The sequence below is a fragment of the Coregonus lavaretus genome, assembly GCF_964263955.1.
Source record: "Coregonus lavaretus genome assembly, contig: HAP1_SCAFFOLD_1753, whole genome shotgun sequence".
Lineage (NCBI taxonomy): Eukaryota > Metazoa > Chordata > Actinopteri > Salmoniformes > Salmonidae > Coregonus > Coregonus lavaretus.
This window is the reverse complement of record NW_028160929.1, coordinates 1-71877: the sequence shown is the minus strand read 5'-3', so window position 1 is coordinate 71877 and position 71877 is coordinate 1. Positions and strand designations below refer to the sequence as shown.

Genomic DNA, 71877 nt, shown 5'->3' with positions numbered 1-71877 from the left:
GTCATGTTGCACAGTATTAATGTAAAGGCTAAAAGCTCAGAGTTTTTGGCAGAGATAACATGCAATATGACACATACATAAAATATACACCAGATGTGATGTTTATTTTCCAATTATGTTGTATTTTATTCCTTGTATTTTTGAATGTGATTATACTGAGTCTGCATTGTACTCGGCTGGGAGAGGCGGATTCTGGTCGAGGGTAGAGTTTTGAACATTTTCTCTCTTTGATGTTGAACAAATTGAGAGAGTTGTACACAATAAAGTGCCTTCAAGTACGCCAGTGTCTTGTCTTCAGTGCACCGGAACACAACGCAGTAGTCGGCGACGAGCAGACCGCGCCGGCTACATATACAGCACCTTCTAATCAGCAGGTTTGCATGGGCGGGAGTTTCGGCTTTCCATGGTGACATCACCATGTGTAAATTGGTTTATAGACCAATGACAAAGAGAGTTCCAAGCCTCTCTGCCAATAACAGCTAGTTTTCAGTTTTCCCCTCCACACTGACCACTCCCAGACAGTCATAGCAAAATTATTGGTTGAGAAAAAATGTATATTACAGTAAGGTACTTAATTGTTACCCAGAAATGATTCGATATTGATTTTTAAAAAACGTCTGCTTTGGGCCTTCAACAGATATCTGCACTACATACTCAGAAATAACAGATTTTTACATTTTAGAATGTATTTTATCAAGAAAGTAAGTTATACATGTATTTTTTTTATCTTACTCTTAATTACAACTCATTTATTTGGCTGTGGTTCATTTGATTTTCAGCACAATCCTGTTTGATAAGTTATAGTATTATAGTGACCTCTTGTGGTCAAATTTCAAACTCACAGCTTAACTAATTAAAATTGAGGTTTTCCATACCCTGTCTTATCAAACAGTGCAACATTTGACTGATGAAATGGCATTCTCCTAAAATTCTTACACTTCTAGATGAGAAATACAAGTCACTATTCCAATACTGTTTGATTCTGCCGTTTTTTGAAATAATATGAACAAATATGAGCGCAAATGTCTGAGATTGAGACACCAACTATTAACATTTCAGTTAAAAACCCTTGGATAATTTCAACATTAATTACTTAACATCTATACACATACACACCATGTAAATATCAATAAAAAGAGGCACACATGCTACAAATAGTTAGTGACTACCTACCAGTTAATCAGATTAGATTATTATGAAAAATAATATTGTTATGAGAGACAAATTGCCTTTAGACAACATAAATGACTGCGTCTGGACACAGGTCAAAACTACTCTGCCGAGCTCAAGTACTCTGTCAAGCTCAAGTTACCAGCTATGTATGGTTTCAACAATTACAAGGAGTTATTGAAAAGTATCTTACAAACATTGTTTGAATGTGAAAACTTGTCAGGTTTTCTGAAACAGGTGTATTTGTATTGAAGAACCCTGAGATTGTGGACAGTAGGCCTTGTGTGAACAGGTGGGAACAGACTGAAGATAATGACTGTAAACTGAATGTATACAATTTTACAGAAAAACGTTTTCCTTTCTCTGTCTTTCGAAACTCAGGAACAGTTTGAATATTCTTTATGTAATTTAAACTATGGTATGGATGATAAAGTTGAATCTTTCTCTCTGAATCAGGAGTAAACTTTCATTCTCCCAATTTTTCCCAATGCCCAATCTGAGCAACCTACGCTATAAACCCTGTCTTTCCCATTATTATTTCAAAAGTGGAAAATGCTACAATCGATAATCACACATAATGGGCATTTCACAGCCAAGATTTCTTGATCCGTCCCATCTTGGCCAGTATAACCTTCACCCGGTCCCTCTCTTCCGGAGTCCTCTTGGAGGTGCACTCCACAGTAGAGTCGGTCTCAAAGGAGATGGCTGGGACGTGAGTGAGCAAGTGGCCCCCAGCCTTCTCCTGGGCCATGGGCGTGGGAGTCTGCAGGACCAGCCTTCTCCTGGGCCATGGGCGTGGGAGTCTGCAGGACCAGCCTTCTCCTGGGCCATGGGCGTGGGAGTCTGCAGGACCAGCCTTCTCCTGGGCCATGGGCGTGGGAGTCTGCAGGACCAGCCTGCCCCTCAGAGAGTGTTTGAGCTGCAGCAGCAGAGGGTTGTGGTGGTTGTACAGCCCCACAGGGTCGCTCTCGGGCCGGAAGCAGGTGGAGCAAGCGGAGCACAGTACGCAGAAGATGTAGACCCAGCCCAGGTAGTGCAGCACAGGGAAGATGTAGACCCAGCCCAGGTAGTGCAGCACAGGGAAGATGTAGACCCAGCCCAGGTAGTGCAGCACAGGGAAGATGTAGACCCAGCCCAGGTAGTGCAGCACAGGGAAGATGTAGACCCAGCACAGGTAGTGCAGCACAGGGAAGATGTAGACCCAGCACAGGTAGTGCAGCACAGGGAAGATGTAGACCCAGCACAGGTAGTGCAGCACAGGGAAGATGTAGTCACCAGCAGGATGCGGAAGATCAGCAGCATGGTCAGCCAGATCTTGCCGATCACTGGGGAGTGGTTCTGCACCTCGGATAGGAAGCGTCCGAGAATGGACCAGTCTCCCATGGTTTAACCAGTCTCCCATGGTTTAACCAGTCTCCCATGGTTTAACCTGGGGGGGCTTGAGAAGGGACAAGGGTGTGAATCACAACCTCCCAGTCCACTACTACCTAAAACAGTACAATAGGAATGATTTAGACACCAATGTTAATTCTATGTAAAGGAACATTTTCTAGTGTTTTGCAAATGGCTTCTTATCTGATCTACGATGGTTGTATTGAAACTCACAATACAGAAAACCTTTTAATTATGTTGAATAAATACATTTCCCAGAAATGTCACTCATTATCTCATAACTTCTCATACAGCTGTTGATACACGAGAATGATAGAGTATGCCCATATCAATGAGGGGAATACAGTGCAAATTGTAACAGCAGAAAATACTGTTTCCCCTTTCCGTTTATCATAACAATTGAAAATGCAAACAGAGAAGAACAATCCTAACAAAATAGTTAAAAATCCACTCAACCCTGGATAGTTTGTCTCTTTCCAATGCAAATCTGTAAAAAATGCTTTGCCATGTAGTCCGCATTGGCTATAATTAATATAAGTGCTGTTTAATGGACGATTTGAACGGTGTTGAGCCTGGTATGGGAGAATGAGCATATTCAGACATATTCAGCCACTCTATCTGAAACTCTCATTGTGCTGTGGGGATACAAAGGCAGCCAATGTACAGTTTAACAAAGATTTAAAAAATACAATGGGAGGCACCTTTTCTGAAGAGCCGGGAATAGTCAAACAATAACTGCAGGGAACTAACTGGAAAAGGAAAACAATACCAATTTATGCAAAGCTTCTGCTCTTCGCCCGTTTCAAAAAATACAATTTTGATAAATATTTCGCACTTTTCCAGACTATGCTCAATCAATCTTTGAATTAAATGTGATGACAAAGTAGAGGAATCATCCAGCAGTTTTAGGCTTATAGTCACCAGTTATGACTACAGCATTTGTCTTTCTCTAGGCCACTAGCCTTAGTGCTTTGCCCCATCCACTTATAGGCCTGATCTAACACAGAGATACAAATCTCACAATACATACAGTTCACTAAAATGGTCTTCCAGGAACTGTCTGGACTAAACAGGACTGTGGTATCCCTTCAAATGGTATTCTGAAGACCCTATAAGCAGCTTGCATCAATGATGTATGGATCCAATCCAAGTCCACAGATTAAACACACAGAACAGGTTATATCTCCATTAAAATAAGTATGTTTAGAGTCTATCCATCCACTTGAATGTCCATCATGGGATCCAATGTAAAGACCAAGCCTCAGTATCCTCCGCAGCATCCATGTCTCTGCTTCATCATGGTGTGGTCCATACACTGTGGCTTTGGAACAGAGGACATCAGGACCATTCCCCTGCAGTTTGTGAGGGCACGAATTCAATTGTTACTTTGTGTGGTTGGGCTGAAAGGCTGGATTAGGTCTGGTCCGTGTGTGTGTCATATGTAAACTACAGGGCAGCCAGTGCCAGTGGGCCAAATATGATAAATAACTGAATGATTGATCGAGTTCATCTAAATTAGAATATTGAGGAAGCATCTGGCTTTCTGAAAACACCAACCTGTTAAAGACAAAGACATTGCTAACTAAGCACTAAGGATTGTCATGCCTAGAACTGTAGACCCATTGATAATAAATAAACCCTTTATAGGACCTATAAACTGTAGATGCTTCAGAAATTATTTATACGCAAATCTCATGCAATATAAAGTGTTGCACTATTGAGTAGACAGCTGATGTACCTACTGTAATGTCATGATGAAAATAATAATAATGTATGCACTCACTAATTGTAAGTCGCTCTGGATAAGAGCGTCTGCTAAATGACTAAAATGTAAAGATCATGTACCACTTAGCAGATCAGTTTATGTATGTACATTTTTTTTTACATTTTAGTCATTTAGCAGACGATCTTTTCCAGAGCGACTTACAGTTAGCGAGTGCATACATTTTTATTTTTTTTTCATACTGGCCCCCTGTGGGAATCGAACCCACAACCCTGGCATTGCAAGCGCCATGCTCTACCAACTGAGCTACACGGGGCCCAGTATAGGTAATGGCTTTATTTAAAGGGCCAATGCAGTCGTTTTTATCTCAATATCAAATCCTTTCTGGGTAACAAAGTACCTTACTGTGATTGTTTTCAATTAAAATTGTCAAAAATAAACTAAAATAGCTTCTTAGCAAAGACCAATTTCTCAAGCAGGAATTTTACTAGTACTGTGTGGTCTGAGTGGGGAGGGGAAAATGTAAAATGAGCTGTTATTGGCAGAGAGGTTTGGAACTCTCTTTCTTTATGGTCTATTAACTAATTAAGTGTTGACACCAGGCAGGCCAAAACTTCATCCCACCAAAACAGGCTCAGATTTCAGGCGGTCTTTTCGAACAGCTCTTACACTAAAAGGGCATTATCATCATTTTCACAGTATTATTCCAACCACATAGTGTGCCTTCGGAAAGTATTCAGACCCCTTGACTTTTTCCACATTTTGTTACGTTACAGCCTTATTCTAAAATTGATTAAATAAAACAATTTCCTCAGTAATCTACACACAATACCCTATAATGACAAAGTGAAAACAGGTTAAAAAAAGAATAATATATATATTTAAAAAACAAAACAGAAATACCTTATTTACATAAGTATTCAGACCCTTTGCTATGAGACTCGAAATGTAGCTCAGGTGCATCCTGTTTCCGTTGATCATCCTTGAGATGTTTCTACAACTTGATTGGAGTCCACCTGTGGTAAATTCAATTGATTGGACATGATTTGGAAAGGCACACACCTGTCTATATAAGGTCCCACAGTTGGCAGTGCATGTCAGAGCAAAAACCAAGCCATGAGGTCGAAGGAATTGTCCCTAGAGCTCCGAGACAGAATTGTGTCGAGGCACAGATCTGGGGAAGGGTACCAAAACATTTCTGCAGCATTGAAGGACCCCAAGAACACAGTGGCCTCCATCATTCTTAAATGGAAGAAGTTTAGAACCACCAAGACTCTTCCTAGAGCTGGCCGCCCGGCCAAACTGAGAAATCGGGGGAGAAGGGCCTTGGTCAGGGAGGTGACCAAGAACCCGATGGTCACCCTGACAGAGCTCTAGAGTTCCTCTGTGGAGATGGGAGAACCTTCCAGAAGGACAACCATCTCTGCAGCACTCCACCAATTAGGCCTTTATGGGAGAGTGGCCAGAGGGAAGCCACTCCTTGGTAAAAGGCACATGACAGCCCTCTTGGAGTTTGTCAAAAGGCACGTAAAGACTCTCAGACCATGAGAAACAAGATTCTCTGGTCTGATGAAACCAAGATTGAACTCTTTGGTCTGAATGCCAAGCATCACGTCTGGAGGAAACCTGGCACCATCCCTACGGTGAAGCATGGTGGTGGCAGCATCATGCTGTGGGGATATTTTTCAGTGGCAGGGACTGGGAGACTAGTCTGGATTTAGGCAAAGATGAACGGAGCAAAGTACAGAGAGATCCTTGTTGAAAACCTGCTCCAGAGCACTCAGGACCTCAGACTGGGGCGAAGGTTCACCTTCCAACAGGACAATGACCCTAAGCACACAGCCAAGACAACGCAGAAGTGGCTTTGGGACAAGTCTCTGAATGTCCTTGAGTGGCCCAGCCAGAGCCCGGACTGGAACCCAATCTAACATAATAATAATAATAATAATAATAATAATAATAATATGCCATTTAGCAGACGCTTTTATCCAAAACGACTTACAGTCATGCGTGCATACATTTTTTTTGTGTATGGGTGGTCCCGGGGAACGAACCCACTACCTTGGCGTTACTAGCGCCGTGCTCTACCAGCTGAGCTACAGAGGACTACATCTCTGGAGAGACCTGAAAATAGCTGTGCACCAACACTCCCCATCCAACCTGACAGAGCTTGAGAGGATCTGCAGAGAAGAATGGGAGAAACTCCCCAAATACAGGTGTGCCAAGCTTGTAGCGTAAAAAAACAACAAAAAAAATACCCAAGAAGACTCGAGGCTATAATCGCTGCCAAATGTGCTTCAACAAAGTATTGAGTAAATGGTCTGAATAATTATGTAAATTTGATATTTCCGGCTTTTATTTATTCTAAAATACACAGTTTTTGCTTTGTCATTATGGGGTATTGTGTGTAGATTGATGAGGGTGAAAAAAACATTTAATTAATTTTAGAATAAGGTTGTAACCTAACAAAATCTGGAAAAAGTCAAGAGGTCTGAATACTTTCCGAAAACACAGGTAAATCACGTTTTTGACTGCACTGGGCATTTCATAATTTCAAGGTCTTAATTGTATGTCCACAAATTTGATTGTGTCTGACTTGCAATATTTGAGTTGGATGCCCAATCCCTGGGCTGCGTGACCAAATCATTGATTTGAATGGGTGTTATTAATCACTGTGTGTGGAAAGTTGTCTGGGTTTTCTGTGAACTATTGAGTGTGTGCATTGATTTCTAATCTTATATACAGTGGGAAGTGATCAATTTACTTATTGATGATGGATGACGCAAAGGGATTCCCAATTCCTTTTTTTCCTGAGAGCAACATAACAACATGATATGACCGTAACCAAATGCAATCTGGAAAAAAAATCAGTTTTATTGTTTCACTGATTTAATTAGACGTGACTGCTGTGGTAAGTGATTATTATATACATCTATGTAAGTGACTCATCATAACAGTATTACAGTTCATAGAGCAAGGCCGTAGTGGTTATCAGATAATGGACAAATGGTAGGTGCTGATCACATTTTTGGAAATATCTGTTCAATCATATAAATTCATGTTATGCATATGTTGTATCCTAATTGTGTTATGCATTTGTGTGTGGATGACAATATTTTGATATCCCAGCAAATCTTGAAAGGATTTCTTAAAATTAGATTTGAAGGGGTTGACTAATAGTAGCTAAACTGTATAGAAACAACATGTTGCTTTTTCCCTAGTGTTTGTGTTGTAGCATAATGTAATGATATATAGAGGCACAATCGGTAACCACTTTGACGATGGCATATTGAAAATGATTTACTTTTATGCCATCTCTCGAAGGCGCTCTAATGGACTAGTTAAACTTGTCAAATGGGGGGGCACATTCCATGTAGTACATATTTTACTGTTTGACGTGCCACATCATATGCCATTCAGTAATTTTCCAATACATAGATATTAGAAACATGTTTTTATAGCAATAATATTTTAATACAAGCCAATTTACAATATCTTGATTTCTGAAAAATCTCTAACGTCCCATAAAAGTCAACTGGAAATGGTTCAGGCCGGAGCGTTACAGGAAGTTGTAGCAGCTGCCATGTTTAGCTGCTTTGTTGTAGATTCCTTCTAGGTTTCCTGCAGATTTTAAGTGTTGCAATGGAACCGAGCTGGAGTACATTTTTATTCCAGGTAAGTGTAACATCTGAGTGATAAATTTGGTTAACTACATCTATATGTTACTACATGTGTAATGCGTCGTTGCCTCTGGTGATTTTAAACGTAGATTTCTAGTAGACCTATTCAAGCAAAACAATGGTAGCGTTAGCTAGCTAGCTAATATTGGCTAGCCTATGAGCAATCCGCTAACCAAGCTAACGCTAGCTAGCTAGCTAGCTCGCTACATCAAGCCCAGACTTCCAGCTGTGAGGTATGGATGACGCTCGAGAGGGGGGGGGGGAAATCTGGTCGGTCTCCCCCCAGTTTTTGTAGAATATTTGTGTTTCGACAGATTTTAGTACAAGTCCGCCAGTGTATGTTTATAAATTGGATTGGCCACCACTTAGCTAAATATAAAAAGCAAGCAAGTTGGCAAAGTGATCATGCCCGCGCGTTGGATAGTTAGAAAGCTAGCTAGCTGTAGCTAGCCTCTTAAAGAACGAGAACAAACCCCACCTCCACTCCAGCGGCGAGCCATGCCAACCAGCGAATATATTTGGCTTCAAAAGTGCTTTCATTTTCGCAATCAGTGATTTTGTTTACTTGTTTTGATGCGATTTGAATACTTTTCTACTTTTAGCAAATCGCACTCGTTTACATTCTGGGCACGAGGATGGAGAGGAGGGACCCCACACTTCTGATTCTTAACTTTACCCCCTTTTCCTCGTCCCAAAATATTTAACCGCGGGTTGGAGAAAGAATTCAGACTATGCAGTAAGCTGCTAGCTAATTCTTGCACTACTGATCATTTTGTAACCCCTCTGCCCTATGTCTGAGATTTGTATTTGGCAGCTTGCAGAGGATATTCACGTCCTTAGTTATCTGCCTTTGGTGCGATGTGAGCTGCAAATCAAGGAATAGGGATAGTCATCAATGGCCATTCAATTTGGTTAATTGAAATCCAAACAAACTTTTTTTTATTTTTTTTAAACAATTTTAATAAGTAAGTACCTGATTAGGGTTGTTCAGGATATATCCAATCTATACATATTCGGAAATCCTAGACAGGGTTACAGCATTCTGAGCAATACACAACTTGCACCTTAAAATGTGTTGCAAAAATGAATTTTCTACCCTTTCTGTCTGTAGAAGGTGAACATTTGTCTGTGTAAAAACCTAGCCTCTTGTTGCACTATGTCCATTCAGTGGAGTTTTAGTATTTACTGATGTATGCTTGTAACAAGACGTAAAAAGTCCAATAAACCTTTATTGGTCGCATACACATATTTAGCAGATGTAATTGCAGGTTCAGTGAAATGCTTGTTTCTATCTCCAACAGTGAAGTAATACCTAACCATACACAAAAATAAAGGAATTAAGAAATATCAGGGAGAGTAATGTCGGAGTCTGGAATATAATATATGGTGGTGTGTATAGACAGTATATGAATCGAAAAGGTGTACAGCAGTAGCTGTATAGGATGAACCATGACTAGAATACAGTATATACATATGAAGTGGGTAAAACACTATGTAAACATTTATTAAGGTGACCAGTGTTCAATGACTGTCAGCGTTTCCCAAACTCAGTCCTCAGGACCCCAAGGGCTGTACGTTTTGGTTTTTGCCCTAACTCTACACACTGATTCAAATTATCAAAGCTTGATTTGAATCCGCTGTGTAGTGTTAGGGCAAAAACTGAAACGTGCACCCCTTGGGGTCCTGAGGACTGAGTTTGGGAAACCCTGGACTATGTACATAGGGCAGCATTTAAAATAAAGAGAACTTTAAAAAAAACAAGACTGATGAAGGTAGAAAACACGAAAGCAGTCAACTTGCCAAGTACACTACATTCATAGATTGTTGACATTATGTAACCACTGGGAATTCATCCACCAGCAGTCACATGTCGGCTAGATCTTAAAAATAGATCTCTTTCCATCACACCTGAGGGGAATTGCATTTGAGAATCCAGACTATGTAAGCCTAGTGTAGACATTTGAAACATCCTCTGTCTGGGTATGGGAAAGCGCATCAGTCATAATTTAAGACCCTTTTCCGTTTATTTTCCTGGAATGTGGAACAGGCTATTTCTCCTAGTGGACATGTATTACATTTTACTGTCCTATCTATCTGGCAACCCAAGATGCATAACAAAATGCAGTGTCAGTTAAATTATTAGATGAATTGGACCCTTGACCCTTATGCTTCACAACATCATCTCAAATGGCATACAATGTAGTGTTCCAATCCCAGGTCAAATGTGAACACTAGTGTTGAAAATGTATGTCCTCAAACCAAGTTGCCACTTGTTTTCTTATTTTTTTCTTCCCTACTCCGCATAATCATATTGCAGCCATAGTGGTAGGCCTATATAGTTCCATTCCCTCAGCACTTGAGAGGTGCAGCTGTTGCCAGTTAATTGCCGCGAGCCAGGGACCCATGATAATGGTTTTATTTTGTGGCTAACAAGGCACAAATACCTGAAGCTGGTGTGATGGAGCAGTGGAGGAAAATGGAAACTAAGTAGTTGTTATTTGGAGGCTCCGTTTGATTCGCTGGTCTTGATGTAGCGTCTAATGAGGCTGTGCGTCACTTGTTATTGTTCTGTAAGGTCGGAGGTTATGCTTGGGGGGGTTGTCAAGGTATGCAGCTCTCAATAGTAGTATTCTCGTAATCCTGAATCAGATGAAAATGACTCATTTCTTTTCTCCCGATTTAGGACAATACGTAATGGGTTTTGTTTTACTGTTAATGTTAACATATTATTAACAAGCCCAGTATTTTCCTTTTCTTTTGTATTAGTCTTCTGTAGGTCCCATGGTTCCAGGGAATCCACGTAGGGACTACTACACAGGGATCAGAGTAAGTTAATGTCCTCCACAAAATGTCCCTGTAAAATCAAATACCCCAACTTCCTTTTTCACAGGTTTCTGCACATGAAATGAGCCCCACCCAGCCCTTGAAACATAGATGGAACATAGTGTGTAGTCAAGGTCTTAGTCCTGGTTTCAGGGTTAACACTCAGATCTTGTTGCTTCCCTCATGCAGGTTTGTGCCAGACATTGAGTGTGTTTATCAAGTTTTGTGAGAACACAAGCAATACCAATATAGTGAGTGAGTGAGTAGCTACCTTGGAGCATTCTTTTAAGTTTGGAGCAGTCCACATTGATGTACTGCATGAGCTCTATATCATGGACATCCACAGTGTCTTCTGAGCAGACTGTCAGCTCCTGCAACCTGGGGGAGAACACAATGGATAAGGACTCTCTTAGACACTGCCAGGGAACAAGTTCATCCAGTCAAACACATGATATCCAGAGATTTTATTCTCCCACAGTTTCTCAGTAGAAAGGAGGGAAAGAAGAGGGGGTGGAAGAGAGGGAAAAAAGGTAGCCTTTTTGACATCATCCCGTCGTCCTTCAAGACAGGAAACTGACATGACTGTATCAATGATGTGAAACTTTCAGAATGTTGCAGATAGAAACAAGGCTACAGTAAACATGTTGTCCACAAATGATGTATCGCTCCTTGTGTCAATTAGTGACAATTATTCCAACGTATGTTGTGTTGAAAGACATTTCATTTGTAAGTACCAAAGTTATATAGGTTGTTACGGGAAACTTGTTGCTCATGAGGGGCTGCATATATTAACAAAATGTCATGACAATAGCGCAAACAGGACAGGAGATATGTTTGTTCAAAGTTTGGAATTTCAGTTGATTCCTATAGCAACCCACTTGGGCCAATCAGAATAATGTTGTAAATTGTCACGATCGTAGATGAACGGGACGGACCAAAACACAGCGTGAAATGCATCCATGTTTATTGAACTTAATAAACATACAAAAACAACGAAACGTGACGTCGGAAGGCTAACACTAACAAGCCACACTAACCGAACACAAACAAAAACCCACAACACAGGCAGGAAAACTGGCTGCCTAAGTATGATCCCCAATCAGAGACAACGAGCGACAGCTGCCTCTGATTGGGAACCACACCCGGCCAAACATAGAAATACAAACATAGATTATTCACACCCTGACCAAACTAGCTAGAGTTCTATAGGCCAGGGCGTGACATAAATGCCGGATCTCCATGGGAAGAAGTATCATTCACCCAAGTTCCTTCAAAATCGGGCCAGTGCTGTCTAAGATATCGCGTACGAATGTACTAACGGACGGAGACAGAGCCACAGTCCCATCTCCGATTTACAATAGCACGATGTGCGGCATATCGATGCAGCCAGCGCCAATTCAAAAGATGTTGAAAGACATTTCATTTGCATGTACCGAAATTATATCGGTCATTAGGGGAAACTTGTTTCTTATGAGGAAATGCATGCATGTAAAAAATTACAATACTGTAGTTCAAACGGGGCAGGAGATATGCTTGTTCAAAGTTTGTTGGGGGACAAAAAGTGTAATTAGAAAAACTAATGGGCGGAGCTTATAGGTCCTCATGAGAAATGTGTTGCTCATGAGGGGCTGCATATATGAACCACATTTCATGACAATAGCTCAAATGGGACAGTAGATATGCTTGTTCATAGTTTGGAAATTCAATTGATTACTATAGAAGCCCCCTTGGGCCAATCAGTGTAATTTTGTAAATGTCGTATCTCTACGCATCATTCATCCAAGTTTCATCAAAATCGGGCAACCGCTGTCTGAGATATCACGTGTGACAAACATACGAACGGACAGAGACAAATCCACAGTCCCCTCCCCGATTTCATCGTGGGGGACAATTAACCTAATAGAGCTAACAGGATTCCCTGTTTTATCGTTCCATCTGAACGTTCTGTAACGTTGCACCATCCTGAACATCCTGGGTGGGGAGGGAGGGATTTCAATCATGACTGGGCTAACAGTTCAGTCACAGTGACCTTGTCCATGACTGGCTGCTAAACTGAAGTGCTGAGGTATGCGAACAAATTAACTTATCACATGGCATAAGCAGGAAAGGGGGTCCGAACAGTTTCCTCATCATTACTTCTGAGGGCATAACGTCATTTGTAATATTACACTTCTGGGAAAATCAGGTCTGGTGGAACTTTTTAAAGACACAAATGCATTTTTGCACAAAAGATAATAACGTAGGTGAGTTTCCATCGACCTTGGAAGAACAACAGGGTGGGCAGGCTTTTGTTCCAGCCCTGTACTAACACACCTGATCAACTGCTCATCAACACAGTGATAGTGACACTGAATTAGCCAACAGTCTGTAGTTCCTCAGGATCAGGGTTAGCGTTACCTGGTGGAGATGCGGCTGAAGACAGCGTTGAAGTTGTTGCAGCTGAGGGAGAAGAGGACCCCTGAGGCAGAGGCACGGAGCTCTGCAGCGTGCTGGTGGCCCTCACGGTACGTGTGGATGAAGTGACAGATCTCTGGCAGCAGCTGCTTCACAAGCATGGTCTCGTCCAGACGCAGGCAGTCCTTCGATTGCTGGGGGGATTTTATTTGATTTATTAGGATCCCCATTAGTTGACACCAATGGCGACAGCTAGTCTTACTGCGGTCCGACACATAACGAAAAATAATTTACAGACAAAATACTTTACAATCTACATACAGTACCAGTCAAAAGTTTGAACAAACCTACTCATTCAAGGTTCTTTATTTTTAGTATTTTCTACATTGTAGAATAATAGTGAAGACATCAAAACTATTAAATAACACATATGGAATCATGTAGTAACCCAAAAAGTGTTTAACAAATCAAAAAATGTGTTATATTTTAGATTCTTCAAAGTAGCCACCCTTTGCCTTAATGACACCTTTGCACACACTTGGCATTCTTTCAACCAGCTTCACCTAGAATGCTTTTCCAACAGTCTTGAAGGAGTTCCCACATATGCTGAGCACTTGTTGGCTGCTTTTCCTTCAATCTGCGGTCCAACTCATCCCAAACCATCTCAATTGGGTTGAGGTCGGGGGATTGTGGAGGCCAGGTCATCTGATGCAGCACTTCATCACTCTCCTTCTTGGTCAAATAGCCATTACACAGCCTGGAGGTGTGTTGGGTCATTGTCCTGTTGAAAAACTAATGATAGTGGGACTATGCGCAAACCAGATGGGATGGCGTATAGCTGCAGAATGCTGTGGTAGCCATGCTGGTTAAGTGTGCCTTGAATTATAAATAAATCACTGACAGTGTCACCAGCAAAGCACCCCCACACCTTCACACCTCCTCCTTCATGCTTCACGGTGGGAATCACACATGCAGAGATCATCCATTCACCTACTCTGCGTCTCACAAAGACACAGCGGTTGGAACCAAAAATCTCCAATTTGGACTCATCAGACCAAAGGACAGATTTCCACTGGTCTAATGTCCATTGCTCGTGTTTCTTGCCCAAGCAAGTCTCTTCTTCTTATTGGTGTCCTTTAGTAGTGATTTCTTTGCAGCAATTCGACCATGAAGGCCTGATTCACAGTCTCCTCTGAACAGTTGATGTTGAGATGTGTCTGTTACTTGAACTCTGAAGCATTTATTTGGGCTGCAATTTCTGAGGCTGGTAACTCTAATGAACTTATCCTCTGCAGCAGAGGTAACGCTGGGTCTTCCTTTCCTGTGGCGGTCCTCATGAGAGCCAGTTTCATCATAGCCCTTGATGGTTTTTGCGACTGCACTTACAGGAACTTGCTCCCATTCAGCCGCAAGAGCATTAGTTATTGAAATTTTCGTTTCTCTTTGCTTATTTGAGCTGTTCTTGCCATAATATGGACTTAGTCTTTTACCAAATAGGGCTATCTTCTGTATACCAACCCTACCTTGTCAAAACACAAATGATTGGAAAGAAATTCCAGAAATTAACAAGGCACACCTGTTAATTGAAATGCATTCCAGGTGACTACCTCATGAAGCTAGTTGAGAGAATGCCAACAGTGTGCAAAGCTGTCATCAAGACAAAGGGTGGCTACTTTCAAGAATATTTTGATTTGTTTAACACTTTTTTGGTTTCTACATGATTCCATATGTGTTATTTCATAGTTTTGATGTCTTCACTATTATTCTACAATGTAGAAAATAGTAAAAATAAAGAAAAACGCTGGAATGAGGTGTGTCCAACCTTTTGACTGGTACTGTACATTTAAAACCATTAACATGTAGTGTGTGTGTATATCTATCAGTTACATATATGTCAGTACATACACACAACAAGTAGGTCACATGGAGGAGAGGCGTTGTGCCCTGAGGTGTTGCTTTATTTGTTTTTTTGAAACCAGGTTTGCTGTTCAGGAGGAAGATGAATACAGAGAAAAAGAGAGGGAACATGATGAGAGGAAAGAGTGTGTGTGCACGCTGGTTTCTACAGGTTCTCTGAGAAAACAAGGAGTGCTTTTCAGGTTATCAGAGGCAACTTCTCACATAGTTCGGATTTATACAGCTGGACATGCAATACATGTATGTGGGTTAAGTGCCTCGCTCAGGGGCAAAACCACAGTATGTCCCCACCTGGGATTCGCAAGCGCTCCCATTGGCTCATTTCCAAAACTACTGTGTCAAACTGGCAACCTCATACTGGGACAGACTGCATACAACTGCATTCAAAACCTGTAGCTCACTCATATGTAGGAAATAGTGTAACACAAAATGAGGCTATTACTATACTTAGAAATGTGTAAAAAATAAGATCTCTACATTTCTAACACAATACAAACACATACAAACAACTGTAGGGGGGGATAGGTTATCAGACCAACTAAAGGTGATGTAAGGAGGGATACAGTAGATGTAGAGTGTATAGGGGTTTCCTCACCGACACCAGGCACTTCTCCAGTGTGTCCAGGATAATCAGCTGGGAGAGGTAGAGGTTCTTCTCAGCAGCTTCCCCGAATATCCGCTGGAGAGAGGAGGGGAGGGGAGGGGAGGGGAGGGGAGATGAGGGCTTACAGACACAGAGGACACAGTGATTCGGCAAACACCACTTCCAGCCCTTAGTGGGCATCCTAAACTTCAGTTGACTTGGAGTTTTGACACAATACACAAGCCTTCCAGGAGGTAGGGTTGATGACGCGCAACGTAGTGATCCCCATTACTCATGCTAAAGTCAAATAAACAGCTAAAAGAGATATGTTAAAAACTCCACTTACCATGTTGTTCACATTTTTTAGTACGTTCGTGAGGCCACTGATGACGAGGGAGAACTTGTACTTAGAGATGTTGATGAGACATTCCTTGTTGTGCTCTGTGCCGACTTTGGTGTGGTTGTTCTGATGTCCCATTTTAACGGGAAGCTAAGGAGAAAGAGAAGAAAATCATGTGTCATGCTAAAGTCACAGGAGTACGTAGCCACGGGTGAACGTGTTAGACAGTGGACCATATATGCAGCAGGTTTGAGCAAGGCTAATAGAATTACACAAAGCCATGGTTTCACGTTCTTATCATGTGTCTACACATATCCACAATAACTTGCTACATTTGCACACACTGTATATATATTTTCTGTTGTATTTTTGACTTTATGTTTTTTACCCCATATGTAACTCTGTGTTGTTTTTATTGCACTGCTTTGCTTTATCTTGGCCAGGTCGCAGTTGTAAATGAGAACCTGTTCTCAACTGGCTTACCTGGTTAAATAAAGGTGAAATAAATAAAAAATAAAAAAAAATCCACACTACACGTTTCCACACAAGAAGTGCTATGTCACACCTCTCGCGCTATGAGGATGTCTCCGACACCTGACGAAGGTCAAGGAGCAGACGTCCTGCAGTCACAGAGCAATGAAGCCCTGTGCTAAGAAGAACCTCGCCACAACTCTAACATACGCCCACAGCTGTACACCTGCAGGCTACATCTCACTCACACACACAAGGGCCAGCTGGGCCAGACCTCATGGGCAGGAGCCCCTGTAAGCTTGCCTAGTGTTGTGCACTAGAGATGCACTGATGATATGACGATTCTGGGCTGATGCTGTGATGACCAATACTACTAGGTTGAGGTTCTTCTTTCTCATTAATCTAGTACATCACATTGGCATCCACCAACCTCTCTCGGGTAGCTTTTTACATTTACATTACATTTTAGTCATTTAGCAGACGCTCTTATCCAGAGCGACTTACAGGAGCAATTAGGGTTAAGTGCCTTGCTCAAGGGCACATCAACAGATTTTTCACCTAGTTGGCTCGGGGATTAGAACCAGTGACCTTTCGGTTACTGGCACAACGCTCTTAACCACTAAGCTACCTGCCGCCCCAGGTGCATGCATTACAACCAAGACAATTTAGGAATCTGAAGTTGCATACAACTGTGATTTAGACTTGTTCACAACACTTTCATTGTTTCTGGACACTGGGTAGATTTTTGGGAAAAATAAGCAAGGTTCACACAGAAAATCTGATTCTGACTATGAACTCCACCCTCATAAAGCCAACACATGCAATCCTATGACATAGAGCCCTCAAATTCAACTCTGGAACCCGAAGCCAGTTCCACTAAATTTTTTCATTGTTCCCCTCTAATCAGGGACTGAATTAGACCTGGACACCAGGTGTATACAATTCATTATTATGTAGGACAGAAAACCAGCAGGCTCCGGACCTCGTAGGGTAAGAGTTACCCCTGACTTAGAGGCTTCTAAATGGTCTTAACAACACAAGGTGGATTTAATCCCTTATTACACTTTCATCAAACTGTAATAAGCCGAGCAGAGCCGCTAAGCCTGGGTACAATCACCACTCTGTGCATCAGAGTCCCTCTGTAGCCTCTGAAACCTGAGGCCCAGAACCTACCCAAACTGCACACAAAGTGCTGATATTCATTTTCAAAAGGCAAAGAAAAGGAGGTATGAGACAGTCTTATACCCAAAGTTGTACTGGAGCTGAGGGCAGTTGCACAGTGGCACTTGGAGCAGGTTTAGGCTAAATCCAAACCTCTGCATAGTGCAAACTCTGGTAGGCCTAAACTAGGCCTAACCCTTTTCAAGTTTATTTGTAAAACAGATTTCACCCAAAATAGTTTAAAGAAGGTTAAGAGTTTCTGGCGGCATTGCTTGCACTGCAGCATGGTTGCAAGAACCATCCCAAAAGAACCATCTGTTTCAGTCCCTTTCGTGGTGGTCTTTGACGACCAAAACAGACAAAGCTCAGTTTCCAATGGATGAAATTGAGACCCAGAGCTGCTTTACAGACATACCAGCTCTCAAGCAACAACAAACTTTCCAACAAATAAGCTGGAGCATTTTACAACCTTGATCTTACAATATGATAATATTGACTGATAATGACTCCTGATGAGAAACAGTTAGGGGCAACAGACAAGTGTAAAAACTATTGATGGACTGGATAGACTACCTGACCCAATGATTCACATAGCTTCAATCTCAAGTTCATTAGAGGAATCTTTGGCACCCTTAAAGGGATACTATAGCAGTACTGTACAGTAGCATATGCTAGTGTACCTGTAGCCTTCCAGTCATTGCACAAACGCTAGTCTGCATTGGCTCTCGGGACTACCTCTAACTTCCTTCACTCTGCACGCAGACACCTAAACAGCTTAATATTGCAGATAGATTGTAACTTCCATCAATGTAATTGTCTGCATCACATCCAATCCCCCATGTTTTTTATATCTATACTCCCCTTTATTACTTTTCAACCCCGCCATCCTTTCCCTACTTGGGGTAAATTAGTGAACAACAATACTTAGGCCTCTACTTCCAGCTTATACTTACTATCTACATTTTATGGACACAGTCAATTTTACAATAATTATATTTTATTAGTTTTTGCTCCTGAACTTCTTCTACTCTCAACCTCTCCGATCATTTTCATGATGTCCATCCGGTTTGCTTCTATATGCCATATCTTTCTAACTGTGCTCTTTCCCAAAAGCTCCCAACATACAACCTATATACTTACATTATTAGTTATCTTGTTATTATTTGTTGTTAGTTGTTATTAGTCCCATCCTTCAACTCCATTCAACACCTCCCATCTAGCTCTTAACACCATCCATATAGGATTTCTATTTGCCATATATATTTCAACTGTACTGTGATGTTTTACAAAAGTTCTGAACCTTTCTATTCTCATTGCTTCTACAGATTGTGAATTAAAAATAAACATTTTTGCTAAAAGTATTATTATATTATTGATCGATTGACTATGACTTTTCAGATCACCCAGTAATGCTATCTGCAAGGTTAGCTCCAGGTAAATATTGCAATCCTTCAGCCATTCCTGGACCTGTGTCCAAAAACAAGCTACAAATGGACAGAACCAAAACAAATGATCTAATGATTCTGTCTCTTCACAGCTAAATCTGCAGAGCTGGGAAGATTGTATCCCCCATTTAAATAACATTATATTGGTAGCAAGAATTTTATATAATAATTTAAATTGAAAGATTCCAATTTTTGAATCCGATGTCGTTTTGCGTGTCAGTTCATAAACACTATGCCATGGGATCGGTACGTAAAAAATCTCTTCCCAACTATTTTGCAATCTATATGGGACGGCTGTCAATCCTTTGGTCCTTAAATTAAACTGATATACTTTTTTATTTATCACAGTTTTCCTTAACCAATTATGTTCTTTAATGTAAGGCCGACAGACAAGTTCCTTACTTTCTCCCCTTTCCACTTTCCTCTTCCATTTTTGCGGTAAGGCTGCAATTATTTGGTTGTAATTTTGGGTAGAGCAGACATTTCCATATGTTTTTGTTAGCTGCATGTGTGACATAACTCCACCAGTCCTACCGATGATATCATTTACGAAGATTATACCTTTTTTAAACATTTTGTCAAAAAATTAAGGTTTTTTGTCAATTAGTATATTTGAATTTAACCACAATATTTGTTGCATTATTTGTTCTCTCGTTTCTGGAGGATTAAATTGAAATTGCAACCAACTTTATATGGCTTGTTTTAGAAATAGTGATATTTGGGAGATGATTTCCTTTTCAAATAACTGAAAATGAGTGGTTGTAATCTGAATAAAGGGAAAAAGGCCATTCTTGAACATTGGGTGAGACAATCTTACTAATTTGCTTGAGAACCAGTTCGGATTTAAGTATAACTTTTGTATGACTGAAGCTTTTAGTGATAGGTCTATTAATGCTTTAATATTTAATAATTTCTGTCCTCCGAATTCATATTCATTATATAAATAGGCCCGTTTAATTTTGGCTGGTTTGCCGTTCCAAATAAAATGGAATATTTTTTTCTCATATAATTTTAAAAAAACTGTTCGCTAGACGTAGGCAAGACCATAAGCAAATAGGTAAACTGGGATTCATGTTGCTTTTTTATCTTAGTATTGAGCCTTTACCTCAGAGCAGAAACATGGCCAGGTTGCAAATCTAGATTCCTCAGACAGACAGTAACATGACTGTTGGCTGACAGCATGCAACGAGTGTGTGTTCTTCATTTTTTTCACTGCATGTGACAGACCTTGCATTTTAATCAGTGCATGTTGGAGTCACACCTCTCATTTGTTTACAGTTAGCTATGACTCCCTAGCTCAGGGGTATTCAACAAAATTTAAAAAAGGTCCAGTTAGAGAAAATGTTTTGAAGCAAAGGTCCAGAAGATCATAATGTCTAACAATTTAGTGGTATATATATTTAAGTAGCCTAGTAGTTCTGAATGTAATCAATAACTGACCGTCTAATCAAATTAATTCAGTACAATTCAAAAACTTGTTGACAATATTTATTATCACGAAACATAGAACTGAACATTAGGGTTGTCCTCGACTAAAGAAATTCTTAGTCGACTAACACTTATATGAGTTTGTCGACTAATCGATTAGTTGATTTAATCGACAGAGCTGTGCAAGACTAGAAAAGCGCAATATAAATGTAGTTAATTAACCATCTGTAAAACTGAGTTTCTCCGAAATTAATCCTGCAAAAGCACCACTTTAAATCTCGTGTTCACCAGAAATGTTCTCATAAGTTACTTGGAAATGAGTAATTAAGCATGAATAAGCATAAAAAATGACTTATCGACTAAAGAAATCTTAGTCGACTAAGACCAAAACGACCGATTAGTCGACTAATCGACTAAGAGGGGCAGCCCTACTGAACATATATGTATGACTGTAGATATGTACAATGTGCTCTCATTAATTAACTAAATAAAACTAGGGCTGCATGTCAAAATAAGAGAAAATAAATAAAATGTGAAAATTGTGCATTTTCAAAAAAAGTGCTTAACTTCAGAAAAATAATATAAAGGGAGGAAAAGTTTGAATTTCCCCTTTTCTGTTTCACATCTTGACTCAACAGTCTCAACCAATTTTACAAATAATAAATCTCAACAGATCTTAACAATTGAACAGTTTTAGAGTATCACTTTCTTCCCCTCATATCCCACTCCACCATGTTTTTGCTCAGTGAGAGAATTGAGCTTTAGCCTGTCTTGCCAGAATTTTAAACCTGGGCTTGAATGGAGTCAGGGCCATTCTCATACACATGTGAAGGTGCTCATTGGTGAGCCTGGAACGATATTTAGTTTTAATTATGTTCATTGTGGAGAAAGCTGCCTCGCAGTTGTATGTGGAGCCAAACATGGTCAAGATGTATAGGGCTACTTTCCTCAGACCCGGGAAAGCAGTCTCAGGGACCATTTGGAACCAGAAAGTGGAAGGGTCAGTTCTTACAAACTGCTCTTTCAGGGCCACATCTGCTTGGAGATCAACCAATTGCATCTGGAGAGACCCAGCATTTACCCATTTAAAGTGCTGTGTGACTTCCTTTGAGAACCCCCTGACATCTGTGATCAGAAATGGGTTCTGAATGAACATGGTGAGCTGCTCTCCAAAGCTGAAGCTGTCAAAACGGTTGCTGAAGTTTACAATCAGCTTATCAATAAAATCAACAAAAGAAGACAAATCTCTCTGTCCCTGAACCTGTTCCTGCACTGCTGGGAAGTGTACACAGTCTCCCTGCAGGTCTTCCTTGAACACTTCAAGTTTCCTCTGAAAGGAGCGAACAGCTGTCATCAGTTCACAAATTGAATTGTCCTTGCCCTGTAGCCTCAAATTCAGTTCATTCAGATGTGACGTGATGTCAACCAAAAAGGCCACATTATCCATCCATTTCTCATTTTCTAAAAAGAGAGAAAACTGTGTTGCCTTCTGACTGCTTAGCTCTGCCAAAAAAGATGCTAATTCCCTCCTGATGGACCAAAAGCGCTCTAGCACCCTGCCTTTGCTGAGCCATCTCACATTGTTGTGCAGCAAAAGATCATCAGCATTGGCATCAACTTCTCTGAGGAATTCCCTAAGCATGCGATGCTGGTAGGAAGAGGATGCCCTGAGAAAATTTATCATTTTCATCATTGTATTCATCACCTCAGCATGCTCATCTGACAGGGAGGCACAGAGGACAGATTGATGAATGATGCAATGGTAAGATAAAAGCTCAGGATTGTCCCCTTTCAGTCTTGCTACAGCTCCTTTTTCTTTCCCTATCATAGAAGGGGCTCCATCTGTGGTTATTGAAACCACTTGTTTTGGCTCTATTCCTCTTTTTGTTAACATCTCCTTAATGGCCAGGTAGATATCCTCTCCTCTTGTACTGGTCTGAAGGGGAGTGACACCTAACATGTCTTCACAGAATGTTTTCTGGGCTGTGTTGAAAAACCTGGCAAACACTAACAGCTGAGCATTGTCACATATGTCAGTGGACTCATCCACAGCTAAGCCTACACATGGTGCCTTATGCATGGCTTCATCTAGCTGGGTTAGCACATCCTGAGTTAATATTTCACTTTTCTTTGTGGCAGATGATGCTGACATGGGAATTTGCTTTATTTTATCACAAAGCTCATTTTTTTGTTTTCCCTCAAGTAGTGTTTCAGCTACTGCACTCATGCATTCTTTGACAACCCCTCCATCTGTAAATGGCTTTTTGTGTTTACCCAAAATCCAAGAAACTCTGAGGAAACACTCAAGAGCACGTTGTTGGGCAGTGAATGTGTTGCTCAGGATCCTGGTGGAGTCTGTCCATTCTGGATTAAATGCTCTGTTTTCATTGTCCACTTTTCTTTTTTTGGAGAGTGCCATTTGTTCCTTATTTTCTCTAACTGTTACCCTTTTTCTGCCTCACTCGTCTGTTTCGCTCCCTTTCTCCGTCTCACTCATATTTTCGTCAACTTTCTCCGTCTCACTCGTATTTTCCTCAGCTTTCTCCGGCACACTCGTCTGTATCTCTCCCTTTCTCCGTCTCATTCGTCTGTTTTCGCTCCCTTTGTTTTCTACATATATCGCTATCTTTTTAATCCGACTTTCTTTTCCTTGGTAACTTGCCTCTAAAACTCTCATCTGTCTGCACTGTAGAGTCCCAATATTTACCGCCAGGAATGCAAAGACTTCATTGGCTGAGTGGTATCACGTGGGATCGCTTAACTCACATGCAATTGGTCGGTGAGTTTCCTCATTCACAAAACGAGTACCGTAAAGACTACAAAAGCTGTGCATATTAAAATAGAAGCGCCCCGTCAGGTTTTAATTCATAATCTTTTGTTTTGGTCCGGGTCCGTATGGGACGGCTTCTGGGTCCGGATCCGGACCGCGGTCCGCCTGTTAGTGACCTATGCTCTACGGCAATCACATCTTTAGTCTCCAGGAATAAACACCTGGACAGAGGATCTGTAATTGAGCTCCTGGAGACGAAAGCAGTTAAGGCTGCATTTGGCCCAGGCAACAAGGATGAGATGGAGTACTCCTACCCAATCCTCATCTCATTCCTGCGCAATCTTACTGATGAGTATGTTAACTTCACATGTTCAACATTTATGAACTCTTATGCAGTGGGAACTAAACACTAACTAAAACACTTCTTTTTTATTTTCTAGGCAGTGGCAAGTGATCTACAAAGGACAAAAAAACCCTGTAAGTTTCTCCATCTTTCTTTGACCTTTGATGTGTCATTAATCTGTTGAATTCAGAGAGAGGGATTAGCCATCAAGTTATATTCTGTTACTCATGTTCATTGCTCTGTCAGACTTCATCAAACTTTGAATTCAGTCACAGACAAGAATAACAATGTTGATCAAATGCATTCTGTTCGATCTAGAATACTTTACATCACAGTTCCATTGAAAAGCCTGTTTTTGTTCTGTTTGTTCAAAACAGATGACGAAGGAACAGCTTGCCAAATTGTGCAAGACAATTGTAACCTTCATCACACAGACCACCCTGCAGATCCTGCTGCCGGCCCTGGCCGGCGTACTGGGGGTGACGGGCTTTGCTGAGGACGAAACTGACTCAACCAAGAGGGGCGGCAGTGCAAGATCCTTTACAGCCTTTGATCAGGAAAGACTGGAGCTCATCCAGGAAGTTAAATATCTGCCGAAGAAGTTGTATAAGGGCGGCACAGGGGCTCAACGTCTCAGGTCCCTAACACCCTCTTCGAAGAGGTATGTTCCCCTCAAGGTTTACATGTATGGATTTCACCTAGCTCATCTATCCCAGTTTGTTAGCCAATGCATTTTATGCTATCTAATGTAGTACAGAATGTAATGTATCAACCTTTGAGCAGATTAGAATTAATGAGCATGAAAAGAGATCAAAAGGACATGTAAATATTTAGAATACTAAAATTACAATGCTTGATCGATTTGCCAAGTTCAGACAGGAATTATCATGCTTTGTTTGTTCGTTTTAAAGTTCCCAGACCTCAGTGAAAGTCCACCTGGGAATGCCAGAGGACAGAATCATCAAAAGTGTCCAGGAGCAACTCTCTGACCATAATATCCTGTCCTCTTGCCCACCTGAGCTGACCGTTGGTCTTATCAAGGTGGTGGTCAAACAGCTTAACTTGGCCCTCTCTATGACTATCAGCAGAGCCATTTCAGGGCGGTCCTCCCCTATTGCTTCTGGTACCCAGGCCGCTGAACAGATGGTCAACATGGTCCAGAAGTGTTTTGATGATCATGCCACTCCAGAGGACCAGAGCTCCACCTCTGAATTAGAGTCGTGCATTCCACCTGCAACAGAAGAGGTGATGACTGTTATCGCAGACATGGTGGATGAATTGGAAAAAGAAGATCCGGAATTGGCTAAGGTGCTTCGAGAAGTGGCTGTGAAAGTTAAAATGTTGGCATCTGGCAGTGACCTTGCAGTGGAGCACCTGGATGCTCAAGACTCTCCTGTTCCAGAGGAGCTGAACATAATATGTACATCTTGCAATGAAATGACGCAAAATCTTGGCACTCTGTTTGGTGCAAAGTTCAAGACCAAAGCCTCAAAGGCTGTGAGTGAAATTCTTGTGAGAAGGTTTAGGAGCGGTATCTCTGGTATGGTTCAACCTTCTCATTCGTTTAGTACCACTCCAAGCTTGACGAATGCATCTGGCCCATCTGACAGGATCCTTGATTCTGCGGCCACTGGGCTCATACAGACCAAAGTAGATTCTGAGGCATCACAAATAATTGATAACTTTGTTGAAGATGTCAAGGACATTGTGCAGCATGCTGAATTAGATCAGCCAACAAGCACCCAGAGAGATCCCCAAGTAGGACACTGTATAACAAAGAGGAAACCCTTCCATGTAGCTCGTAGACTCTGCGACAGGCTTCAGGCAAAGCTGAATACATTGTTCCTCACAATGGGTGGAACTCCAGTCCAAGGGAAAGAACGTATGGAAAAAGTTGACTCCAGTGATGTGCTTCTGGAGCACACTGACTCCAGTGATCTGCCTGTTTCAATCCTGAGCTTGCCTTCACCATGTAGGAGTGAATCTCCTATATCAGAATGCAATTCATCTTCTTTATCTGATGGACGTGATTCAACTGGCTCTGTAGAAGAGAAAACACCAGAGCAACCTGAAACCTGTAAGAGCGAGGCAATACTGCAAGAGGTCAACTCAATAGGACTTGGTGCTCTCCGTAAATGCCAAAGTGAGAACTCTCAACCATTACTGTCTCTCTGTGATTCAAACCTGGTGCCCTGCACCAAAGAGGTCTTGTCCCAGATTGTGGACATCTATAGATCAGATCAGGAATGCACATCATCTGTTGCAGAGAGTTTCTTTTACAACTCCCTTGAAGTCTATGACTTTTTGGACGGTGTCATGTCTTACCTAGAAGACATGCCTGTGTCCGGTTCCTCTGCGTTGGAGGGATTAAGAGATACTCCAGCCTCAGTCATTGAGAAGCTCTCCAGTGAAGAGTTCCAGATGAACGCTACCAACAAAGTGCGAAAAATACTGATCAAATCAATCAGTAGCTTTCCCAGCAAAGTCAGTTCCAGCCAGCTAGATTCTCAGATGTTGCCAGCAACATCAACAATTTCCTCGAGGCATACCGATTTAACTGCTTTTGAAATCGTTGGATCAATTACAAATGACATAAAGAGCCTTTTCCCACGCACAGAGTCTTCTACTACTCTATGGCAGGCAGACTCTATGCTTCAACAGAGTTATGAAAAAACCTCAGAATACACTGAGGCCGCACCCGAAGGCTCCCAGTCTGGTGTGGAAGTATCTGAGAAGAAGATCTGGACAACTGCAAAGACTATTTACCACAATGTGAAGACAAAGATTAGGAATTATTTCACATGGCGAAAGCAAGCCAAAGTAACAAAGGCTCAAGCCAAAAATACCCTCAGCCATATTCTGGTTTCAATTCAGAAAGAGCTGTCAAAATCTGACCAAATGGTGACTGCAGGAGAGCTTTCACAAATAGAGAATGTGGTTGGAATGATCCTGGACGATATTGAGAAGGTAAGCAGTGAATGTGATGAGGAACTGGTCTATCCAGCACCACAGCGGCCTTCTTCCTCGTTGTCATCCTCATCTGCCAGATCACAGAAGTCAGAGTGGGAATTTGCACTCCCTGGAATTCCCATCCCTTCTGAATTACCAGCGAGTACTACTCAGCCCATTGTAAGATGCTCAGTCATCGACATGGGCAAATCTACTAAGACAAAAACATCAGTGTGTAATGCCAGGGAAAGCATGTCTGCAATAGTGGATACCATTTTAAAGGATGTATATCCAGAGGAAGAAGGGGAGGTTGCATCCCACCCTGATCTAACAGCTGCAATAGCAAGACTTGAGGAGCTCATATCTCAGGATAGGATTGGTGCTCTCTCCTGTGATCTTACTCACCAAGTCAACCGCATCATTTCTGAGAGTAACTTGACCCCTCTGGTTCTGACAGTGGCGGCTGGAAAGAGTGCATCCCATACAATCCTTACTAAACTGAAGAGGAATGACAAGAAGTTGGGGAAACCCACAGCTTACGAGCTGGTTCAGCTGTTTGCAGAGGAGTCTGTGAAGCGTCTCCTGCTTCCTAGCCTTGTGCCATCTTTAGCTTCAATGAGTTGGGCTCAGAGAGTCAGTGTGACGGCTAGCGTATCTGAAGATAGGATTTCATGCTCTTTGTCTACATCAGCATTTAGTGACACAGTCAGTCTGTTTAACAAAGTAATGGTAAGCCAGGTCATGGACTCTGTGGTTTCTGATGCACAAAGCAGAGAGTCATCTCCAACCAGAACTGTAACTGATATAGGCAGTCTACTGAGTGTTAAGTCCTCCCCTCTGCCATCTTTTCCCGCCATCAGCATGGCAACAAGTGAGACCTCCAATGCTGCACGAGGCTTTGAGGCCAACATAGATGCTGAGGAAAGAGATACCACCAGTTGTTCCGGTGTAGCTCAGAGCATTGTTTGTGATCAGAAGTCAACCAGTCCGGATGTTGTCAAAGATGTCTCGCTTTCAACCCCATCCACTGATAACTTAAGCGGTGATGATGACTTTACCGGCCTCATCAGCATGTTAGTGGTGAGACTTCTGTCAAAAATCCAAACCCAAACTGATCTGTACCCAGTTGACGTCACACGCACATCACAAGACCTGATTCCAAAAGTTATAGCTGCCTTCTGTGCATGGTCAGGCTGCTCTGAGACCCAAGCTTATCCCAAGAACTTGAAGAGTCATAAAATATACAGCACCGTCTACAAACATCTGTTGAAGGAGTTTGGCTCAGAGAAGATCCTCCAACTGGCCGTGTCGACTCAGGACTCTACATTCAGTAGGATTCTTGTGAAGTCTCTGAGCAAGGAGATTCTCCACAGTTGTAACGAGGCATCAAGGGCAGCCTCAAGAACATATTTCGAAGCCACCCGGCCTGAGGCTCTTCCCATGGCTGAGGATGTGAAGGCTACCAGAGGGAAGCTGTCTTTCCTACAAAGGCTTGCCAGGCTGAAAATCAACTTAAAGGTACATCAAACTTATTTAAGTTAACAATTGTGTCAATGTGAGTAAACAATGTTATTTCGAGAAAATGTAAAACCATCCATTAATTCCAAAACCATTTATAAATCTTGGTGTGCTGGTGTGTAAGATGTGATTTGTTATTACCATGAGGTTGTTCAGCTGTGACTGTTGTTTTGACATGTTTTTGTCTTTCAACTCTTTCTTAGCCATTCAAGATCGGGAACAAGAAGGATTCCAAGAAGAATTCCTGCCACTCTGAATCTAAAGACCAGACTACTGCTGAAGATAGCATGTGTAAGTCCATACAGCAGGACATTTACTGTTTGAGATATTGGTGTACAAAGATGCTATTGCAAAAATATTAAACCCTATATACAGTACATTATATATTATCGATAGTGATCTTATGTAAAATGATTTCTAATTTCTAAACCTCAAGATGCTGGTTCTCATTTATTTGTGAAAGTAATGAGTTGAAACTAAGAATACAATATAACATAATTTCTAAATTAAAGTGCATGTCAACTCTCTCTCTTCTGTAGTGCCCAGCATAGTGGCACATGCTGCCACATCTGGACTCCCAGAGGATCTTCCCTCCACCTCTCAACAGGAGAAGCCTCACAAAGCTTCCCTTCTAATCAGGATGTTTTCTGCCATCTCCATAGGCCTATCCAAGCCATTCAAACGGTCTTCAACGCAGGCTTAATACAGCGATTTCCTTTAATACAGTAATATTTGCATTGAATTGATAGCCTTTGTCTTCATTTACAGTGGGGGAAAAAGTATTAAGTCAGCCACCAATTGTGCAAGTTCTCCCACTTAAAAAGATGAGAGAGGCCTGTAATTTTCATCAGGTACACGTCAACTATGACAGACAAAATGAGAAAAAGAAATCCAGAAAATCACATTGTAGGATTTTTAATGAATTTATTTGCAAATTATGGTGGAAAATAAGTATTTGGTCACCTACAAACAAGCAAGATTTCTGGCTCTCACAGACCTGTAACTTCTTCTTTAAGAGGCTCCTCTGTCCTCCACTCGTTACCTGTATTAATGGCACCTGTTTGAACTTGTTATCAGTATAAAAGACACCTGTCCACAACCTCAAACAGTCACACTCCAAACTCCACTATGGCCAAGACCAAAGAGCTGTCAAAGGACACCAAAAACAAAATTGTAGACCTGCACCAGGCTGGGAAGACTGAATCTGCAATAGGTAAGCAGCTTGGTTTGAAGAAATCAACTGTGGGAGCAATTATTAGGAAATGGAAGACACACTGATAATCTCCCTCGATTTCTGGGGCTCCACGCAAGATCTCACCCCGTGGGGTCAAAATGATCACAAGAACGGTGAGCAAAAATCCCAGAACCACACGGGGGGACCTAGTGAATGACCTGCAGAGAGCTGGGACCAAAGTAACAAAGCCTTCCATCAGTAACACACTACGCCGCCAGGGACTCAAATCCTGCAGTGCCAGACGTGTCCCCCTGCTTAAGCCAGTACATGTCCAGGCCCGTCTGAAGTTTGCTAGAGTGCATTTGGATGATCCAGAAGAGGATTGGGAGAATGTCATATGGTCAGATGAAACCAAAATAGAACTTTTTGGTAAAATCTCAACTCGTCGTGTTTGGAGGACAAAGAATGCTGAGTTGCATCCAAATAACACCATACCTACTGTGGAGCATGGGGGTGGAAACATCATGCTTTGGGGCTGTTTTTCTGCAAAGGGACCAGGACGACTGATCCGTGTAAAGGAAAGAATGAATGGGGCCATGTATCGTGAGATTTTGAGTGAAAACCTCCTTCCATCAGCAAGGGCATTGAAGATGAAATGTGGCTGGGTCTTTCAGCATGACAATGATCCCAAACACACCGCCCGGGCAAGGTCCTGGAGTGGCCTAGCCAGTCTCCAGATCTCAACCCCATAAAAAAATCTTTGGAGGGAGTTGAAAGTCTGTGTTGCCCAGTGACAGCCCCAAAACATCACTGCTCTAGAGGAGATCTGCATGGAGGAATGGGCCAAAATACCAGCAACGGTGTGTGAAAACCTTGTGAAGACTTACAGAAAACGTTTGACCTGTGTCATTGCCAACAAAAGGTATATAACAAAGTATTGAGAAACTTTTGTTATTGACCAAATACTTATTTTCCACCATAATTTGCAAATAAATTCATTAAAAATCCTACAATGTGATTTTCTGGATTTTTTTCTCTCCTTTTGTCTGTCATAGTTGACGTGTACCTATGATGAAAATTACAGGCCTCTCTCATCTTTTTAAGTGGGAGAACTTGCACAATTGGTGGCTGACTAAATACTTTTTTCCCCCCACTGTATATTCCCTTGTTAACACATTTATTAGAAAATAATGTGTATTTTTAGGTTAGTCTATTATGCAGTCATAGTCATAGTGTATGCTAAATAGAGTAATGTTGTCCTGAATACTGTATAGAACATGCCTATCCACACACACACATACTGACCCTGGCATTAGTGTGATTAATGGAACACACACAGTACTTCAGATATGTCCCACAACCAACATTCAACCAGATATAAGTGATTCTGTCTAAAATAAATGTACTGTAAAATAAACCATACTTAATTTACAAATAATAAAAAAATACATGATGCAGGACACTCAGTGACAAGGGAATGAACTGGTTTAACTTCTCAAACAGAAACACACACATTTCCATTTTCTGTGGATAGCCTACTGTCACGTGAATTTCTATCTCTAATCCACCCTAAGCTTGAATCATTACCAGAGGTTGTAAGGCTCTGGTTTTAATCATCAATGATTCAAGGTCCACAACTCACAAGTCTTATCTGTATTTTTATTCATGGCGAGAGCTCTGGTTTCAAAGGCACAACATTTACATTTTCTGTATGCTAGTGTGACCTTAGACCTGTAGATTGCAGTAAAGGTCTACTTTTGCTGCAGATCCACTTCTACAGCACAAACCTCTCTGGACAAGTAGCTTACACACTTGTCTCTAGTGAGAGAGAGTGTGTGTGTGGCAAAAAGAGACTGAATATTGCAATACACTTTTATGATAACAGATTAATTCTGTAGCACAGCTATAGTTTTTTTTAAATGCCAAATGTACCTGCAGCATGCTACTGGCTACATATGTTTTTCTGAGTGACTTGTGTTGTGAGAGGAGAACCAGAATTCAAACAAAAACTCCTGGATTACATGTAATAATATTGTTAGATATTTTCATTAACATATGGTAGCAAGTCAAGCTATCTAGTTACATGTTACAACATTATATTATATGGCCAATGTTTGTGTGCATCCTCTTTGCTCTTACCTTCGACATCAACAAGCGACACACGGGCATCTTTGCTCAGTAATCTCCTCTCCCCATCGGTTTCACTGGGATGACATCCGGTGGTGTGGCATGGTAAAGCTTGCTCAAAGGGGAAAATAACCAACCCGTACTGTCTTCTTCAGACGGCGGTTTTGGAACTTATTTCAGGCTTAACATCGCCACGAACCTCCACATTCGTATTGGAATTGCAAGCAGTCATTCGCGGTTTCCATCTGCTCGGCCATGGCGGCACATAAACCAGTGGAATGGGTTCAGGCCGTGATAAATAGATTCGACGAGCAGGTAATATTATATTGTATATGAGTTGGAAGTGGGAGTAGTTAGTTAGCTGCAACTGCAAGCAGTGAAGCATTTGGAGGGCTTGAACAGGTAACTAGCTAACTTATTTCTGCCACTGCAAAGTGCATACTAGCCTGCTTTCTAGCTAACGTTAGCTAGCTATAGACAAAGTAACTACTACGTTAGGACAAATATTTTTGTATCTGTTAGGATTATGTGTAACAAAAGTGCAAGTTACTTTTAGCTACCTATCTAGTAAGCTTCCCATGTACTTAGCTAGCTAAGATAGCTAGCTAGCCAACTAAACATGCATTTTCATGTTGCTTCGATTTTGGGTGTTGGTATAGCTAACTCGGACTGTTAGGAGAGGTTGCACATAACGTCTAATATTGGCTAATTCTGGCAGTAAATTGGGGAACAGATGTCACTACTGTACCAGCTAGGGAGTCATAGCTAACTGTAAACAAATGAGAGGTGTGACTCCAACATGCACTGATTAAAATGCAAGGTCTGTCACATGCAGTGAAAAGAATGAAGAACACACACTCGTTGCATGCTGTCAGCCAACAGTCATGTTACTGTCTGTCTGAGGAATCTGGATTTGCAACCTGGCCATGTTTCTGCTCTGAGGTAAAGGCTCAATACTAAGATAAAAAAGCAACATGAATCCCAGTTTACCTATTTGCTTATGGTTTTGCCTACGTCTAGCGAACAGTTTTTTTTAAATTATATGAGAAAAAAATATTCCATTTTATTTGGAACGGCAAACCAGCCAAAATTAAACGGGCCTATTTATATAATGAATATGAATTCGGAGGACAGAAATTATTAAATATTAAAGCATTAGACCTATCACTAAAAGCTTCAGTCATACAAAAGTTATACTTAAATCCGAACTGGTTCTCAAGCAAATTAGTAAGATTGTCTCACCCAATGTTCAAGAATGGCCTTTCTCCCTTTATTCAGATTACAACCACTCATTTTCAGTTATTTGAAAAGGAAATCATCTCCCAAATATCACTATTTCTAAAACAAGCCATATAAAGTTGGTTGCAATTTCAATTTAATCCTCCAGAAACGACAGAACAAATAATGCAACAAATATTGTGGTTAAATTCAAATATACTAATTGACAAAAAACCTTAATTTTTTGACAAAATGTTTAAAAAAGGTATAAGCTTCGTAAATGATATCATCGGTAGGACTGGTGGAGTTATGTCACACATGCAGCTAACAAAAACATATGGAAATGTCTGCTCTACCCAAAATTACAACCAAATAATTGCAGCCTTACCGCAAAAATGGAAGAGGAAAGTGGAAAGGGGAGAAAGTAAGGAACTTGTCTGTCGGCCTTACATTAAAGAACATAATTGGTTAAGGAAAACTGTAATAAATAAAAAAGTATATCAGTTTAATTTAAGGACCAAAGGATTGACAGCCGTCCCATATAGATTGCAAAATAGTTGGGAAGAGATTTTTTACGTACTGATCCCATGGCATAGTGTTTATGAACTGACACGCAAAACGACATCGGATTCAAAAATTGGAATCTTTCAATGTAAATTATTATATAAAATTCTTGCTACCAATATAATGTTATATATATGGGGGATACAATCTTCCCAGCTCTGCAGATTTAGCTGTGAAGAGACAGAATCATTAGATCATTTGTTTTGGTTCTGTCCAGTTGTAGCTTGTTTTTGGACACAGGTCCAGGAATGGCTGAAGGATTGCAATATTTACCTGGAGCTAACCTTGCAGATAGCATTACTGGGTGATCTGAAAAGTCATAGTCAATCGATCAATAATATAATAATACTTTTAGCAAAAATGTTTATTTTTAATTCACAATCTGTAGAAGCAATGAGAATAGAAAGGTTCAGAACTTTTGTAAAACATCACAGTACAGTTGAAATATATATGGCAAATAGAAATCCTATATGGATGGTGTTAAGAGCTAGATGGGAGGTGTTGAATGGAGTTGAAGTATGGGACTAATAACAACTAACAACAAATAATAACAAGATAACTAATAATTACATTTACATTTTAGTCATTTAGCAGACGCTCTTATCCAGAGCGACTTACAGGAGCAATTAGGGTTAAGTGCCTTGCTTAAGGGCACATCGACAGATTTTTCACCTAGTCGGCTCGGGGATTAGAACCAGCAACCTTTCAGTTACTGGCACAACGCTCTTACCCACTAAGCTACCTGCCGCCCCAATGTAAGTATATAGGTTGTATGTTGGGAGCTTTTGGGAAAGAGCACAGTTAGAAAGATATGGCATATAGAAGCAAACCGGATGGACATCATGAAAATGATCGGAGAGGTTGAGAGTAGAAGTAGTTCAGGAGCAAAAACTAATAAAATATAATTATTGTAAAATTGACTGTGTCCATAAAATGTAGATGGTAAGTATAAGCTGGAAGTAGAGGCCTAAGTATTGTTGTTCACTAATTTACCCCAAGTAGGGAAAGGATGGCGGGGTTGAAAAGTAATAAAGGGGAGTATAGATATAAAAAACATGGGGGATTGGATGTGATGCAGACAATTACATTGATGGAAGTTACAATCTATCTGCAATATTAAGCTGTTTAGGTGTCTGCGTGCAGTGTGAAGGAAGTTAGAGGTAGTCCCGAGAGCCAATGCTGACTAGCGTTTGTGCAATGACTGGAAGGCTACAGGTACACTAGCATATGCTACTGTATAGTACTGCTATAGTATCCCTTTAAGGGTGCCAAAGATTCCTCTAATGAACTTGAGATTGAAGCTATGTGAATCATTGGGTCAGGTAGTCTATCCAGTCCATCAATAGTTTTTACACTTGTCTGTTGCCCCTAACTGTTTCTCATCAGGAGTCATTATCAGTCAATATTATCATATTGTAAGATCAAGGTTGTAAAATGCTCCAGCTTATTTGTTGGAAAGTTTGTTGTTGCTTGAGAGCTGGTATGTCTGTAAAGCAGCTCTGGGTCTCAATTTCATCCATTGGAAACTGAGCTTTGTCTGTTTTGGTCGTCAAAGACCACCACGAAAGGGACTGAAACAGATGGTTCTTTTGGGATGGTTCTTGCAACCATGCTGCAGTGCAAGCAATGCCGCCAGAAACTCTTAACCTTCTTTAAACTATTTTGGGTGAAATCTGTTTTACAAATGAACTTGAAAAGGGTTAGGCCTAGTTTAGCTAGGCTTGCACTATGCAGAGGTTTGGATTTAGCCTAAACCTGCTCCAAGTGCCATTGCGCACTGTGCAACTGCCCTCAGCTCCAGTACAACTTTGGGTATAAGACTGTCTCATACCTCCTTTTCTTTGCCTTTTGAAAATGAATATCAGCACTTTGTGTGCAGTTTGGGTAGGTTCTGGGCCTCAGGTTTCAGAGGCTACAGAGGGACTCTGATGCACAGAGTGGTGATTGTACCCAGGCTTAGCGGCTCTGCTCGGCTTATTACAGTTTGATGAAAGTGTAATAAGGGATTAAATCCACCTTGTGTTGTTAAGACCATTTAGAAGCCTCTAAGTCAGGGGTAACTCTTACCCTACGAGGTCCGGAGCCTGCTGGTTTTCTGTCCTACATAATAATGAATTGTATACACCTGGTGTCCAGGACTAATTCAGTCCCTGATTAGAGGGGAACAATGAAAAAATGTAGTGGAACTGGCTTCGGGTTCCAGAGTTGAATTTGAGGGCTCTATGTCATAGGATTGCATGTGTTGGCTTTATGAGGGTGGAGTTCATAGTCAGAATCAGATTTTCTGTGTGAACCTTGCTTATTTTTCCCAAAAATCTACCCAGTGTCCAGAAACAATGAAAGTGTTGTGAACAAGTCTAAATCACAGTTGTATGCAACTTCAGATTCCTAAATTGTCTTGGTTGTAATGCATGCACCTGGGGCGGCAGGTAGCTTAGTGGTTAAGAGCGTTGTGCCAGTAACCGAAAGGTCACTGGTTCTAATCCCCGAGCCAACTAGGTGACAAATCTGTTGATGTGCCCTTGAGCAAGGCACTTAACCCTAATTGCTCCTGTAAGTCGCTCTGGATAAGAGCGTCTGCTAAATGACTAAAATGTAATGTAAATGTAAAAAGCTACCCGAGAGAGGTTGGTGGATGCCAATGTGATGTACTAGATCAATGAGAAAGAAGAACCTCAACCTAGTAGTATTGGTCATCACAGCATCAGCCCAGAATCGTCATATCATCAGTGCATCTCTTCTTTAAACCATGACCTCTGCAGTGTTGGTGCATCGTCATGGAAACTGAATCTGTTCACCCCCACCCCACCATACCCCCTAAAGCAGAGTTGTGACTAAAGGGTGATCAGAAGTGACTTTTTGAAGCAGGTTAGGAGAGCATTTTAGCTAACCCTAACCCTTTTCCTAACCTTAACCTAAGTCTCCTAACCTGCCACGTTAATTATCCTAACCTGCTACGTAAATTCTCCTGACCTGCCACGAAAAAGTAACTTCCGGTCGTAGCTGTACTCCCTGCAGTCAACCCTAGAGCAGCTGAGTTGTCAAAAGACGAGATGGCTCCAGTGAACAACACTGTTGGAATACTGATGTTAAATTATAAATGATGTTAAATTACTGTATATTGATGTGTGTGGCCAAAATGACAAAATATTTTATAGAAGTCATGGGTAGTAGAATGCTCAAAATGCAGTTGTAGGCTTGAATCTCTTCATTGATTTTCCATTAATTAGAGAATGTTTCGATACCTTCTTATTTAGTGTCACTGTCTGTTTTCAAAGAGTACCTTGATAAGAATTGGTCAGCAAGACATATCTCAACATTATAACATTGTCTCATCATATGGTCTTTATATGGTGTCCCTTCCATGAATTAATTGATGGTATTCTAAGAGAAAGGCCCTTGTATATACAGTGGGGAGAACAAGTATTTGATACACTGCCGATTTTGCAGGTTTTCCTACTTACAAAGCATGTAGAGGTCTGTAATTTTTGTCATAGGTACACTTCAACTGTGAGAGACAGAATCTAAAACTAAAATCCAGAAAATCACATTGTATGATTTTTAAGTAATTAATTTGCATTTTATTGCATGACATAAGTATTTGATCACCTACCAACCAGTAAGAATTCCGGCTCTCACAGACCTGTTCGTTTTTCTTTAAGAAGCCCTCCTGTTCTCCACTCATTACCTGTATTAACTGCACCTGTTTGAACTCGTTACCTGTATAAAAGACACCTGTCCACACACTCAATCAAACAGACTCCAACCTCTCCACAATGGCCAAGACCAGAGAGCTGTGTAAGGACATCAGGGATAAAATTGTAGACCTGCACAAGGCTGGGATGGGCGACATGACAATAGGCAAGCAGCTTGGTGAGAAGGCAACAACTGTTGGCGCAATTATTAGAAAATGGAAGAAGTTCAAGATGACGGTCAATCACCCTCGGTCTGGGGCTCCATGCAAGATCTCACCTCGTGGGGCATCAATGATCATGAGGAAGGTGAGGGAACAGTCCAGAACTACACGGCAGGACCTGGTCAATGACCTGAAGAGAGCTGGGACCACAGTCTCAAAGAAAACCATTAGTAACACACTACGCCGTCATGGATTAAAATCCTGCAGCGCACGCAAGGTCCCCCTGCTCAAGCCAGCGTATGTCCAGGCCCGTCTGAATTTTCCAATGACCATCTGGATGATCCAGAGGAGGAATGGGAGAAGGTCATGTGGTCTGATGAGACAAAAATAGAGCTTTTTGGTCTAAACTCCACTCGCCGTGTTTGGAGGAAGAAGAAGGATGAGTACAACCCCAAGAACACCATCCCAACCGTGAAGCATGGAGGTGGAAACATCATTCTTTGGGGATGCTTTTCTGCAAAGGGGACAGGACGACTGCACCGTATTGAGGGGAGGATGGATGGGGCCATGTATCGCGAGATCTTGGCCAACAACCTCCTTCCCTCAGTAAGAGCATTGAAGATGGGTCGTGGCTGGGTCTTCCAGCATGACAACGACCCGAAACACACAGCCAGGGCAACTAAGGAGTGGCTCCGTGAGAAGCATCTCAAGGTCCTGGAGTGGCCTAGCCAGTCTCCAGACCTGAACCCAATAGAACATCTTTGGAGGGAGCTGAAAGTCCGTATTGCCCAGCGACAGCCCCAAAACCTGAAGGATCTGGAGAAGGTCTGTATGGAGGAGTGGGCCAAAATCCCTGCTGCAGTGTGTGCAAACCTGGTCAAGACCTACAGGAAACGTATGATCTCTGTAATTGCAAACAAAGGTTTCTGTACCAAATATTAAGTTCTGCTTTTCTGATGTATCACATACTTATGTCATGCAATAAAATGCAAATTAATTACTTAAAAATCATACCATGTGATTTTCTGGATTTTTGTTTTATATTCCGTCGCTCACAGTTGAAGTGTACCTATGATAAAAATTACAGACCTCTACATGCTTTGTAAGTAGGAAAACCTGCAAAATCGGCAGTGTATCAAATACTTGTTCTCCCCACTGTACATGAAGATCATTGAGTCAAATTTGTTATGTCACTTTTTTTTTTTTTTTTTTTACATAATTCATCTTTAATGCGAATATCTAAACATCCCATCTAGGGACAATAACAGTTCTCTTTTCATGAAAAATAGGCCTCACTTTAATTACGTTTCTTCTCTTGGCTCATTCCTCTCATCCAATGTTCATTTCCTTCCCCCTGTTTCCCCCAATCATGTAATGAGCACACAGTGCATTAGTGTGTATACAATGTCAATCAGTTATGCCAAAGTGCACATAAGGGAAGAGATGGCTCCGTGACCTTTTAGGAATTCCAATCCCGGCCTGTGAAACAAAGTGCTTACTGTCTGTCTCTGGTCCCGGACGGACAGTCCCTGAGCTGAACTGGATGTGAAAGATATGAAGCAGGGATGGGCCTGTGTGGACTCTGTGCATTCCAATTCAGACGGCTGACTATTCTCCTACCCTCTGTTTTTGGACTTTCATTCCCAGGCCAAGGTTTCTCCCTGAGGGGCCCTAGTGGTAGAGAGGATCCAGCTAGTAAGCAGTCCTAGGCCATGAGCCTCTTCCTTACCATGGATGCAGGTCTGAACCGAACTGTTTCCTTATTAGGTCTGCAACAGTGTAGTCTCCCCTTACCATACTCCCACGCCTGTTCATCACTTGGCTGTTGGGGAAGCCTGGAAGTGGAAATTGAGGCTAACAACATCCTGGCTCTGTTGCCCCACGCCTACGCACGGGCCTGAAGGAGAGCCAGAGCCACATCAGGGAGGAGTGCTCCATGCAGAAAAGCTCACTTGTCATCTGTGCTGCTGCTTACGGCTCATTAACACTCCAGGCCTGATGTGCCCCGCGTACACACTAGCCAGCCACAACACTAGGCAAGCTTACAGGGGCTCCTGCCCATGAGGTCTGGCCGAGCTGGCCCTTGTGTGTGTGAGTGAGATGTAGCCTGCAGGTGTACAGCTGTGGGCGTATGTTAGAGTTGTGGCGAGGTTCTTCTTAGCACAGGGCTTCATTGCTCTGTGACTGCAGGACGTCTGCACCTTGACCTTCGTCAGGTGTCGGAGACGTCCTCATAGCGCGAGAGGTGTGACATAGCACTTCTTGTGTGGAAATGTGTAGTGTGGATATGTGTAGACACATGATAAGAACGTGAAACCATGGCTTTGTGTAATTCCATTAGCCTTGCTCAAACCTGCTGCATATATGGTCCACTGTCTAACACGTTCACCCGTGGCTACGTACTCCTGTACGTACACATGATTTTCTTCTCTTTCTCCTTAGCTTCCCGTTAAAATGGGACATCAGAACAACCACACCAAAGTCGGCACAGAGCACAACAAGGAATGTCTCATCAACATCTCTAAGTACAAGTTCTCCCTCGTCATCAGTGGCCTCACGAACGTACTAAAAAATGTGAACAACATGGTAAGTGGAGTTTTTAACATATCTCTTTTAGCTGTTTATTTGACTTTAGCATGAGTAATGGGGATCACTACGTTGCGCGTCATCAACCCTACCTCCTGGAAGGCTTGTGTATTGTGTCAAAACTCCAAGTCAACTGAAGTTTAGGATGCCCACTAAGGGCTGGAAGTGGTGTTTGCCGAATCACTGTGTCCTCTGTGTCTGTAAGCCCTCATCTCCCCTCCCCTCCCCTCCCCTCCCCTCCCCTCCCCTCCCCTCCCCTCCCCTCTCCTCCCCTCCCCTCCCCTCCTCTCCTCCTCTCCTCTCTCCAGCGGATATTCGGGGAAGCTGCTGAGAAGAACCTCTACCTCTCCCAGCTGATTATCCTGGACACACTGGAGAAGTGCCTGGTGTCGGTGAGGAAACCCCCATACACTCTACATCTACTGTATCCCTCCTTACATCACCTTTAGTTGGTCTGATAACCTATCCCCCCCTACAGTTGTTTGTATTGTGTATAAACATTTCTCCATTTTAGTTTTCCCCCAGCCTGTCCCATATTAGTCCTATGACCTCCCCCAACTCAAACAGTTTTCTGTTGATGAATTTAATTGAACATTGCCAGTCAAGAACATTGGCCTCAAAATATTGCACTTATTGCACCAATATTCTAAAACGCTATGGTTCTTCCAACACAACGCCAGCATTACATTGGTTGGATGGATCCTGGATGCCCCTGTTCTGTCTCTCTCTGCTTTTTCCAGACAGACACAGACATACACTTAAACCCCTTCCTTCACTCGTGCTTTCTCTTCCCCTCTGAAATAGGTGCCTCTGTTCTGCGACCCTGCAGCAGTAGATTACATTTGCAGGTGTTTCCTCGACTTGAGTTAGTGGTTTCACAGCTTCCAATGGGATCGCCGGGAGTTTCCTGTATAGGTTTTTCATTAGGCCATGTCGTCAGATGGAAGCCAGCTGCTCTGCTCATGGACTATATGGAACTTTAGTTAGAAATGTAGAGATGTTATTTTTTACACATTTCTAAGTATAGTAATAGCCTCATTTTGTGTTACACTATTTCCTACATATGAGTGAGCTACAGGTTTTGAATGCAGTTGTATGCAGTCTGTCCCAGTATGAGGTTGCCAGTTTGACACAGTAGTTTTGGAAATGAGCCAATGGGAGCACTTGCGAATCCCAGGTGGGGACATACTGTGGTTGTGCCCCTGAGCGAGGCACTTAACCCACATACATGTATTGCATGTCCAGCTGTATAAATCCGAACTATGTGAGAAGTTGCCTCTGATAACCTGAAAAGCACTCCTTGTTTTCTCAGAGAACCTGTAGAAACCAGCGTGCACATACACTCTTTCCTCTCATCATGTTCCCTCTCTTTTTCTCTGTATTCATCTTCCTCCTGAACAGCAAACCTGGTTTCAAAAAAACAAATAAAGCAACACCTCAGGGCACAACGCCTCTCCTCCATGTGACCTACTTGTTGTGTGTATGTACTGACATGTATGTAACTGATATATATACACACACACTACATGTTAATGGTTTTAAATGTACAGTACCAGTCAAAAGGTTGGACACACCTCATTCCAGCGTTTTTCTTTATTTTTTACTATTTTCTACATTGTAGAATAATAGTGAAGACATCAAAACTATGAAATAACACATATGGAATCATGTAGTAACCAAAAAAGTGTTAAACAAATCAAAATATATATTTGAGATTCTTGAAAGTAGCCACCCTTTGCCTTGATGACAGCTTTGCACACTGTTGGCATTCTCTCAACTAGCTTCATGAGGTAGTCACCTGGAATGCATTTCAATTAACAGGTGTGCCTTGTTAATTTCTGGAATTTCTTTCCTTCTTAATTCATTTTAGCCAATCATTTGTGTTTTGACAAGGCAGGGTTGGTATACAGAAGATAGCCCTATTTGGGAAAAGACTAAGTCCATATTATGGCAAGAACAGCTCAAATAAGCAAAGAGAAACGACAGTCCATCATTACTTTAAGACATGAAGGTCAGTCAATCTGGAAAATTTCAATAACTAATGCTCTTGCGGCTGAATGGGAGCAAGTTCCTGTAAGTGCAGTCGCAAAAACCATCAAGGGCTATGATGAAACTGGCTCTCATGAGGACCGCCACAGGAAAGGAAGACCCAGCGTTACCTCAGCTGCAGAGGATAAGTTCATTAGAGTTACCAGCCTCAGAAATTGCAGCCCAAATAAATGCTTCACAGAGTTCAAGTAACAGACACATCTCAACATCAACTGTTCAGAGGAGACTGTGTGAATCAGGCCTTCATGGTCGAATTGCTGCAAAGAAATCACTACTAAAGGACACCAATAATAAGAAGAGACTTGCTTGGGTAAGAAACACGAGCAATGGACATTAGACCAGTGGAAATCTGTCCTTTGGTCTGATGAGTCCAAATTGGAGATTTTTGGTTACAACCGCCGTGTCTTTGTGAGACGCAGAGTAGGTGAATGGATGATCTCCGCATGTGTGATTCTCACCGTGAAGCATGAAGGAGGAGGTGTGGGGGTGCTTTGCTGGTGACACTGTCAGTGATTTATTTAGAATTCAAGGCACACTTAACCAGCATGGCTACCACAGCATTCTGCAGCAATACGCCATCCCATCTGGTTTGCGCATAGTCCCACTATCATTTGTTTTTCAACAGGACAATGACCCAACACACCTCCAGGCTATGTAACGGCTATTTGACCAAGAAGGAGAGTGATGAAGTGCTGCATTAGATGACCTGGCCTCCATAATCCCCCGACCTCAACCCAATTGAGATGGTTTGGGATGAGTTGGACCGCAGATTGAAGGAAAAGCAGCCAACAAGTGCTCAGCATATGTGGGAACTCCTTCAAGACTGTTGGAAAAGCATTCTAGGTGAAGCTGGTTGAAAGAATGCCAAGTGTGTGCAAAGGTGTCATTAAGGCAAAGGGTGGCTACTTTGAAGAATCTAAAATATAACAAATGTTTTGATTTGTTAAACACTTTTTTGGTTACTACATGATTCCATATGTGTTATTTCATAGTTTTGATGTCTTCACTATTATTCTACAATGTAGAAAATACTAAAAATAAAGAAAAAACCTTGAATGAGTAGGTGTGTCCAAACTTTTGACTGGTACTGCATGTAGATTGTAAAGTATTTTGTCTGTAAATTATTTTTCGTTATGTGTCGGACCGCAGTAAGACTAGCTGTCGCCATTGGTGTCAACTAATGGGGATCCTAATAAATCAAATAAAATCCCCCCAGCAATCGAAGGACTGCCTGCGTCTGGACGAGACCATGCTTGTGAAGCAGCTGCTGCCAGAGATCTGTCACTTCATCCACACGTACCGTGAGGGCCACCAGCACGCTGCAGAGCTCCGTGCCTCTGCCTCAGGGGTCCTCTTCTCCCTCAGCTGCAACAACTTCAACGCTGTCTTCAGCCGCATCTCCACCAGGTAACGCTAACCCTGATCCTGAGGAACTACAGACTGTTGGCTAATTCAGTGTCACTATCACTGTGTTGATGAGCAGTTGATCAGGTGTGTTAGTACAGGGCTGGAACAAAAGCCTGCCCACCCTGTTGTTCTTCCAAGGTCGATGGAAACTCACCTACGTTATTATCTTTTGTGCAAAAATGCATTTGTGTCTTTAAACAGTCTTCCACCAGACCTGATTTTCCCAGAAGTGTAATATTACAAATGACCAGTGGCGGCTGGTGAAAAATATTCTCGGTGGGGCTGTGCCATACTTTTTTTTTCCTGTAACCATCGCGATATATTTTAACACAAACTGCAGGACAGCAGTGCTCAGTGAAACATTCAGTAATTATTTAATGCCAATATTAAAAAGTTGAGGCATTCTTACACAAAAACATATTACACAAACCCAAGCCTTTCATTTGCATTTAAAGTGAACTTTTCACCATTCACCATAAACAGGCAACGCAACAGGCATGCTGTCAGAACAGAGTGGAAAGTGGACAATAACATGAAATTATTATAAAGTTTATAGGAAATCTTACACTGTATAAAAGGATGTATAATATAGAAATGGATATCAAGTGGATGAACTCAAACCTTTGACTGGAAGAATAGCATACAGTATTTTATGATCATACTAAATGTGACTAATTGTTAATGTGCTCCAGAACTGCAACAATTAATTGATACAAAACAACATATATACAGTAATATTAGCAAAGACACTATTAAGACTTTCTAGAGTACCATATATAACTGGATTTTTTATGCTAAGGTCAACTATATACAAAGAAACATGCGGCCAGAGCTGCTCTGTGTGTGTGTGTCTCATCTTATTTGTACAGGAATTTTGCCCGTCTGTCCTTCTGAGTGGCAAACCTCTCAATGACCCTTTGATTAAAGTCAGGAATGTCCCTGACAAGTTTCTTCTCCATGGAGAGCATGGCCAGAGCGTTCAGGCGATCCTGTGTCATGCTGTTTCTCAGGAAGGTCTTGATCCTTTTCAGTGTAGAGAAGCACCTTTCTGACTCAGCAGTTGTCATGGGTGTGGTGATGAGGATCTTGAGGAGGCTGGCAGTCTGTGAAAGTGCTCTGAAGGTTGTTCTCCATGAAGAACTGGTACAGGGGCACTGCACCACTACAAGCCTTGAACTCACTGTTCTCATAGATGAGGGACAGTTCGGTTTTGAGCTTGGCCTTGTTCAACATGGGGTACGCCTCCACGGTTGTTTCAAGCGCTGTATCGGGGAACTTCACACTGTGTTGTGGGAACAACTCTCCGTGCAATAGTGTTGCGCTGATGAGGTGCTGGGTGAAGGAGAACCTCTCTTTGGCATGACTCAGGATGGTATCACATACCTGTAAAAGATACATCATCAGCTTTAATTTGCAATTAAGCTATTTTGATGCAAGTGATCCTGACTGACACATGCCTATGTCCAACTCAAGTATATGATTACCAAGGTGCTGATTGTTCAGGGTTTTGGCTACATACTACCAGGCCTGAAAAAAGTTCTAGGGGGAAACACTGACAATTACATCACAACTTACCTCTATAGCCAACCTCTGTTGTTCTCCTGGTCCCAGCATCCTCCGTCGCTTGATGGGCTGTTGCTGCTCGTCAGATGCGCTGTCCCCACACAAAGAGGGAATTGAGGCCCTGGGTCCAAAAAATAAAGTTTAATTTGATAACTTGCAATCAGACTTCTTAACTCACTGTAATTCCCCCTCAACACACAACCAGTGACTTTTATATATGACGGCCACAGCAATCCTGTGGCCGTCATCCAGCTGCGTAGCAATGTTCACCCTTCCTAATACAGCTAGCTTTACAGAGTTGTCCATGTGTGCCCTGGTGTTCTCATGTTTCTTTACCTTCTCTGACAGGTGCTTCATATCCCTCACTCCGGTACCTGTCCATGCTGAATCTGACCCCGTCGTTTTAAAAAGCAAGCACGGAAAGCAAAATAAAGCATTAGCATCAGTGCACCCAGCTAGCCAAGCCTTCCTGGTGTACCAGCTACGGGAGAAGCCGCGCATATACTGCTTCCCTTTCTCGCTAGCCTGCTGTCTGATTGAGAGGTCAGGTTGATCTGGGCCCAGCTCTTTCACCCGAACTTTCTCTGACAAAGTTCTCCTCTCAAACGGATCTTGGAGGAGAGATTTCACCGAGTTAGGGTTGGGTCTTGGAGGAGTAACGTTTGCGCTCGCCATTGTCGTCTAGTAAAAATGGCGCCACTGGAGCCCGGTCCTTATTTTATCAGGGGCGAGCTTGGGGCGATAAAATAATCGCCCTCCTTGGATTCGATTTAAGATCGCTGATTGGCTACATTTTATGTCATACATTCATATCTTAAATTAGCAATTGGCTTAACTGCTACGTAGACCCGCCTCCTCGGGGCACTTTCTGTATCGCCCAGAGCTGACGGGGCGTTTGACAGGCAGAGGAAAGGTTGCGAATATGATTTTCTATCATATCTTACACATATTACTGTGTGCATTCCATATTTCAAACACACAAATATTGACATACTGATGTTTTTATTATTATTATTATTATTTTTATTTATTTTTTATTTTATTTTTTAAAATAATTTTATTTAAGGGGGCGGCGCCCTAGCGCCCTCTATCGGCCAGCCGCCACTGCTAACAATATTATTACATGTAATCCAGGAGTTTTTGTTTGAATTCTGGTTCTCCTCTCACAACACAAGTCACTCAGAAAAGCATATGTAGCCAGTAGCATGCTGCAGGTACATTTGGCATTTAAAAAAAACTATAGCTGTGCTACAGAATTAATCTGTTATCATAAAAGTGTATTGCAATATTCAGTCTCTTGCCACACACACACACTCTCACTAGATACAAATGTGTAGGCTACTTGTCCAGAGAGGTTTGTGCTGTAGAAGTGGATCTGCAGCAAAAGTAGACCTTTACTGCAATCTACAGGTCTAAGGTCACACTAGCATACAGAAAATGTAAATGTAGGCTATCCACAGAAAATGGAAATGTGTGTGTTTCTGTTTGAGAAGTTAAACCAGTTCATTCCCTTGTCACTGAGTGTCCTGCATCATGTATTTTTTTTATTATTTGTAAATTAAGTATGGTTTATTTTACAGTACATTTATTTTAGACAGAATCACTTATATCTGGTTGAATGTTGGTTGTGGGACATATCTGAAGTACTGTGTGTGTTCCATTAATCACACTAATGCCAGGGTCAGTATGTGTGTGTGTGGATAGGCATGTTCTATACAGTATTCAGGACAACATTACTCTATTTATCATACACTATGACTATGACTGCATAATAGACTAACCTAAAAATACACATTATTTTCTAATAAATGTGTTAACAGGGGAATATACAGTGGGGGAAAAAAAGTATTTAGTCAGCCACCAATTGTGCAAGTTCTCCCACTTAAAAAGATGAGAGAGGCCTGTAATTATCATCATAGGTACACGTCAACTATGACAGACAAAAGGAGAGAAAAAAATCCAGAAAATCACATTGTAGGATTTTTAATGAATTTATTTGCAAATTATGGTGGAAAATAAGTATTTGGTCAATAACAAAAGTTTCTCAATACTTTGTTATATACCCTTTGTTGGCAATGACACAGGTCAAACGTTTTCTGTAAGTCTTCACAAGGTTTTCACACACCGTTGCTGGTATTTTGGCCCATTCCTCCATGCAGATCTCCTCTAGCGCAGTAATGTTTTGGGGCTGTCACTGGGCAACACAGACTTTCAACTCCCTCCAAAGATTTTCTATGGGGTTGAGATCTGGAGACTGGCTAGGCCACTCCAGGACCTTGCCCGGGCGGTGTGTTTGGGATCATTGTCATTCTGAAAGACCCAGCCACATTTCATCTTCAATGCCCTTGCTGATGGAAGGAGGTTTTCACTCAAAATCTCACGATACATGGCCCCATTCATTCTTTCCTTTACACGGATCAGTCGTCCTGGTCCCTTTGCAGAAAAACAGCCCCAAAGCATGATGTTTCCACCCCCATGCTTCACAGTAGGTATGGTGTTATTTGGATGCAACTCAGCATTCTTTGTCCTCCAAACACGACGAGTTGAGATTTTACCAAAAAGTTCTATTTTGGTTTCATCTGACCATATGACATTCTCCCAATCCTCTTCTGGATCATCCAAATGCACTCTAGCAAACTTCAGACGGGCCTGGACATGTACTGGCTTAAGCAGGGGGACACGTCTGGCACTGCAGGATTTGAGTCCCTGGCGGCGTAGTGTGTTACTGATGGTAGGCTTTGTTACTTTGGTCCCAGCTCTCTGCAGGTCATTCACTAGGTCCCCCCGTGTGGTTCTGGGATTTTTGCTCACCGTTCTTGTGATCATTTTGACCCCACGGGGTGAGATCTTGCGTGGAGCCCCAGAAATCGAGGGAGATTATCAGTGGTCTTGTATGTCTTCCATTTCCTAATAATTGCTCCCACAGTTGATTTCTTCAAACCAAGCTGCTTACCTATTGCAGATTCAGTCTTCCCAGCCTGGTGCAGGTCTACAATTTTGTTTTTGGTGTCCTTTGACAGCTCTTTGGTCTTGGCCATAGTGGAGTTTGGAGTGTGACTGTTTGAGGTTGTGGACAGGTGTCTTTTATACTGATAACAAGTTCAAACAGGTGCCATTAATACAGGTAACGAGTGGAGGACAGAGGAGCCTCTTAAAGAAGAAGTTACAGGTCTGTGAGATCCAGAAATCTTGCTTGTTTGTAGGTGACCAAATACTTATTTTCCACCATAATTTGCAAATAAATCCATTACAAATCCTACAATGTGATTTTCTGGAATTTTTTTTCTCATTTTGTCTGTCATAGTTGACGTGTACCTGATGAAAATTACAGGCCTCTCTCATCTTTTTAAGTGGGAGAACTTGCACAATTGGTGGCTGACTTAATACTTTTTCCCCCACTGTAAATGAAGACAAAGGCTATCAATTCAATGCAAATATTACTGTATTAAAGGAAATCGCTGTATTAAGCCTGCGTTGAAGACCGTTTGAATGGCTTGGATAGGCCTATGGAGATGGCAGAAAACATCCTGATTAGAAGGGGAGCTTTGTGAGGCTTCTCCTGTTGAGAGGTGGAGGGAAGATCCTCTGGGAGTCCAGATGTGGCAGCATGTGCCACTATGCTGGGCACTACAGAAGAGAGAGAGTTGACATGCACTTTAATTTAGAAATTATGTTATATTGTATTCTTAGTTTCAACTCATTACTTTCACAAATAAATGAGAACCAGCATCTTGAGGTTTAGAAATTAGAAATCATTTTACATAAGATCACTATCGATAATATATAATGTACTGTATATAGGGTTTAATATTTTTGCAATAGCATCTTTGTACACCAATATCTCAAACAGTAAATGTCCTGCTGTATGGACTTACACATGCTATCTTCAGCAGTAGTCTGGTCTTTAGATTCAGAGTGGCAGGAATTCTTCTTGGAATCCTTCTTGTTCCCGATCTTGAATGGCTAAGAAAGAGTTGAAAGACAAAAACATGTCAAAACAACAGTCACAGCTGAACAACCTCATGGTAATAACAAATCACATCTTACACACCAGCACACCAAGATTTATAAATGGTTTTGGAATTAATGGATGGTTTTACATTTTCTCGAAATAACATTGTTTACTCACATTGACACAATTGTTAACTTAAATAAGTTTGATGTACCTTTAAGTTGATTTTCAGCCTGGCAAGCCTTTGTAGGAAAGACAGCTTCCCTCTGGTAGCCTTCACATCCTCAGCCATGGGAAGAGCCTCAGGCCGGGTGGCTTCGAAATATGTTCTTGAGGCTGCCCTTGATGCCTCGTTACAACTGTGGAGAATCTCCTTGCTCAGAGACTTCACAAGAATCCTACTGAATGTAGAGTCCTGAGTCGACACGGCCAGTTGGAGGATCTTCTCTGAGCCAAACTCCTTCAACAGATGTTTGTAGACGGTGCTGTATATTTTATGACTCTTCAAGTTCTTGGGATAAGCTTGGGTCTCAGAGCAGCCTGACCATGCACAGAAGGCAGCTATAACTTTTGGAATCAGGTCTTGTGACGTCAACTGGGTACAGATCAGTTTGGGTTTGGATTTTTGACAGAAGTCTCACCACTAACATGCTGATGAGGCCGGTAAAGTCATCATCACCGCTTAAGTTATCAGTGGATGGGGTTGAAAGCGAGACATCTTTGACAACATCCGGACTGGTTGACTTCTGATCACAAACAATGCTCTGAGCTACACCGGAACAACTGGTGGTATCTCTTTCCTCAGCATCTATGTTGGCCTCAAAGCCTCGTGCAGCATTGGAGGTCTCACTTGTTGCCATGCTGATGGCGGGAAAAGATGGCAGAGGGGAGGACTTAACACTCAGTAGACTGCCTATATCAGTTACAGTTCTGGTTGGAGATGACTCTCTGCTTTGTGCATCAGAAACCACAGAGTCCATGACCTGGCTTACCATTACTTTGTTAAACAGACTGACTGTGTCACTAAATGCTGATGTAGACAAAGAGCATGAAATCCTATCTTCAGATACGCTAGCCGTCACACTGACTCTCTGAGCCCAACTCATTGAAGCTAAAGATGGCACAAGGCTAGGAAGCAGGAGACGCTTCACAGACTCCTCTGCAAACAGCTGAACCAGCTCGTAAGCTGTGGGTTTCCCCAACTTCTTGTCATTCCTCTTCAGTTTAGTAAGGATTGTATGGGATGCACTCTTTCCAGCCGCCACTGTCAGAACCAGAGGGGTCAAGTTACTCTCAGAAATGATGCGGTTGACTTGGTGAGTAAGATCACAGGAGAGAGCACCAATCCTATCCTGAGATATGAGCTCCTCAAGTCTTGCTATTGCAGCTGTTAGATCAGGGTGGGATGCAACCTCCCCTTCTTCCTCTGGATATACATCCTTTAAAATGGTATCCACTATTGCAGACATGCTTTCCCTGGCATTACACACTGATGTTTTTGTCTTAGTAGATTTGCCCATGTCGATGACTGAGCATCTTACAATGGGCTGAGTAGTACTCGCTGGTAATTCAGAAGGGATGGGAATTCCAGGGAGTGCAAATTCCCACTCTGACTTCTGTGATCTGGCAGATGAGGATGACAACGAGGAAGAAGGACGCTGTGGTGCTGGATAGACCAGTTCCTCATCACATTCACTGCTTACCTTCTCAATATCGTCCAGGATCATTCCAACCACATTCTCTATTTGTGAAAGCTCTCCTGCAGTCACCATTTGGTCAGATTTTGACAGCTCTTTCTGAATTGAAACCAGAATATGGCTGAGGGTATTTTTGGCTTGAGCCTTTGTTACTTTGGCTTGCTTTCGCCATGTGAAATAATTCCTAATCTTTGTCTTCACATTGTGATAAATAGTCTTTGCAGTTGTCCAGATCTTCTTCTCAGATACTTCCACACCAGACTGGGAGCCTTCGGGTGCGGCCTCAGTGTATTCTGAGGTTTTTTCATAACTCTGTTGAAGCATAGAGTCTGCCTGCCATAGAGTAGTAGAAGACTCTGTGCGTGGGAAAAGGCTCTTTATGTCATTTGTAATTGATCCAACGATTTCAAAAGCAGTTAAATCGGTATGCCTCGAGGAAATTGTTGATGTTGCTGGCAACATCTGAGAATCTAGCTGGCTGGAACTGACTTTGCTGGGAAAGCTACTGATTGATTTGATCAGTATTTTTCGCACTTTGTTGGTAGCGTTCATCTGGAACTCTTCACTGGAGAGCTTCTCAATGACTGAGGCTGGAGTATCTCTTAATCCCTCCAACGCAGAGGAACCGGACACAGGCATGTCTTCTAGGTAAGACATGACACCGTCCAAAAAGTCATAGACTTCAAGGGAGTTGTAAAAGAAACTCTCTGCAACAGATGATGTGCATTCCTGATCTGATCTATAGATGTCCACAATCTGGGACAAGACCTCTTTGGTGCAGGGCACCAGGTTTGAATCACAGAGAGACAGTAATGGTTGAGAGTTCTCACTTTGGCATTTACGGAGAGCACCAAGTCCTATTGAGTTGACCTCTTGCAGTATTGCCTCGCTCTTACAGGTTTCAGGTTGCTCTGGTGTTTTCTCTTCTACAGAGCCAGTTGAATCACGTCCATCAGATAAAGAAGATGAATTGCATTCTGATATAGGAGATTCACTCCTACATGGTGAAGGCAAGCTCAGGATTGAAACGGGCAGATCACTGGAGTCAGTGTGCTCCAGAAGCACATCACTGGAGTCAACTTTTTCCATAAGTTCAGCTTTGCCTGAAGCCTGTCGCAGAGTCTACAAGCTACATGGAAGGGTTTCCTCTTTGTTGTACAGTGTCCTACTTGGGGATCTCTCTGGGTGCTTGTTGGCTGATCTAATTCAGCATGCTGCACAATGTCCTTGACATCTTCAACAAAGTTATCAATTATTTGTGATGCCTCAGAATCTACTTTGGTCTGTATGAGCCCAGTGGCCGCAGAATCAAGGATCCTGTCAGATGGGCCAGATGCATTCGTCAAGCTTGGAGTGGTACTAAACGAATGAGAAGGTTGAACCATACCAGAGATACCGCTCCTAAACCTTCTCACAAGAATTTCACTCACAGCCTTTGAGGCTTTGGTCTTGAACTTTGCACCAAACAGAGTGCCAAGATTTTGCGTCATTTCATTGCAAGATGTACATATTATGTTCAGCTCCTCTGGAACAGGAGAGTCTTGAGCATCCAGGTGCTCCACTGCAAGGTCACTGCCAGATGCCAACATTTTAACTTTCACAGCCACTTCTCGAAGCACCTTAGCCAATTCCGGATCTTCTTTTTCCAATTCATCCACCATGTCTGCGATAACAGTCATCACCTCTTCTGTTGCAGGTGGAATGCACGACTCTAATTCAGAGGTGGAGCTCTGGTCCTCTGGAGTGGCATGATCATCAAAACACTTCTGGACCATGTTGACCATCTGTTCAGCGGCCTGGGTACCAGAAGCAATAGGGGAGGACCGCCCTGAAATGGCTCTGCTGATAGTCATAGAGAGGGCCAAGTTAAGCTGTTTGACCACCACCTTGATAAGACCAACGGTCAGCTCAGGTGGGCAAGAGGACAGGATATTATGGTCAGAGAGTTGCTCCTGGACACTTTTGATGATTCTGTCCTCTGGCATTCCCAGGTGGACTTTCACTGAGGTCTGGGAACTTTAAAACGAACAAACAAAGCATGATAATTCCTGTCTGAACTTGGCAAATCGATCAAGCATTGTAATTTTAGTATTCTAAATATTTACATGTCCTTTTGATCTCTTTTCATGCTCATTAATTCTAATCTGCTCAAAGGTTGATACATTACATTCTGTACTACATTAGATAGCATAAAATGCATTGGCTAACAAACTGGGATAGATGAGCTAGGTGAAATCCATACATGTAAACCTTGAGGGGAACATACCTCTTCGAAGAGGGTGTTAGGGACCTGAGACGTTGAGCCCCTGTGCCGCCCTTATACAACTTCTTCGGCAGATATTTAACTTCCTGGATGAGCTCCAGTCTTTCCTGATCAAAGGCTGTAAAGGATCTTGCACTGCCGCCCCTCTTGGTTGAGTCAGTTTGGTCCTCAGCAAAGCCCGTCACCCCCAGTACGCCGGCCAGGGCCGGCAGCAGGATCTGCAGGGTGCTCTGTGTGATGAAGGTTACAATTGTCTTGCACAATTTGGCAAGCTGTTCCTTCGTCATCTGTTTTGAACAAACAGAACAAAAACAGGCTTTTCAATGGAACTGTGATGTAAAGTATTCTAGATCGAACAGAATGCATTTGATCAACATTGTTATTCTTGTCTGTGACTGAATTCAAAGTTTGATGAAGTCTGACAGAGCAATGAACATGAGTAACAGAATATAACTTGATGGCTAATCCCTCTCTCTGAATTCAACAGATTAATGACACATCAAAGGTCAAAGAAAGATGGAGAAACTTACAGGGTTTTTTTGTCCTTTGTAGATCACTTGCCACTGCCTAGAAAATAAAAAAGAAGTGTTTTAGTTAGTGTTTAGTTCCCACTGCATAAGAGTTCATAAATGTTGAACATGTGAAGTTAACATACTCATCAGTAAGATTGCGCAGGAATGAGATGAGGATTGGGTAGGAGTACTCCATCTCATCCTTGTTGCCTGGGCCAAATGCAGCCTTAACTGCTTTCGTCTCCAGGAGCTCAATTACAGATCCTCTGTCCAGGTGTTTATTCCTGGAGACTAAAGATGTGATTGCCGTAGAGGGAGTAGAAACAAAATTAAAGAAAAATCAGACATTTTATCTCTTAATACTCTGACTTAACTGTTTTAGGCTTTTACAATAGGCCTATTTGAATAAAGCTATCTATGTAACCTTTCTTACTGATTACAGTAGACTACAGTTTCATTGAAAATGGATAACACAACCTGCACATCACAGACAGAATAGAGAACCAATATAGTAGGCTAATCTCTGACCTGCATCGTTGTTGGTGCCCTGCTTCCCTGACTTCTTGCCACTACTCTTCCTTTTTGCCTAGGATAGAACAGAACAGATTGCAGATCTCAAATGATGGCAGACATGTTACACCAGGGCCTGTATACATAAAGTGCATCAGATAAGGTGTGGGCTCAACCTTGCCCAAATAATCGTATTCATTATGATCTCAAATGCAAAACTGATCCTAGATCAGCACTCCTACTCTGAGACACTTTATGAATCAGGTCAAAGCAGCTCTTAAAACACGTTTTGAAAACGGGTGTATTATTATCATAGAGATATATAGATCTCTATGGTAGTCCTGCTATCAGGTGCAGAGGGCAGCCCAGTAGGCCTATGTGCCCGGTCACTCCTGCTTCTTACCTTCCTTCCCTTCTTGGCCTCCTTCTTGGGCGGGGCCACCGGTTCTTCCTCAACAACTTCCTGTCCTTCCCTCTGAGGATCACCCTCCTCCCTCTGTACTACCTGAAGGACAGACATTCCAATAGGTAATAATAGGTCAACGTCAGAGTAGATCTTTGCATAGGACATCATAAATAGAGCTACAGCCATATCAGAGCTAAGCTGGTGATTGACTTTATAGAGAATGGTACATCTGTTTTGCAATATATTATAGCTTTTTACAAGAAATATCAGTTTAGATTACTTTTTTCTTTCTTTTTTACTTTCCCCCAATATTATATGAAGTCATTTAACCTACATTTTCTTCATCCATTCAAGCTATTTTATATCTCGAAAATCATTCAAGTTGAGTTCAAGTCGAGTGTGCAGACAATATTGCAGGCAGGGACTGTAATTTTGGGCTACATGCTACGTCATGGAACGTTAGACCTTTATGACATCACAAATAGTATTTTTGGGAGGAGCGCGGGAAAGGTTACTTGCCCATTCAGTAGGACTAGCCAATATTGAGAGAGATTTCCCCGTCAAACGTTTTCGATAGCCTACCCCTACGCCTTCAATCGAACAATTACACTGCCCATAATTTCATCACTCTCCGCAGGTCAAAACCAATCATTGGTCAAAAGACAGAAACATGTGGTTCTGCCTTTGCAATATTGTCTCTCTTGTGGGTTTATTTAGGTACGACATGTAGGCATACTGTGTAGGATCCAGTTGATTGGTCTGTCCTAGTCATTAGTAGCCTTAGGTCGAACCAAAAATCTTAGACGCTAGTCAACATCTTCTAGGAAGTATTTGTTAATAATATTCATTTCAATATCGTTCTATTCTTTGATTTAGTCCCAATCAAAACCAGCTTTTCAATCAAATCCTGTTATTGGCTGCCAAACCCCACCAAATATGTTATTGTAAGCCATACCGTAGCGAGAGAAAGTGAGAGCTGCAACGTGGACTCGTCCCGTGGCTTCTACGCTTGTATTGACCTATGCAGGGGCACTAAAGCCTGGGCCTGCGGGTGGAGGCAGTAGCCTACAACGCTGAAGGCTACACCGTTTCATTTTATTAACTCACTATATTTACCTTGTCTTCTTCATCCATTTCGATCACCTGCACAATCTTACTTTAATTGTAAGTGTTTATGTTGCCTACGTCATCTTGTGATGCTGTGAGCTAACAAATATAATTTATGCAGTAGGCTAGATAGGCCTGGGCTGCATAACACTGTTAATCTGGGAAAACATAAAAATATTTTAAAAAATGTGTTTACAATGCAAAAATAGCGTAGGTCTACTATTCAAGTCCAGACTAAAGCCACACCTCTTCACACATACTGACCCAGAATCTACATTGTCTTAGCTTTAACCTCTGTTAAATTCACTTCCCTGGTTAGTCTGTCATCATGTTTAGTGTTCTCCATGGTTAGTCTGTCCTTATGTTTAGTGTACTTTAATATAGCCTACTTACTTATTTTAATGTTTGATTTTATTGCTTTTTATCCTGCAGATTTTCTTGTGTATTTAGAGTGAATTTGGGTGTCTTGAAATCTGACTGCCCCTAAATTAGATTGAAAGCTGAAAACTTGTTTGCCCACATTTTAAAGGCCCAGTGCAGTCAAAACTATTTGATATCATATTGTACAACAGCTGATAAAAGTGTTTTAAAAAATGTGATTAGGGTTACTTCCTGATAGTTCTGGTTGAAAATACAGAGCATGTTCCTCTGCCCAGGCCTTGCTGACACACTCCAGATCTGGATAGGTATTTTGTGTGTCAGCTAACCACATCATATGTTATAGCAATCTGTCAGTCGATGACACAGTGGATGACTTGGCACACAACCATTGGTTGATGCATGCAACAGCTGAGCAGGGGAATGTGACCTATATCTACATGGGACACACTCTTTTCACAGCACTTCAATGCAAAGCGATTTTCGTAGCAGGTTTGGAGAGCATTTTCGCTAACCCTTTTCCTAACCTTAACCTCAGGTTCCTAACCTGCAATGTTAATTATCCTAACCTGCTACGTAAATTCACTTCGATATTGAAGTGCCATGAAAAGAATGTTTCCCATATCTATATGTAACAGGTCAAAGAATTACAGATTTTTGCAACCGTTCATTTTTTATTTTACTTTGTGAGTTGATTTCACCAAAATATTGTATTGTTCAGCATTTCGTGTAGTTTACAGATATTGGGAGAGTTAGTTGTGTAAGTGCGCCCTCTAGAGTGTTGGTTTGGTTATATGCGGAGGGATGTCATGCTTTTCTCAGTCTGCATTGTACTCGGCTGGGAGAGGTATGTGTTCACTTCGGCGTGATATAAACTTGATATACCTGTTAAAACTAAAACGTTTCAGTGCACATAGTAACTTGTATGTATATTATATGATGAGTGTACGTACATTTAATCAAGCTGTGTCGTGAATTTAGCTATTTTTGAGAGTTTGAGAAATTGCTAACTTAGCTAACCTCGTGTTTTGTTTAGCTGTAAGTTAGCAATCGTCTATCCTCTTGTGATGAAGCCCACGTTGTTCTTTTTATGTTAGGCGGATTCTGGTCGAGAGTAGAGTTTTGAACATTTTCTCTCTTTGATGTTGAACAGGTATGTATTCCCTATATCAGGTTAAAAATATGTGTTCATTTAAAATGTTTTCATGTATTGATTAGTGTTTAATGGCACTGAGAAGCTCAAATGTGAAGGATTACATGTTGCTTCGTGCATATTACTGTATGTATTACCTATTTGAAAGATGGTTTATGTCATGTTGCACAGTATTAATGTAAAGGCTAAAAGCTCAGAGTTTTTGGCAGAGATAACATGCAATATGACACATACATAAAATATACACCAGATGTGATGTTTATTTTCCAATTATGTTGTATTTTATTCCTTGTATTTTTGAATGTGATTATACTGAGTCTGCATTGTACTCGGCTGGGAGAGGCGGATTCTGGTCGAGGGTAGAGTTTTGAACATTTTCTCTCTTTGATGTTGAACAAATTGAGAGAGTTGTACACAATAAAGTGCCTTCAAGTACGCCAGTGTCTTGTCTTCAGTGCACCGGAACACAACGCAGTAGTCGGCGACGAGCAGACCGCGCCAGCTACATATACAGCACCTTCTAATCAGCAGGTTTGCATGGGCGGGAGTTTCGGCTTTCCATGGTGACATCACCATGTGTAAATTGGTTTATAGACCAATGACAAAGAGATTTCCAAGCCTCTCTGCCAATAACAGCTAGTTTTCAGTTTTCCCCTCCACACTGACCACTCCCAGACAGTCATAGCAAAATTATTGGTTGAGAAAAAATGTATATTACAGTAAGGTACTTAATTGTTACCCAGAAATGATTCGATATTGATTTTTAAAAAACGTCTGCTTTGGGCCTTCAACAGATATCTGCACTACATACTCAGAAATAACAGATTTTTACATTTTAGAATGTATTTTATCAAGAAAGTAAGTTATACATGTATTTTTTTTATCTTACTCTTAATTACAACTCATTTATTTGGCTGTGGTTCATTTGATTTTCAGCACAACCCTGTTTGATAAGTTATAGTATTATAGTGACCTCTTGTGGTCAAATTTCAAACTCACAGCTTAACTAATTAAAATTGAGGTTTTCCATACCCTGTCTTATCAAACAGTGCAACATTTGACTGATGAAATGGCATTCTCCTAAAATTCTTACACTTCTAGATGAGAAATACAAGTCACTATTCCAATACTGTTTGATTCTGCCGTTTTTTGAAATAATATGAACAAATATGAGCGCAAATGTCTGAGATTGAGACACCAACTATTAACATTTCAGTTAAAAACCCTTGGATAATTTCAACATTAATTACTTAACATCTATACACATACACACCATGTAAATATCAATAAAAAGAGGCACACATGCTACAAATAGTTAGTGACTACCTACCAGTTAATCAGATTAGATTATTATGAAAAATAATATTGTTATGAGAGACAAATTGCCTTTAGACAACATAAATGACTGCGTCTGGACACAGGTCAAAACTACTCTGCCGAGCTCAAGTACTCTGTCAAGCTCAAGTTACCAGCTATGTATGGTTTCAACAATTACAAGGAGTTATTGAAAAGTATCTTACAAACATTGTTTGAATGTGAAAACTTGTCAGGTTTTCTGAAACAGGTGTATTTGTATTGAAGAACCCTGAGATTGTGGACAGTAGGCCTTGTGTGAACAGGTGGGAACAGACTGAAGATAATGACTGTAAACTGAATGTATACAATTTTACAGAAAAACGTTTTCCTTTCTCTGTCTTTCGAAACTCAGGAACAGTTTGAATATTCTTTATGTAATTTAAACTATGGTATGGATGATAAAGTTGAATCTTTCTCTCTGAATCAGGAGTAAACTTTCATTCTCCCAATTTTTCCCAATGCCCAATCTGAGCAACCTACGCTATAAACCCTGTCTTTCCCATTATTATTTCAAAAGTGGAAAATGCTACAATCGATAATCACACATAATGGGCATTTCACAGCCAAGATTTCTTGATCCGTCCCATCTTGGCCAGTATAACCTTCACCCGGTCCCTCTCTTCCGGAGTCCTCTTGGAGGTGCACTCCACAGTAGAGTCGGTCTCAAAGGAGATGGCTGGGACGTGAGTGAGCAAGTGGCCCCCAGCCTTCTCCTGGGCCATGGGCGTGGGAGTCTGCAGGACCAGCCTTCTCCTGGGCCATGGGCGTGGGAGTCTGCAGGACCAGCCTTCTCCTGGGCCATGGGCGTGGGAGTCTGCAGGACCAGCCTTCTCCTGGGCCATGGGCGTGGGAGTCTGCAGGACCAGCCTTCTCCTGGGCCATGGGCGTGGGAGTCTGCAGGACCAGCCTTCTCCTGGGCCATGGGCGTGGGAGTCTGCAGGACCAGCCTGCCCCTCAGAGAGTGTTTGAGCTGCAGCAGCAGAGGGTTGTGGTGGTTGTACAGCCCCACAGGGTCGCTCTCGGGCCGGAAGCAGGTGGAGCAAGCGGAGCACAGTACGCAGAAGATGTAGACCCAGCCCAGGTAGTGCAGCACAGGGAAGATGTAGACCCAGCCCAGGTAGTGCAGCACAGGGAAGATGTAGACCCAGCCCAGGTAGTGCAGCACAGGGAAGATGTAGACCCAGCCCAGGTAGTGCAGCACAGGGAAGATGTAGACCCAGCACAGGTAGTGCAGCACAGGGAAGATGTAGACCCAGCACAGGTAGTGCAGCACAGGGAAGATGTAGACCCAGCACAGGTAGTGCAGCACAGGGAAGATGTAGTCACCAGCAGGATGCGGAAGATCAGCAGCATGGTCAGCCAGATCTTGCCGATCACTGTGGAGTGGTTCTGCACCTCGGATAGGAAGCGTCCGAGAATGGACCAGTCTCCCATGGTTTAACCAGTCTCCCATGGTTTAACCAGTCTCCCATGGTTTAACCAGTCTCCCATGGTTTAACCTGGGGGGGCTTGAGAAGGGACAAGGGTGTGAATCACAACCTCCCAGTCCACTACTACCTAAAACAGTACAATAGGAATGATTTAGACACCAATGTTAATTCTATGTAAAGGAACATTTTCTAGTGTTTTGCAAATGGCTTCTTATCTGATCTACGATGGTTGTATTGAAACTCACAATACAGAAAACCTTTTAATTATGTTGAATAAATACATTTCCCAGAAATGTCACTCATTATCTCATAACTTCTCATACAGCTGTTGATACACGAGAATGATAGAGTATGCCCATATCAATGAGGGGAATACAGTGCAAATTGTAACAGCAGAAAATACTGTTTCCCCTTTCCGTTTATCATAACAATTGAAAATGCAAACAGAGAAGAACAATCCTAACAAAATAGTTAAAAATCCACTCAACCCTGGATAGTTTGTCTCTTTCCAATGCAAATCTGTAAAAAATGCTTTGCCATGTAGTCCGCATTGGCTATAATTAATATAAGTGCTGTTTAATGGACGATTTGAACGGTGTTGAGCCTGGTATGGGAGAATGAGCATATTCAGACATATTCAGCCACTCTATCTGAAACTCTCATTGTGCTGTGGGGATACAAAGGCAGCCAATGTACAGTTTAACAAAGATTTAAAAAATACAATGGGAGGCACCTTTTCTGAAGAGCCGGGAATAGTCAAACAATAACTGCAGGGAACTAACTGGAAAAGGAAAACAATACCAATTTATGCAAAGCTTCTGCTCTTCGCCCGTTTCAAAAAATACAATTTTGATAAATATTTCGCACTTTTCCAGACTATGCTCAATCAATCTTTGAATTAAATGTGATGACAAAGTAGAGGAATCATCCAGCAGTTTTAGGCTTATAGTCACCAGTTATGACTACAGCATTTGTCTTTCTCTAGGCCACTAGCCTTAGTGCTTTGCCCCATCCACTTATAGGCCTGATCTAACACAGAGATACAAATCTCACAATACATACAGTTCACTAAAATGGTCTTCCAGGAACTGTCTGGACTAAACAGGACTGTGGTATCCCTTCAAATGGTATTCTGAAGACCCTATAAGCAGCTTGCATCAATGATGTATGGATCCAATCCAAGTCCACAGATTAAACACACAGAACAGGTTATATCTCCATTAAAATAAGTATGTTTAGAGTCTATCCATCCACTTGAATGTCCATCATGGGATCCAATGTAAAGACCAAGCCTCAGTATCCTCCGCAGCATCCATGTCTCTGCTTCATCATGGTGTGGTCCATACACTGTGGCTTTGGAACAGAGGACATCAGGACCATTCCCCTGCAGTTTGTGAGGGCACGAATTCAATTGTTACTTTGTGTGGTTGGGCTGAAAGGCTGGATTAGGTCTGGTCCGTGTGTGTGTCATATGTAAACTACAGGGCAGCCAGTGCCAGTGGGCCAAATATGATAAATAACTGAATGATTGATCGAGTTCATCTAAATTAGAATATTGAGGAAGCATCTGGCTTTCTGAAAACACCAACCTGTTAAAGACAAAGACATTGCTAACTAAGCACTAAGGATTGTCATGCCTAGAACTGTAGACCCATTGATAATAAATAAACCCTTTATAGGACCTATAAACTGTAGATGCTTCAGAAATTATTTATACGCAAATCTCATGCAATATAAAGTGTTGCACTATTGAGTAGACAGCTGATGTACCTACTGTAATGTCATGATGAAAATAATAATAATGTATGCACTCACTAATTGTAAGTCGCTCTGGATAAGAGCGTCTGCTAAATGACTAAAATGTAAAGATCATGTACCACTTAGCAGATCAGTTTATGTATGTACATTTTTTTTAACATTTTAGTCATTTAGCAGACGATCTTTTCCAGAGCGACTTACAGTTAGCGAGTGCATACATTTTTAATTTTTTTTCATACTGGCCCCCTGTGGGAATCGAACCCACAACCCTGGCATTGCAAGCGCCATGCTCTACCAACTGAGCTACACGGGGCCCAGTATAGGTAATGGCTTTATTTAAAGGGCCAATGCAGTCGTTTTTATCTCAATATCAAATCCTTTCTGGGTAACAAAGTACCTTACTGTGATTGTTTTCAATTAAAATGGTCAAAAATAAACTAAAATAGCTTCTTAGCAAAGACCAATTTCTCAAGCAGGAATTTTACTAGGACTGTGTGGTCTGAGTGGGGAGGGGAAAATGTAAAATGAGCTGTTATTGGCAGAGAGGTTTGGAACTCTCTTTCTTTATGGTCTATTAACTAATTAAGTGTTGACACCAGGCAGGCCAAAACTTCATCCCACCAAAACAGGCTCAGATTTCAGGCGGTCTTTTCGAACAGCTCTTACACTAAAAGGGCATTATCATCATTTTCACAGTATTATTCCAACCACATAGTGTGCCTTCGGAAAGTATTCAGACCCCTTGACTTTTTCCACATTTTGTTACGTTACAGCCTTATTCTAAAATTGATTAAATAAAACAATTTCCTCAGTAATCTACACACAATACCCTATAATGACAAAGTGAAAACAGGTTAAAAAAGAATAATATATATATTTAAAAAACAAAACAGAAATACCTTATTTACATAAGTATTCAGACCCTTTGCTATGAGACTCGAAATTGAGCTCAGGTGCATCCTGTTTCCGTTGATCATCCTTGAGATGTTTCTACAACTTGATTGGAGTCCACCTGTGGTAAATTCAATTGATTGGACATGATTTGGAAAGGCACACACCTGTCTATATAAGGTCCCACAGTTGGCAGTGCATGTCAGAGCAAAAACCAAGCCATGAGGTCGAAGGAATTGTCCCTAGAGCTCCGAGACAGAATTGTGTCGAGGCACAGATCTGGGGAAGGGTACCAAAACATTTCTGCAGCATTGAAGGACCCCAAGAACACAGTGGCCTCCATCATTCTTAAATGGAAGAAGTTTAGAACCACCAAGACTCTTCCTAGAGCTGGCCGCCCGGCCAAACTGAGAAATCGGGGGAGAAGGGCCTTGGTCAGGGAGGTGACCAAGAACCCGATGGTCACTCTGACAGAGCTCTAGAGTTCCTCTGTGGAGATGGGAGAACCTTCCAGAAGGATAACCATCTCTGCAGCACTCCACCAATTAGGCCTTTATGGGAGAGTGGCCAGACGGAAGCCACTCCTTGGTAAAAGGCACATGACAGCCCTCTTAGAGTTTGTCAAAAGGCACGTAAAGACTCTCAGACCATGAGAAACAAGATTCTCTGGTCTGATGAAACCAAGATTGAACTCTTTGGTCTGAATGCCAAGCATCACGTCTGGAGGAAACCTGGCACCATCCCTACGGTGAAGCATGGTGGTGGCAGCATCATGCTGTGGGGATATTTTTCAGTGGCAGGGACTGGGAGACTAGTCTGGATTTAGGCAAATATGAACGGAGCAAAGTACAGAGAGATCCTTGTTGAAAACCTGCTCCAGAGCACTCAGGACCTCAGACTGGGGCGAAGGTTCACCTTCCAACAGGACAATGACCCTAAGCACACAGCCAAGACAACGCAGGAGTGGCTTTGGGACAAGTCTCTGAATGTCATTGAGTGGCCCAGCCAGAGCCCGGACTGGAACCCAATCTAACATAATAATAATAATAATAATATGCCATTTAGCAGACGCTTTTATCCAAAGCGACTTACAGTCATGCGTGCATACATTTTTTTTGTGTATGGGTGGTCCCGGGGAACGAACCCACTACCTTGGCGTTACTAGCGCCGTGCTCTACCAGCAGAGCTACAGAGGACTACATCTCTGGAGAGACCTGAAAATAGCTGTGCACCAACACTCCCCATCCAACCTGACAGAGCTTGAGAGGATCTGCAGAGAAGAATGGGAGAAACTCCCCAAATACAGGTGTGCCAAGCTTGTAGCGTAAAAAAAAAAAAAATACCCAAGAAGACTCGAGGCTATAATCGCTGCCAAATGTGCTTCAACAAAGTATTGAGTAAATGGTCTGAATAATTATGTAAATTTGATATTTCTGGCTTTTATTTATTCTAAAATACAGTTTTTGCTTTGTCATTATGGGGTATTGTGTGTAGATTGATGAGGGGGAAAAAAAACATTTAATTAATTTTAGAATAAGGTTGTAACCTAACAAAATCTGGAAAAAGTCAAGAGGTCTGAATACTTTCCGAAAACACAGGTAAATCACGTTTTTGACTGCACTGGGCATTTAATAATTTCAAGGTCTTAATTGTATGTCCACAAATTTGATTGTGTCTGACTTGCAATATTTGAGTTGGATGCCCAATCCCTGGGCTGCGTGACCAAATCATTGATTTGAATGGGTGTTATTAATCACTGTGTGTGGAAAGTTGTCTGGGTTTTCTGTGAACTATTGAGTGTGTGCATTGATTTCTAATCTTATATACAGTGGGAAGTGATCAATTTACTTATTGATGATGGATGACGCAAAGGGATTCCCAATTCCTTTTTTTCCTGAGAGCAACATAACAACATGATATGACCGTAACCAAATGCAATCTGGAAAAAAATCCCAGTTTTATTGTTTCACTGATTTAATTAGATGTGACTGCTGTGGTAAGTGATTATTATATACATCTATGTAAGTGACTCATCATAACAGTATTACAGTTCATAGAGCAAGGCCGTAGTGGTTATCAGATAATGGACAAATGGTAGGTGCTGATCACATTTTTGGAAATATCTGTTCAATCATATAAATTCATGTTATGCATATGTTGTATCCTAATTGTGTTATGCATTTGTGTGTGGATGACAATATTTTGATATCCCAGCAAATCTTGAAAGGATTTCTTAAAATTAGATTTGAAGGGGTTGACTAATAGTAGCTAAACTGTATAGAAACAACATGTTGCTTTTTCCCTAGTGTTTGTGTTGTAGCATAATGTAATGATATATAGAGGCACAATCGGTAACCACTTTGACGATGGCATATTGAAAATGATTTACTTTTATGCCATCTCTCGAAGGCGCTCTAATGGACTAGTTAAACTTGTCAAATGGGGGGCCACATTCCATGTAGTACATATTTTACTGTTTGACGTGCCACATCATATGCCATTCAGTAATTTTCCAATACATAGATATTAGAAACATGTTTTATAGCAATAATATTTTAATACAAGCCAATTTACAATATCTTGATTTCTGAAAAATCTCTAACGTCCCATAAAAGTCAACTGGAAATGGTTCAGGCCGGAGCGTTACAGGAAGTTGTAGCAGCTGCCATGTTTAGCTGCTTTGTTGTAGATTCCTTCTAGGTTTCCTGCAGATTTTAAGTGTTGCAATGGAACCGAGCTGGAGTACATTTTTATTCCAGGTAAGTGTAACATCTGAGTGATAAATTTGGTTAACTACATCTATATGTTACTACATGTGTAATGCGTCGTTGCCTCTGGTGATTTTAAACGTAGATTTCTAGTAGACCTATTCAAGCAAAACAATGGTAGCGTTAGCTAGCTAGCTAATATTGGCTAGCCTATGAGCAATCCGCTAAACAAGCTAACGCTAGCTAGCTAGCTCGCTACATCAAGCCCAGACTTCCAGCTGTGAGGTATGGATGACGCTCGAGAGGGGGGGGGGGGGGGAAATCTGGTCGGTCTCCCCCCAGTTTTTGTAGAATATTTGTGTTTCGACAGATTTTAGTACAAGTCCGCCAGTGTATGTTTATAAATTGGATTGGCCACCACTTAGCTAAATATAAAAAGCAAGCAAGTTGGCAAAGTGATCATGCCCGCGCGTTGGATAGTTAGAAAGCTAGCTAGCTGTAGCTAGCCTCTTAAAGAACGAGAACAATCCCCACCTCCACTCCAGCGGCGAGCCATGCCAACCAGCGAATATATTTGGCTTGAAAAGTGCTTTCATTTTCGCAATCAGTGATTTTGTTTACTTGTTTTGATGCGATTTGAATACTTTTCTACTTTTAGCAAATCGCACTCGTTTACATTCTGGGCACGAGGATGGAGAGGAGGGACCCCACACTTCTGATTCTTAACTTTACCCCCTTTTCCTCGTCCCAAAATATTTAACCGCGGGTTGGAGAAAGAATTCAGACTATGCAGTAAGCTGCTAGCTAATTCTTGCACTACTGATCATTTTGTAACCCCTCTGCCCTATGTCTGAGATTTGTATTTGGCAGCTTGCAGAGGATATTCACGTCCTTAGTTATCTGCCTTTGGTGCGATGTGAGCTGCAAATCAAGGAATAGGGATAGTCATCAATGGCCATTCAATTTGGTTAATTGAAATCCAAACAAACTTTTTTTTATTTTTTTAAAACAATTTTAATAAGTAAGTACCTGATTAGGGTTGTTCAGGATATATCCAATCTATACATATTCGGAAATCCTAGACAGGGTTACAGCATTCTGAGCAATACACAACTTGCACCTTAAAATGTGTTGCAAAAATGCATTTTCTACCCTTTCTGTCTGTAGAAGGTGAACATTTGTCTGTGTAAAAACCTAGCCTCTTGTTGCACTATGTCCATTCAGTGGAGTTTTAGTATTTACTGATGTATGCTTGTAACAAGACGTAAAAAGTCCAATAAACCTTTATTGGTCGCATACACATATTTAGCAGATGTAATTGCAGGTTCAGTGAAATGCTTGTTTCTATCTCCAACAGTGAAGTAATACCTAACCATACACAAAAATAAAGGAATTAAGAAATATCAGGGAGAGTAATGTCGGAGTCTGGAATATAATATATGGTGGTGTGTATAGACAGTATATGAATCGAAAAGGTGTACAGCAGTAGCTGTATAGGATGAACCATGACTAGAATACAGTATATACATATGAAGTGGGTAAAACACTATGTAAACATTTATTAAGGTGACCAGTGTTCAATGACTGTCAGCGTTTCCCAAACTCAGTCCTCAGGACCCCAAGGGCTGTACGTTTTGGTTTTTGCCCTAACTCTACACACTGATTCAAATTATCAAAGCTTGATTTGAATCCGCTGTGTAGTGTTAGGGCAAAAACTGAAACGTGCACCCCTTGGGGTCCTGAGGACTGAGTTTGGGAAACCCTGGACTATGTACATAGGGCAGCATTTAAAATAAAGAGAACTTAAAAAAAACAAGACTGATGAAGGTAGAAAACACGAAAGCAGTCAACTTGCCAAGTACACTACATTCATAGATTGTTGACATTATGTAACCACTGGGAATTCATCCACCAGCAGTCACATGTCGGCTAGATCTTAAAAATAGATCTCTTTCCATCACACCTGAGGGGAATTGCATTTGAGAATCCAGACTATGTAAGCCTAGTGTAGACATTTGAAACATCCTCTGTCTGGGTATGGGAAAGCGCATCAGTCATAATTTAAGACCCTTTTCCGTTTATTTTCCTGGAATGTGGAACAGGCTATTTCTCCTAGTGGACATGTATTACATTTTACTGTCCTATCTATCTGGCAACCCAAGATGCATAACAAAATGCAGTGTCAGTTAAATTATTAGATGAATTGGACCCTTGACCCTTATGCTTCACAACATCATCTCAAATGGCATACAATGTAGTGTTCCAATCCCAGGTCAAATGTGAACACTAGTGTTGAAAATGTATGTCCTCAAACCAAGTTGCCACTTGTTTTCTTATTTTTTTCTTCCCTACTCCGCATAATCATATTGCAGCCATAGTGGTAGGCCTATATAGTTCCATTCCCTCAGCACTTGAGAGGTGCAGCTGTTGCCAGTTAATTGCCGCGAGCCAGGGACCCATGATAATGGTTTTATTTTGTGGCTAACAAGGCACAAATACCTGAAGCTGGTGTGATGGAGCAGTGGAGGAAAATGGAAACTAAGTAGTTGTTATTTGGAGGCTCCGTTTGATTCGCTGGTCTTGATGTAGCGTCTAATGAGGCTGTGCGTCACTTGTTATTGTTCTGTAAGGTCGGAGGTTATGCTTGGGGGGGTTGTCAAGCTATGCAGCTCTCAATAGTAGTATTCTCGTAATCCTGAATCAGATGAAAATGACTCATTTCTTTTCTCCCGATTTAGGACAATACGTAATGGGTTTTGTTTTACTGTTAATGTTAACATATTATTAACAAGCCCAGTATTTTCCTTTTCTTTTGTATTAGTCTTCTGTAGGTCCCATGGTTCCAGGGAATCCACGTAGGGACTACTACACAGGGATCAGAGTAAGTTAATGTCCTCCACAAAATGTCCCTGTAAAATCAAATACCCCAACTTCCTTTTTCACAGGTTTCTGCACATGAAATGAGCCCCACCCAGCCCTTGAAACATAGATGGAACATAGTGTGTAGTCAAGGTCTTAGTCCTGGTTTCAGGGTTAACACTCAGATCTTGTTGCTTCCCTCATGCAGGTTTGTGCCAGACATTGAGTGTGTTTATCAAGTTTTGTGAGAACACAAGCAATACCAATATAGTGAGTGAGTGAGTAGCTACCTTGGAGCATTCTTTTAAGTTTGGAGCAGTCCACATTGATGTACTGCATGAGCTCTATATCATGGACATCCACAGTGTCTTCTGAGCAGACTGTCAGCTCCTGCAACCTGGGGGAGAACACAATGGATAAGGACTCTCTTAGACACTGCCAGGGAACAAGTTCATCCAGTCAAACACATGATATCCAGAGATTTTATTCTCCCACAGTTTCTCAGTAGAAAGGAGGGAAAGAAGAGGGGGTGGAAGAGAGGGAAAAAAGGTAGCCTTTTTGACATCATCCCGTCGTCCTTCAAGACAGGAAACTGACATGACTGTATCAATGATGTGAAACTTTCAGAATGTTGCAGATAGAAACAAGGCTACAGTAAACATGTTGTCCACAAATGATGTATCGCTCCTTGTGTCAATTAGTGACAATTATTCCAACGTATGTTGTGTTGAAAGACATTTCATTTGTAAGTACCAAAGTTATATAGGTTGTTACGGGAAACTTGTTGCTCATGAGGGGCTGCATATATTAACAAAATGTCATGACAATAGCGCAAACAGGACAGGAGATATGTTTGTTCAAAGTTTGGAATTTCAGTTGATTCCTATAGCAACCCACTTGGGCCAATCAGAATAATGTTGTAAATTGTCACGATCGTAGATGAACGGGACGGACCAAAACACAGCGTGAAATGCATCCATGTTTATTGAACTTAATAAACATACAAAAACAACGAAACGTGACGTCGGAAGGCTAACACTAACAAGCCACACTAACCGAACACAAACAAAAACCCACAACACAGGCAGGAAAACTGGCTGCCTAAGTATGATCCCCAATCAGAGACAACGAGCGACAGCTGCCTCTGATTGGGAACCACACCCGGCCAAACATAGAAATACAAACATAGATTATTCACACCCTGACCAAACTAGCTAGAGTTCTATAGGCCAGGGCGTGACATAAATGCCGGATCTCCATGGGAAGAAGTATCATTCACCCAAGTTCCTTCAAAATCGGGCCAGTGCTGTCTAAGATATCGCGTACGAATGTACTAACGGACGGAGACAGAGCCACAGTCCCATCTCCGATTTACAATAGCACGATGTGCGGCATATCGATGCAGCCAGCGCCAATTCAAAAGATGTTGAAAGACATTTCATTTGCATGTACCGAAATTATATCGGTCATTAGGGGAAACTTGTTTCTTATGAGGAAATGCATGCATGTAAAAAATTACAATACTGTAGTTCAAACGGGGCAGGAGATATGCTTGTTCAAAGTTTGTTGGGGGACAAAAAGTGTAATTAGAAAAACTAATGGGCGGAGCTTATAGGTCCTCATGAGAAATGTGTTGCTCATGAGGGGCTGCATATATGAACCACATTTCATGACAATAGCTCAAATGGGACAGTAGATATGCTTGTTCATAGTTTGGAAATTCAATTGATTACTATAGAAGCCCCCTTGGGCCAATCAGTGTAATTTTGTAAATGTCGTATCTCTACGCATCATTCATCCAAGTTTCATCAAAATCGGGCAACCGCTGTCTGAGATATCACGTGTGACAAACATACGAACGGACAGAGACAAATCCACAGTCCCCTCCCCGATTTCATCGTGGGGGACAATTAACCTAATAGAGCTAACAGGATTCCCTGTTTTATCGTTCCATCTGAACGTTCTGTAACGTTGCACCATCCTGAACATCCTGGGTGGGGAGGGAGGGATTTCAATCATGACTGGGCTAACAGTTCAGTCACAGTGACCTTGTCCATGACTGGCTGCTAAACTGAAGTGCTGAGGTATGCGAACAAATTAACTTATCACATGGCATAAGCAGGAAAGGGGGTCCGAACAGTTTCCTCATCATTACTTCTGAGGGCATAACGTCATTTGTAATATTACACTTCTGGGAAAATCAGGTCTGGTGGAACTTTTTAAAGACACAAATGCATTTTTGCACAAAAGATAATAACGTAGGTGAGTTTCCATCGACCTTGGAAGAACAACAGGGTGGGCAGGCTTTTGTTCCAGCCCTGTACTAACACACCTGATCAACTGCTCATCAACACAGTGATAGTGACACTGAATTAGCCAACAGTCTGTAGTTCCTCAGGATCAGGGTTAGCGTTACCTGGTGGAGATGCGGCTGAAGACAGCGTTGAAGTTGTTGCAGCTGAGGGAGAAGAGGACCCCTGAGGCAGAGGCACGGAGCTCTGCAGCGTGCTGGTGGCCCTCACGGTACGTGTGGATGAAGTGACAGATCTCTGGCAGCAGCTGCTTCACAAGCATGGTCTCGTCCAGACGCAGGCAGTCCTTCGATTGCTGGGGGGATTTTATTTGATTTATTAGGATCCCCATTAGTTGACACCAATGGCGACAGCTAGTCTTACTGCGGTCCGACACATAACGAAAAATAATTTACAGACAAAATACTTTACAATCTACATACAGTACCAGTCAAAAGTTTGAACAAACCTACTCATTCAAGGTTCTTTATTTTTAGTATTTTCTACATTGTAGAATAATAGTGAAGACATCAAAACTATTAAATAACACATATGGAATCATGTAGTAACCCAAAAAGTGTTTAACAAATCAAAAAATGTGTTATATTTTAGATTCTTCAAAGTAGCCACCCTTTGCCTTAATGACACCTTTGCACACACTTGGCATTCTTTCAACCAGCTTCACCTAGAATGCTTTTCCAACAGTCTTGAAGGAGTTCCCACATATGCTGAGCACTTGTTGGCTGCTTTTCCTTCAATCTGCGGTCCAACTCATCCCAAACCATCTCAATTGGGTTGAGGTCGGGGGATTGTGGAGGCCAGGTCATCTGATGCAGCACTTCATCACTCTCCTTCTTGGTCAAATAGCCGTTACACAGCCTGGAGGTGTGTTGGGTCATTGTCCTGTTGAAAAACTAATGATAGTGGGACTATGCGCAAACCAGATGGGATGGCGTATAGCTGCAGAATGCTGTGGTAGCCATGCTGGTTAAGTGTGCCTTGAATTATAAATAAATCACTGACAGTGTCACCAGCAAAGCACCCCCACACCTTCACACCTCCTCCTTCATGCTTCACGGTGGGAATCACACATGCGGAGATCATCCATTCACCTACTCTGCGTCTCACAAAGACACAGCGGTTGGAACCAAAAATCTCCAATTTGGACTCATCAGACCAAAGGACAGATTTCCACTGGTCTAATGTCCATTGCTCGTGTTTCTTGCCCAAGCAAGTCTCTTCTTCTTATTGGTGTCCTTTAGTAGTGATTTCTTTGCAGCAATTCGACCATGAAGGCCTGATTCACAGTCTCCTCTGAACAGTTGATGTTGAGATGTGTCTGTTACTTGAACTCTGAAGCATTTATTTGGGCTGCAATTTCTGAGGCTGGTAACTCTAATGAACTTATCCTCTGCAGCAGAGGTAACGCTGGGTCTTCCTTTCCTGTGGCGGTCCTCATGAGAGCCAGTTTCATCATAGCCCTTGATGGTTTTTGCGACTGCACTTACAGGAACTTGCTCCCATTCAGCCGCAAGAGCATTAGTTATTGAAATTTTCGTTTCTCTTTGCTTATTTGAGCTGTTCTTGCCATAATATGGACTTAGTCTTTTACCAAATAGGGCTATCTTCTGTATACCAACCCTACCTTGTCAAAACACAAATGATTGGAAAGAAATTCCAGAAATTAACAAGGCACACCTGTTAATTGAAATGCATTCCAGGTGACTACCTCATGAAGCTAGTTGAGAGAATGCCAACAGTGTGCAAAGCTGTCATCAAGACAAAGGGTGGCTACTTTCAAGAATATTTTGATTTGTTTAACACTTTTTTGGTTTCTACATGATTCCATATGTGTTATTTCATAGTTTTGATGTCTTCACTATTATTCTACAATGTAGAAAATAGTAAAAATAAAGAAAAACGCTGGAATGAGGTGTGTCCAACCTTTTGACTGG

General features: G+C 41.7%; 5 protein-coding genes and 1 long non-coding RNA gene across 7 annotated transcripts; 2 read left to right on the top strand and 4 right to left on the bottom strand.

The window, feature by feature from the left end:
- Positions 1–3042: 3042 nt before the first annotated feature.
- Positions 3043–16333, bottom strand: LOC311121293 (neurofibromin-like). 2 transcript variants are annotated; one of them, XM_084195797.1, is made up of 5 exons: positions 16029–16331; positions 15695–15778; positions 13186–13376; positions 11060–11166; positions 3043–3914 (listed from the first exon to the last, which is right to left on the bottom strand). In XM_084195797.1, exons 1-5 carry the CDS (start codon positions 16158–16160, stop codon positions 3901–3903), a joined length of 528 nt encoding a protein of 175 aa, XP_084051923.1. In that variant the 5' UTR covers positions 16161–16331; the 3' UTR covers positions 3043–3900. The 2 variants fall into 2 exon arrangements, with proteins under 2 accessions (XP_084051923.1, XP_084051922.1); XM_084195796.1 differs by lacking the exon at positions 3043–3914 and having other exon boundaries at positions 10932–11166; positions 16029–16333.
- A 7683-nt stretch (positions 16334–24016) lies between these two features.
- On the top strand, positions 24017–28810 carry LOC311121297 (uncharacterized protein; the record flags this gene model as incomplete). Its single annotated transcript, XM_084195800.1, has 4 exons — positions 24017–24301; positions 24552–28107; positions 28311–28398; positions 28647–28810. Exons 1-4 carry the CDS (start codon positions 24018–24020, stop codon positions 28808–28810), a joined length of 4092 nt encoding a protein of 1363 aa, XP_084051926.1. The 5' UTR covers position 24017.
- A 2668-nt stretch (positions 28811–31478) lies between these two features.
- Positions 31479–43092, top strand: LOC311121296 (neurofibromin-like; the record flags this gene model as incomplete). The annotated part of the gene is made up of 4 exons (XM_084195799.1): positions 31479–31723; positions 39489–39632; positions 39941–40024; positions 42898–43092. The coding sequence occupies exons 1-4, from the start codon at positions 31664–31666 to the stop codon at positions 43090–43092; spliced, it is 483 nt and encodes a 160-aa protein (XP_084051925.1). The 5' UTR covers positions 31479–31663.
- Positions 43093–48039: 4947 nt separating this feature from the next.
- On the bottom strand, positions 48040–50244 carry LOC311121294 (uncharacterized protein). The gene is made up of 3 exons (XM_084195798.1): positions 48818–50244; positions 48527–48614; positions 48040–48278 (listed from the first exon to the last, which is right to left on the bottom strand). The coding sequence occupies exon 1, from the start codon at positions 50121–50123 to the stop codon at positions 49134–49136; it is 990 nt and encodes a 329-aa protein (XP_084051924.1). The 5' UTR covers positions 50124–50244; the 3' UTR covers positions 48040–48278; positions 48527–48614; positions 48818–49133.
- Positions 50245–53104: 2860 nt separating this feature from the next.
- LOC311121292 lies at positions 53105–53707 on the bottom strand. Its single transcript, XR_014612262.1, has 3 exons — positions 53604–53707; positions 53219–53366; positions 53105–53130 (listed from the first exon to the last, which is right to left on the bottom strand). It is a non-coding gene; the product is annotated as an uncharacterized lncRNA (long non-coding RNA).
- A 6220-nt stretch (positions 53708–59927) lies between these two features.
- LOC311121300 (neurofibromin-like) lies at positions 59928–70233 on the bottom strand. Its single transcript, XM_084195803.1, has 3 exons — positions 70048–70233; positions 67922–68028; positions 59928–60799 (listed from the first exon to the last, which is right to left on the bottom strand). The coding sequence occupies exons 1-3, from the start codon at positions 70203–70205 to the stop codon at positions 60786–60788; spliced, it is 279 nt and encodes a 92-aa protein (XP_084051929.1). The 5' UTR covers positions 70206–70233; the 3' UTR covers positions 59928–60785.
- Positions 70234–71877: the final 1644 nt, after the last annotated feature.

Bases quoted from the DNA above. Each gene is read 5' to 3' on its own strand.
- LOC311121300 (XM_084195803.1), bottom strand. From the start codon at position 70,205: ATGCTTGTGAAGCAGCTGCTGCCAGAGATCTGTCACTTCATCCACACG. The intron at 68,029-70,047 runs GTAACGCTAACC...GTTCTCCCCCAG, and splicing joins TTCAGCCGCATCTCCACCAG to GTTGCAGGAGCTGACAGTCT.
- LOC311121293 (XM_084195796.1), bottom strand. From the start codon at position 16,160: ATGGGACATCAGAACAACCACACCAAAGTCGGCACAGAGCACAACAAG. The intron at 15,779-16,028 runs GTAAGTGGAGTT...TCCTCTCTCCAG, and splicing joins TAAAAAATGTGAACAACATG to CGGATATTCGGGGAAGCTGC. The intron at 13,377-15,694 runs GTGAGGAAACCC...AAATCCCCCCAG, and splicing joins TGGAGAAGTGCCTGGTGTCG to CAATCGAAGGACTGCCTGCG.
- LOC311121294 (XM_084195798.1), bottom strand. From the start codon at position 50,123: ATGGGCAAATCTACTAAGACAAAAACATCAGTGTGTAATGCCAGGGAA.